The 62,093-nt window shown below is 30.2% G+C and overlaps 6 protein-coding genes and 1 pseudogene across 8 annotated transcripts in view; 2 read left to right on the top strand and 5 right to left on the bottom strand.

The window, feature by feature from the left end:
* Positions 1 to 1,695: 1,695 nt before the first annotated feature.
* LOC111285457 (fasciclin-like arabinogalactan protein 12) lies at positions 1,696 to 2,936 on the bottom strand. Its single transcript, XM_022874930.2, has one exon. The coding sequence runs from the start codon at positions 2,782 to 2,784 to the stop codon at positions 2,041 to 2,043; it is 744 nt and encodes a 247-aa protein (XP_022730665.1). The 5' UTR covers positions 2,785 to 2,936; the 3' UTR covers positions 1,696 to 2,040.
* Positions 2,937 to 5,448: 2,512 nt separating this feature from the next.
* LOC111286385 (uncharacterized) lies at positions 5,449 to 8,073 on the bottom strand. The gene is made up of 4 exons (XM_022876307.2): positions 7,572 to 8,073; positions 7,139 to 7,223; positions 6,155 to 6,196; positions 5,449 to 5,850 (listed from the first exon to the last, which is right to left on the bottom strand). Exons 1-4 carry the CDS (start codon positions 8,019 to 8,021, stop codon positions 5,777 to 5,779), a joined length of 651 nt encoding a protein of 216 aa, XP_022732042.2. The 5' UTR covers positions 8,022 to 8,073; the 3' UTR covers positions 5,449 to 5,776.
* A 1,128-nt stretch (positions 8,074 to 9,201) lies between these two features.
* On the bottom strand, positions 9,202 to 11,949 carry LOC111285820 (Pentatricopeptide repeat (PPR) superfamily protein). Of its 3 annotated transcripts, XM_022875433.2 has the most exons (3): positions 11,649 to 11,949; positions 11,111 to 11,159; positions 9,202 to 11,012 (listed from the first exon to the last, which is right to left on the bottom strand). In XM_022875433.2, exon 3 carries the CDS (start codon positions 10,862 to 10,864, stop codon positions 9,311 to 9,313), a length of 1,554 nt encoding a protein of 517 aa, XP_022731168.1. In that variant the 5' UTR covers positions 10,865 to 11,012; positions 11,111 to 11,159; positions 11,649 to 11,949; the 3' UTR covers positions 9,202 to 9,310. The 3 variants fall into 3 exon arrangements, with proteins under 3 accessions (XP_022731168.1, XP_022731169.1, XP_022731166.1); XM_022875434.2 differs by lacking the exon at positions 11,111 to 11,159 and having other exon boundaries at positions 11,676 to 11,949; XM_022875431.2 differs by lacking the exon at positions 11,111 to 11,159.
* A 4,862-nt stretch (positions 11,950 to 16,811) lies between these two features.
* On the top strand, positions 16,812 to 24,581 carry BGAL8 (beta-galactosidase 8). The gene is made up of 19 exons (XM_022876977.2): positions 16,812 to 17,329; positions 17,419 to 17,514; positions 17,648 to 17,760; positions 17,860 to 17,926; positions 18,051 to 18,143; positions 18,336 to 18,479; positions 18,650 to 18,738; positions 18,910 to 19,015; positions 19,152 to 19,239; positions 19,514 to 19,632; positions 19,880 to 20,044; positions 20,626 to 20,828; positions 20,939 to 21,048; positions 21,759 to 21,868; positions 22,051 to 22,164; positions 22,517 to 22,615; positions 23,370 to 23,581; positions 23,667 to 24,003; positions 24,200 to 24,581. Exons 1-19 carry the CDS (start codon positions 17,171 to 17,173, stop codon positions 24,305 to 24,307), a joined length of 2,532 nt encoding a protein of 843 aa, XP_022732712.2. The 5' UTR covers positions 16,812 to 17,170; the 3' UTR covers positions 24,308 to 24,581.
* Positions 24,582 to 25,528: 947 nt separating this feature from the next.
* Positions 25,529 to 26,674, bottom strand: LOC111286781 (uncharacterized). The gene is made up of 2 exons (XM_022876980.2): positions 26,365 to 26,674; positions 25,529 to 26,247 (listed from the first exon to the last, which is right to left on the bottom strand). The coding sequence occupies exons 1-2, from the start codon at positions 26,672 to 26,674 to the stop codon at positions 25,529 to 25,531; spliced, it is 1,029 nt and encodes a 342-aa protein (XP_022732715.2).
* A 1,134-nt stretch (positions 26,675 to 27,808) lies between these two features.
* Positions 27,809 to 30,043, bottom strand: LOC111284278 (uncharacterized; annotated as a pseudogene).
* Positions 30,044 to 55,726: 25,683 nt separating this feature from the next.
* Positions 55,727 to 62,093, top strand: part of LOC111285740 (serine/threonine-protein kinase GRIK1-like) — a 6,633-nt gene continuing 266 nt past the window's right edge. The window contains exons 1-12 of the mRNA XM_022875328.2: positions 55,727 to 56,356; positions 57,006 to 57,372; positions 57,559 to 57,633; positions 57,719 to 57,763; positions 58,015 to 58,089; positions 59,432 to 59,519; positions 59,632 to 59,756; positions 60,334 to 60,429; positions 61,193 to 61,259; positions 61,363 to 61,478; positions 61,603 to 61,681; positions 61,815 to 62,093. The exon at positions 61,815 to 62,093 is cut by the window's right edge and continues 266 nt beyond it. Of these exons, the coding sequence (XP_022731063.1) occupies positions 57,073 to 57,372; positions 57,559 to 57,633; positions 57,719 to 57,763; positions 58,015 to 58,089; positions 59,432 to 59,519; positions 59,632 to 59,756; positions 60,334 to 60,429; positions 61,193 to 61,259; positions 61,363 to 61,478; positions 61,603 to 61,681; positions 61,815 to 61,975 (1,227 nt within the window). The 5' untranslated portion in view covers positions 55,727 to 56,356; positions 57,006 to 57,072 and the 3' untranslated portion in view covers positions 61,976 to 62,093. The remainder of the gene's footprint in view (positions 56,357 to 57,005; positions 57,373 to 57,558; positions 57,634 to 57,718; positions 57,764 to 58,014; positions 58,090 to 59,431; positions 59,520 to 59,631; positions 59,757 to 60,333; positions 60,430 to 61,192; positions 61,260 to 61,362; positions 61,479 to 61,602; positions 61,682 to 61,814) is intronic.

A 62,093-nucleotide genomic window follows, 5' to 3' on the forward strand; every position in this document is an offset into this window, starting at 1 on the left:
ACTTAACTCTTTTTTTTTTTTTTTTTAAATTCTTAATAGCAATGTTTCCAGATCCAAAAATCTATTACCTATCAATAAGGGATATTTATTTGTTTTAATATAAGTAATCAAATTCTAAATCCGACGGTTTTTCTTTAAGGTTAATCTCGAATGCGTAATTCCAGTGGATATGACATATCTTGTCATTATTTGAATAAGTTAGCAACTTATTTAATTTATTTAATTTCGATTTATTTGTATATAAAAAATACACGGAAAAGTATTTGGGCCTTCACTAGGCTACTAGGGTACGCACGCTAGGACAATTATGAACCCAACATGCCTCACATTGGGCTATATATCACGAGTCTCGCTTAAATTTACACTATATTAGATTTTGGCATATCCAAAAAAAAAATGGGTGAAAAAGAAAAAATAAAAAATTTTATTCCGAAAGAAAGAAAAAAAAATGTGATGGGGGGGGGGGATTTTTTAAAGTAACCTCTGGGTAGTTTTTTTTTAAATACACGTAACTGAAAAACAATACTTTATAAGTAAAAGGCATAATTAACTCCATTTTTGTGATTTGTTGTTATTTCATTTTTTGGTATTTTGATAATTTTTTGATTGAATTGATCTCACTTGATTTGAAATATCAAACTTAATCAAATATTTTAATAATAATAAAGATTGAAAAAAATAGTCAAGTGACATCAATTCAATTAAGAAATTAACATAAAAACCAAAAAATAAAATCACAATAATAAAATAAAATTAAGGGTATTTATATCTTTTAATTTATTTTTATAAAAAAAATAGAAAAAATTAAGGGTAATCAAAGGGTATTTTCGTATCTTTCTGTTTGTATAATATTTTTAATTTTAGAAAGAAACATGAGAAAGTTGTAATCAAATTAAACACGCATTTAAATTGGACAAACAATTTGTTAATATCCACAAAATTCCATCTTGTTGTCGTTAAGCAGTGAGAATTCCCATATATCATACTATGAAAGAGTAACTATATAAATGATCTCATGTGGATCAAAAAAAATATGTAGATGATCTCATGAAAATTATCCCAAAACTTTAACTTATATAATTAGTATAGATGATTAAAAAAATATATAATTTTTTTAATATATGAGTTATGGTTTTTTTTTATAAATGGTTTATTATAATTAAATATGTAATTATGATAATATATATGACATTAAAATTCTTTGACTTGAACAATTGTATGCTTTGTTGGTAAAAAGTTAAACTTTTAATTCAAATGACTAGTAGAACACCCAATCGACCTTTGAAAACTTTAACCGACGGCTTGAAACTATTAAAAGTATTAAAAAATAAAAATATTTTTATATTTTTAAATATATTTTAAAATTAAAATTAAATAAAAAAAACTTTTTATTAATTAAGTAATAGTTTGAGCGAGAAAGATATTTCTAAGCTCGGAAATTTTGATTGAAGATCTGAGTAGGGCCACCAATTGATATCTTTAGTGACTAGAGTTCAATAATTACAATCTCAATTATTAAAAAAAAAAATTAGATACCTTGATTATTTTTTATAAAATATTGAAACAATACTTATAATATAATAATTGATAGGGTAGGAAAAATCTATAAAATAATTATTTAGAAATGATGCAAGGGAGAATTGTGCATTCGAAGGAAATCAATGACCATATAGTGACATACGATGATACAAAGTCTTCGAAAAAAAAAAAGTGCCACAAAATTCACAATTACAAGGGATATATAGTTGAGAAAGAAATCTTACAATGAAAATTTTTAAAATAAAAACAAATGAACTTAAAAGCACAAAAGAAAAAGAAAAACCTCAAAATTCAATCTTGATAGCAATTGACTCTCATAACAGACTGGCATGATACAAAACGATAGAACAGAAATTTAAACGATAATTATTGAAAAAAAAAGTTTTAAAAAAAAAAATGCACTCACCATCTTGACCTCCACCATTCCCATCGAAAATCATGGAGCTGGAGCCCCCACCTCAATTCCCACCTCCCGTCAAAATGACCAATTTTGTTTTATGGTCACAAAGAAAGTACAATAACTATAGCACTAACTCCAAACAAAACTACATTTTGCATGGTGAGGCTCACGGTTTTGGAGTTATTAGCTGGGGTGTTATCGGGGCTACCAGCAATGGCAGCAGCCTTCTTCTTCTTAGATTTTGCGGGTGCAGGTGCTGGAGCTGGAGGCCTAGGAGCAAATACTTGCAAAGGTTGAAGCACCTGATCGACTTGATAAACGGCAAGCTGACCATCGGTGTAAATAGTGCCAGAAACACTGGTGTTTGTCAGCCCTGTTGTTATATTGACTGTGTTTCCTGAAGTGGTGACATTGAGAGGAAACTTACCATCGCCACTATCTCCAGCTTGTGTTCTCAAAGGGTTACTAATAGTTTGGAATTGGGACGATGAGAGGTATGTTGGGATAATATGAAATTGCACCAGCTCCACCTTCTGTTCATCGGTGAGTGAATTCAAGGTACCGGATTTGAGGCTTGAGAAAGCATTATCTGATGGTGCAAAAATGGTTATCCCATTGTTTGTATTGTTGAGCTGACCAAAGAGCTGGTTGGCGACTTGGGTGGCTTTTAGAAGTCGAATGAAGATGGTGAATTGGCCGGCTTTTTCAAGGATTTTGGTGACATTAGTGGGACCAGGTGGCGCCGGAGCCTGGGCCGGAGCTTGGGCTAAGGTTCTCGAGCAATGGAGGAAAAAGAGAATGAAACATGAGAGAGTCAAGATCTGATGTTGCTTCATTATCATCATCGTTTCTACCTCCTTTTGGGATGTTGGGAAATTGTTGCTTTGGCAACAAAACAATGCAAAATGGAAGGGAAGATCAGGGTGGGGATTGGGAGGAAGTGGTCCTTCGTGTTTGGATGTGTTAATAGGAAGAGAAAGGGGGAGGGGGGTTTTATCAAGGAGAGGAGAGAATGAAGTTAGGTAAAATGCGCGAGTTTAGTCAGCAAAACATAGTTGTTAGCTCAATATTTGTCTCTCGGGAAAGTTGGAGGAAATGAATGGAGAGAGAGGAGGGAAAGAAATCGATGACACTGTTAAAGCAACTAGATTGCTTGGAAAAGCAGGAAAAACAGCGGAGATTTGGAGTGGATGTGTGAACAAATAAAGATGTCAAACAACTGCTTTGCTTTGCTTTTACTTGTATGGATTTTTCAGGCAAAGTTTTTGGGTTTTGATTGCTACTGCGTACCTTAAGAAACAAGTTTTTCTTGATGTAAAAGACTTGTGGTTTGTAAGTTTGGGCCATTGGGCCTTTCCTATAATGTTATCATTTGCCTAAGTGCTAGTGTCATGGATCGAGACTTAAGCTTCAAATTCGCGCGGTTTTGGAGTCCGGACATTCACCATTCCGGCGTTTCAGATCAACTTTTCGTCACGATTCACACCCTTGTGAGGTATTATCCGCTCTAGTCCCCCTGGCCTCACGATTTTGTCCTACAAAAGGCGTCTCACAAAGAAGAGATGGTGTGAACCCTTTTATACCACAGTGACCCTCTTATTATGTTCGATGTGAGATTTAAGACTCTTCCTTAGGTCCGTGACATTCTCTCGCACTCAACCTCGTGACGTCCTCGTCACAGAGGCTGGCCACCCTGCCTACCTCCCTCGAGGTGCTTGGCGTGGATCAAACGGTTTAGGGCTGGTTCTGATACCACTTGTCACGGGTGGAGACTTAAGCTCCGAACTCGCGCGGCTCTGAGACCTGGGCATTCACCCTTCCGACGTCTCAGATCAGCCTACCTACCACGGTTCACATCTTTGTGATGTATTATCCACTCTGATCCCTTAGCCTTACGGTTTTGTCCTACAAAAGGTACTTCACAAGACGGAGGTGGTGTGAACCCTTATATACCCTAGTGACCCTCTTATTATGTTCGATGTGGAATTCAGAACTTCCCTTTAAGTCTGTAACACTAGCGTCAACGCTGATGGCTCCTAGTGGACCTTCTTTTCCATATGCAGATCGATTGAGGATGATGATCCAGCTATAAAATTATGCTGCCTTTTCCCCTTTTTAACTCTCTCTCCCTTTTTATTTTAATCCTTGTTATTTTTTTTCATATGCGTACATGTCACAAGATTACTGGTAGGCAAGCTAAGAAAGGCACAGTTTAAAGTTTCTTCATTCTCAATTCAAGCAAAGCCAATCGTGTTACTTTGGCAGTTAGTAGTAAAGCATTGATGTCGGTTGGCAGTTGGGCAGACAAAGATAGCGGGCATGATATTTGACATTCTTTTTGGTTCACAAACATACAGATATTGTTGCTTATTCTTAGTTGAGTTGGATACACGCATATGCTAGTAAGTTTGCATGTTTGCATCTATATTGTTGCAAAAATCGACCATTTTTACACTATTTCGTTCGGTTTTTTTAAAGAGGTTTCAGTTAGAAGATAAAAAGAATGGTTAAATGTGTTGAAAATTTGAATCTTATTTTTATCGGATGTCACTTTTAATTAATAATAATTATATGTAATTAAATTTAAAATTTTTATTTTATATATATTAAAAAAATATATTAACCATTCAATTAAACCTTTTAACAAGACATCAAATTGCCCTTAAGTAAAATTAATAATTTGTATATTTATATCATGTTTATTTCATATTAAATACATATAAAATATAAAAATTATTTTATCACTATTTGTTTTAATACATCAAACAAAAAAATTTTTTTAATCAAACCCATTTATGATTTTTATAAAAAATTTACACTATTGTTTTCATATCTTTTTTTTTGTATAATTTTTATATCATATTAAAATTGTTAGATTTATCTACTAAATTTTTATCTTGTCATAGCATTATAATCCAATTAGAAACATAATTTAAGGTAAAAAGTAAGATTCTTTCTTCTAGTTTTCACTCGCATAATTCTTGGGAGCAATGGTAAATAGTGCAATGGACCAAAAAATAGAGGCTTTGCTACCTAGAGAGTTCAAGCAATGATATAATTCATGGGGTCCAAGAATCTTGCAAAGATATATACGATAATCATTACTTTTTTTTTCTTACATTGAGGGAAAATTGAACGTGTAATGTTGGCAATGGCATCAAAGGTGTTAGAGGGCATTTAAAGACGTGGGAAGTGAGCTATTGTCAAAGCATATACAGATGGTAAAAACTAAAACACATGAAGATGGCTTGAGCATTTTGCTTCTTCGGAACACCTGCCCAGCGCCTGTTGTATTTTGCTTCTTCAGCTTAATTACGGGTTGAAATTTGTTGGGCAAATATTGAACCAACAGTTTCGTACTTTGCTTAGAGAAGAAGCTATCATAAAACTCCTAACACTAACAGTTCCCTGCTCAGTCATTACCTTGGAATACATACCCAGAATCAAACCTAATGTGCTCAGACCATTAATAACAATTTTATGTCAAGTGATGATGTAAAAGCAATAAATTAAGTGCCCGAAATTTATCACCCAGGATATATTTGAACTAGGCAAAATATCTTTGTGACTAACCAACCATCATAATAGCAAGAAACTCATCACTTCACCAGCTGAATATGCAAATTATCTAATTACAGACAAGTATGGACATGCATTAATTCATGTTAGAGAGAGATTCACTGACTCAAGGATCAAATCCATGTTAATGAAAGAAGTTATGCCACAGCAATATCCTCTTCCAACCGTCAATCATAAACACGACAATGACGAGCACTGACCACACTTAAAGCAGGTCAGTGCAGGATCATCATCACTGTTAGTATGTATACCAAGGTCCTATCTTGCCCCTGTCTCAGTCAAATTTGTCTCCTTCAATGCATCTTCAGCTTTTATTTTCTCAGGGACATAATCTAGAAACACAAAAAAAAAAAAGTTCCAGCAAATGCAAATAATTGTTGGTGAATGTGGAAAAAGCTTGCAAGTGTGAAACTTTTGGGAGATAGTGGCCAAAGAGAATTAGAGAGGGCACTAGAAAGGTGCCACCATGCTAGTTAGTTTAGCCAGCAAAGTTCTTCTGCAGTCCATGAAGGACTAGGAAGTGAATCCACCCTCAACATATATAAACAGGTTGAAGGTGGACAGGTTACCCACCTTTTGGTAGCCCAGCCATTGGCCAAACATAAAAAAACAAACGAATAAGAGAGAGAGCAGTACCTGATAGAAAGTCATATCTACTCTGTCCATGGACAACTGTTGCTGCAAAGACAATAGGAGCATCTTAATAATACTTTAGTTAAATATGGGAATAGCTTTTTGCATTAATGACATCAAAGTCTTTTAAAACTTGTTTGAACAACGGGATAAAAGCAACATGGGGTTGCCTAAGATCCACTTTTCAAGAAATAAAAACTTGATATCATTCAAATATATACTCATAATCTATTAAATTCTGGATGAACAATGTATGGAAAAGACATCTAGAGCATCTTAATATGATTTCAAGCACCCATAAGATGTACATCAATCACACGAAATGAAAGGAAATTTTGCTTATCAAGATATTTGAGATTTGTAATCGTGCAGAGAAATGCCAGATTAAAGTTTCAAATCCTAAAATCCAACGAGAATATCAGAAGAACGAATGGTGGAATCCAACTACCCAAAAATTTCAATTCTAATGAGACAATAGCAGTCCTTACCAGCAGGCCCCTACGTAGATAAGCAGAATATAAAATTTGATAAATTATAGAAATAACTATAAATGTACAACTCTGATCCACATAAACAGATTTTAACTCTAGTAAATAGCAACTAGTAAATTTTTCTAAACTCATCCAAAGAAAACCTTCTTCTTGGCTATCAAACCATGGGAATGGAATAGCAGTATCACATTCCATAAGAATTTTGAATTTTTATTTTAAAATCACTATTATAACAAAAATACCAATCTTTGTGGACAACAAACAGATCTAAAGGAACAACTGGTAAGTTACCATCAGAGTTCCTATCCCTATCTTTACTAGGAAGACATTACGCCCTTTGATCCTCACAATATTTAGTGTTGTTTAGGAGCAAATACCAATAAGGTAGAGTAAGTTATGGTTCCTGCAAAATTCTACATTTTCAAGACACTACAACACTGCAGGATACAACCAGCACAGAAAATAATATATGCAAGGAGGACGGAAGGTCATTTACCCAGGTGCTTGTAACTAAGAGATTTCTTGCGATCCTCCACGGAGCATTTGTATCCATCTTCACAAAATTCTTCAAGGAATTTTTCCTGCAAGAATCAAAACATATTTAGACTTGAAATAACATGTTCAAACACAGAAAGAAATAAAATGAATCACTATTGGGGCAAACAATGCTCATACCATTTTCCACATAGAAGAAGAAACAACAGAATTACACAAAATAACAATAATCTTGAACAATAAAGAACATAAAAAAGACCAACTTTGAGAAGAATTAGAAGCAAAGAATTAATACCAACAATTAGGGGTAAAAAACCCCAACTTTTCAATACATTTTTTCAATCCACTTTCTTAGTTTCCATTTCTTGTCAAGCATTGCATTCAAACAAACCCTAATGGAATTCCAAAAAATAAACAGAGAAAAAAGGAATTACCGTGGCTTTATTTACAAGAAAGACAACATCTTGAGAAACAGCCATACGGGAATCCTCACTCTTAATTATCCTCTTTATTCTCCTCATAGGAAACCTACACATCTTTGATTCTTCTTCTTCTCCTTCTTCTTTTTTTTCCTTTTGTTTCCTCTTATTGGGTTTAACATTCTTGTTGCTCTTGTTTCCATTTTCTTGTTCTTTTGATTCAGTGGTTGCAGATGGGTCAGCAATAACCTCGGACTCGACCAGGGTTCCATTGCTGCTCTTGTTTTTGTTATTGTCTGGCTTTGACTTTGGCTTCGGCTTCGACTTTGGCTTTGATTTGTCAGGTTTTTTCGTGACACTTGCTTTCTTGTCTGGTCTTTTTATGGGATTTTTTGTCTCTTTGACAGGGGTGCTGTTGCTCTTCTTCTTGTTCTCTGCTTCTTTAGGTTTCTTGGAGGTGGCCATGGCGCTCCCTCTCTCTCTGAACTCCAAACGCGCAAGTGAGCTTTGATTTCTTGGCTTTATTGATTGGGCTTTATCTTTTCATCTTTTAGAATTTGAGATGGGCCGGCCTTGAATTTGTTGCACTATTTTTTTTTAAAACGAACTCATTTCTTAAAGGAATATCTGATTTGGAGAATATGATTTTTTTTTTTAAATTTTATGTGTAAAAATGTGATTTTTACGTTTAATTTATGTGTATTTAACTCCGGAAATTAATCTTAAATTTTTTAATAAAAAATTTACCTCTTTTTATGATTTTTTAAGATTATTAAAGAAAATTTATTATTTTAACATAATTAACTTAAATAAAAATTATATCATTTTATTTTATTCTTTTGAAAACCAACTAATATAAAGAAACATAATAATAAATTTTTATTTACAAACATTATATTAAAAAACTAATAGCTTAAATGCTACGTTTTTTAGAAGGTTAACATAGTATTTGAATATTAATTTTTTTCATTGTCAAATATGATGTTTGTAGAGAACTAAATACCCTAATTATTAATTAATTTTTTATCATGAACAAAACAATCAACCAAGATATCTTTTATGAGCAAAACATCGTAATTACATTCAACCTTTTTTTTTTTATTATCAAATACGATGTTTGCAGGGAACTAAACACCCTAATTATTAATTAGTTTTTTACCATAAACAAAACAATCATCCAAGATATTTTTTATGAGCAAAACGTGGTAATTACATTCAACTACAACTTTTTTCATGAACAAAACATCATAATTGCTTATAAAAAAATATTTATTATGGTTAATAAAACTAGCAACCACAACATTTTTCATAATTAAAATGTCGACTACGATGCATTGGTTACGAAAAAAAATTACTTTATCACCTATGGAATGTTTTATCATTTGTTTTTAATGTTTTTGACATAAAAAACATTATAGTTATTAATGAAAAATCTTTTCGGACAACAAATGCTACTTTTAAAATGTTAAATAACATTTTTTTAATAACGAAGTCACTTTCTCTTTTCAGAAAATATTGCTGAACTCTGATCATGGCTTTCTTTTTCAACCAAATCGGCTTCAATCGAAAAATACATGCGCCTTTTATAAAAAACCCAAATGGTTACGCGCAGCAACTAAGTATTTGTTGCATAACAAAATGATAGTTTTGCATGCAATTATGGCAATTTAATTTGATTCAGAAGAATAAATTCAACAAATATTATTACACACTGATGCAGCTCCGGTTTTGCCTAGTTTAACTAATAAAATGATCTAATGTCCTGATTCTTTTATTAGTAACTCGTCCAGTAGTACAAAAACAAACAGTAACTTCCTTTCTCTGCAATTCACTTCAGTCAGAAACTCCCAACAATGTGGTTCAGGTTTAAACCCAGTTTCTGCCAATCCAAACAAAGCCGTTACTGCATCATCTACCATTCCAGCTTTACAAAGGCGAATCAACATCTCATTTGAAGTTCCTTGATGTGGGAAAAACCCCCTATCCAGCATCAGCCCCAACAACTTATTTGCCTTCCCCATTTCATCTTTCTGGCACAATGAATTCAATACAATTCTGTAACTTGCTTTGTTCAAGTAAACACCCTCATATGGCAGTTTCTCGAGCATTTGTAATGCATCTTCAAACCTAGTTTCTCTGCATAATCCCCCAAGTAATACATTTATAGTCACAACATCAGCTTGGCATTCCTTTTCCTTCATTGCTTTAAGCAATTCCATTGCGTCGTCAATTCGAGCAGCCCTACAAAGGCAATTAATCAATGTAGTATACCCAATTGTATCAGGTTTCAGACCTACGCTCTTCATCTCAATAAAAACCTCCTTAGCCTCTTGCCATCTTCCTTCCTTGCAAAACCCATTCATTAGGGAAGAGTAATTGAATAAATTAGGACTGCATCCATTGTTCTTCATAAAATCCATTATCTTTCTGGCCTGATCAACTTTCCCTTCACGACAGAAGCCATTAATTAAAATATTATAGGTTATAAAATCAGGCAATATCTGATCCTTAGCAACCATTTCCTCAAACAATTCAATTGCCTCTTTAAGTCTTCCACTTTCACAGAGACTACCCATCAAGGTTGAGTAGGTAATCAGATTAGGATAAGAAACCTTGGACTTTTTCATCTCCTTTACAACTTCAAAGGCAGATTCAAGGTCTCCATTCTTACAATGATGTTTAACCAAGATGTTAAAAATGCATGTGTTGGGTCTCAACCTGAGAGACTTCTTGGCGTTCAAAAGAAAATCTCGGGCCAAATCAACCTGGTTTGATTCAATCAGGAGATTAAGACAAGTACTGATAGCTTTCAGTGAGGGTTTTTCACGAACAATTGGTTGAATTGCATGGAACATCTCAAGTACCCTATCATGTAAAGAAAACTTTGAAAAATGCTTCATGAGATTGAGGAATATGCCTTCATGAAATTTACAAGTTTCATAGGTCATTTGTCGAAGAATTGCATCAATGGCCCAAAACTTCTTTGACTGTGCAAGCTTATGAAGGATGGTCCCATAGGTGGCACTATTATGACTAAAGCCCTTCTGTGTTGATACCCTGTTAAATATTTCTAAGGACCGCTGTGGATCTCTCTCACGTTTGATCAAGTTGATGGCAGCCTCGTGAGAGATAAACTTTGATTTCCTTTGAGATTCCGTAAAGGTATGTGAGGTTTCTGGAGGAGGATCTGGTTTTGGGGCATTGGCTTTTAGGAATTGAAGAGGGGAGATCCATGGAAGCGAAGATGACGATGTTGAAGAGGAGGAGAAGCAGCGCTGCTTACAGAAAGAAACTCCCACCAAGTTCATGAAAAACTGCTTCCACCTTTACAAGATTTTATCATCTGAAAAAGACGACATTTTGTTGGTTGTTCTTATAGCATCCTTAAATTCCAGCCAGAAATCATCCCTATGATCTTCCTTTTACATGTACTCATGGGAAGTCACACATATTTAACTGCACTACGTTTGAAAATAATAGACAAAAGGTCAACATAAGAAGCTTTTATTCTAGGGATAGTTAATCATAACATAAATCAACAACCAAGCACATACAAACATCAAGTGCATCATTCCTCAAATCAAATTTATTAATCTGCCATACCTGCAAGCATTTCCCAATGAAAACAAATACTCCTATATGAGCAAACGATGATTAAAATCACAATTATTTATCTACTAAAACCACTACATTACATTCTGGCATAAAACAAACAGCAGTAAACGCAGTTGTAAAGTAGTAACTGTGATAGAATTTTTCCAATATCAGTCAAGAAAATTCTCAAATACTATGTCCTAATTTTAGTTTAGGTCTTCAATCAAAAACTCGGGGTACAATCGTATTTAATTCTTTTCCTTTTTCATTCATATATAACTTTATTTTCTTTTACAAAAAAAAAAAAAGAATTTCAAGCTTTTTCATTATGAAATTATACCGAACACTTGGAGTGAAATCATACAATAATGGTGTTTCCAACTCTATATTCAGTGTAACAATTACGTGAAGTAAATTACATGATTCAGGAAATGCCAACAATCTTAGAATTTGAAAACAAGAAAGAGAAGAAAATGAAAGAAAAATTGATGAACTAACCCTGCCAAAGGAGAAGAAAGAAGAGACCTTGCAAAGAAACTGAGACGAGAACCGAGATGATGTCGGAGGTCAGCCGCCTGCTACCGGTACGAGGGTTCGAAGAAGAGGTCGGTTTGCAGCAACCTAACAAGAGGACTTGACGGTGGATGGAAATGTAGCGAATGACGAAGCACTGGAACGTGGAGCTGTGAGATGAGAAAATAAAAAGAGGTAGGGAGTGGAAGAGCCCAGCCAGCCATTAGCCAAGGAAAGCCCAGCCTCGAAAACGAAGAAAAGAGCCCATAATAGAACCCAGAATAATAGAACATCCATTCAGCCTAATTTTAAAGAACCTGCAAAAAAGGTATTTAAAAAAAAATTGCTATAAATTAACACCATTTTATACAATTTTGATATCAATCTTTTGGCCAGAAATTCTTATATAAATTTAATGTAGCAAACATCCTATTACAATAATAAGTATTAACATTTTAAAATTTATTTTTATTAATGCACTTCTGAGTTTGATGAGAAAAAATCTAGTTAGAAATTAAGTTGCTGAACACATCAAATATATCAAAAAAATAAAAATAAAAATTGAGGGTGTTGGAGTTGAAAGTTTGGAATGTGCTTTAATGCTCAGTAAAATATTTAAGAAGCATAAAGAAAAAAAGTAGTGAAAGAAAAAAAATATAGCAAAAAATGATAAAGTGTTGAGAATAGTTGCATATTTAATTTAATTTTTTTTATATATTTTATGGATGATGATGTGATTAATTGAATAATTAATTATCTATTTTAGATTATATGCGAATGTTGATGACTTAATTATTTATTAATGACGGGATGATTAAAATATAAAAAAATTATTAATTATTTATTATTTTATTCAAAATCAGCAGTCAAAAATTTTGTTTCAACTTTGGACGGTTGTAGCTTTAACTAGGGATTCCGTGACGAGAGTGTGATATATAAATTGTGGGGGTGGTTAGATTTTATAGGCATCTTTGTCAATTCTCAGCATTTGGCCAACATGAAGCGGTTGGACATGGGCTTGGGATTTGATTGCTTGTTGGATGTACCAATTAACACATTAATAACGACACATTATAAGCAACGGAGGATGAGAGGAGAGGACCACTCTCCTTATCCCGATCGTATTATGGCACCGCCCCAAAAGACTTTTCCAAGGACCAAAACCTAACCAAAAGCCTAAAGCAGTGGCCGGTAGCCACCCAAGTCAACAAATGTATAATTATTTTTATTTTATAAAAATTTAAAAAATATATAATTTGATTTATTTTTTTATTTTTTATTTTGATTCAAAATCTAATTTAAATATAATATATATTTATCATCTAAATTTAATCTATAAAAAATAAAAAATAAATTTAAATGGAATCAAATACAATAATTTTTAATTTTTTAACTTCTAAAACACAAAAAAAAAAAAAAAAAAAACCCACCAGGTATGCGGCTATTCTCAGTCCAATGCCAAAAGTCTTTTTCAGGGCCTTGCCACCCCACCCCCTCAGATTCGCCTCTGGCTGCACATGGCTTGTGAATTGTAATAATCTCACATCATTTTCTCATGCTTGGGCTTGTAGTAATTTGCTACTCTTCTCTCTCGTCTTTTTTCAACTGTTATTTCTTTGCGCAATTATTTTTTAAAAGTAATATTTCATTGATTTTAATTTTAATTTTAATATTTATAATTTTTTTATCTTCATGATTCTTTTATATATAAAAATAAAGAAAATGTTGACAACGGCTCTCCATTAGAGTTATGGAAAAATTTTATATTTTAATTTCCAAAATTAGTAATCATTTTCATACAACAATATGTTTTTTTTTTGGGCAAGGAATGGCATTGGCAGTTCACACTCCCACAAAAAATGATGACAAACCTACTTTGGAGTTTTTGCCTAATTCACAGAAATCATATGATCCCTTTGGCGTCACGCCCCCTTGGTTATGGACTGACGAGAGATACAAAAAAAAGATTAAAGTAAAGCCAAACGTAAATAAATAAATAAACAAATAAAAGTTCTAATAATTTTTGGAATGAAAATGTAGGACAGCAAACACCGAAAAACTCCAAATACAAATGCACTTGGCCCAAGACACGTCCGACCGTCACCTTTATTGTCCAATCATGACATTATTATTTTTTATTATTATTGCATTAATTAATTTAATAAATGCCCATTGCTATATTAAATTATTAATACACTCTGATAAATACTTCAATCCTCCTATAATTAATTAATTAATAATACTAATACTAGTTATGTTAGTCACTGTACCTAATTATAAAATCATTCTACATCTTCACGGCCTTGAGTTGTCTTCAATTTCTTTTCTACTTTGATTCGTTGTGGTTCACAATCGCCAAGTAGAGCAAACACTTGAATTTTGTTGATTTGGTAAGAAAAATAAAAAAATTTAATTTAATGATTAAATTAAAAAAAAAAAAGAAAATGATTATAACAAGCTAATTATTAACTTAATTTTTTATTTTTTTCATTTTTTATATTAAGAAAAGTTTTAAAATTATATGCTGATCTAATTGGAATATAAAATAAAATAATTTTTTTATTATAATTTAATATCAAATGAATGAGAAAAAAAAAAAAAAAAAAGGCTGTTATTAAAAAATTCAAGCTACTTGAATAGAAGTAATGGAACTTAGACTGACCAACTCAGTCCATGGAGTATGATCCGTCAAAATTCAAAGCCCTGTGACTCTATGAGTTGAGGCTGTGACCACTGAGCCCGAACTCCCACGCCCATGTCTCCCGCCGACATTTGTCTTTTTCTAGCTGAAGTAGTAGTACTTTCTTCAAAGTTTCATAGTTAAAATTTAGGTGTGGAAATTTTTAATTATGATTTTCAATGACTTCGTTACGTTAAAATCATAAAGCTTTCCATATCTGTTCCTATCGTTGTATATTTTAATTTTTTTATAACCGATAATTAATAAAAAAACAACGTTAACGCATTCAATTATTTGATTAAAATATTACAAAAGTTATTATATAATTTTAAATTTTGTATACCCAATTAATCTTAAAATATTATTTTTATTTATTTTTTTAAATATTATTTTTATCTAATTAAACCTTTAAAATACTAAATTCTTTTATAAATTCTCGTTTGTCTAACAAATTTTAGTGATTTTCATGTAAAATAAAAACTTCATTAAATAAAAATTATACTTTAAAATTTCAATGGAATACAACAATAACAGAACAAGGGTTTATATTAACAATCATATAATTTATTAGTAAAATATTAAAATTTTAATTTTAGTAATAAAAAATCAATTCATGATAATTTTAAATTAAAAAAAAATTTGTTTAATAAATTTGAAAAGTATAAGATTTTTTTAATATTTTAACCATTTTTATATAGAATGGAAAGTAATAATTTCACGTCAAATTATATACATTTATTTATTTTCAGAAGTTAAATATGAAATTACAAATTCAAAGTCATATTTTCTAACTATTAAGATATGATGATAATGAACCAAAAAGTTGTAAGGAGATTTCATTTCAAATACTTTTCAAATAAATAAAAAATAAATATAAAAATACAGTAGTTTTTAGTTACCATCACGATGAATGTGAATACAAATAGCACACGCAAATAATACTATTTTGTGGTATGATTATGACCCTCGTCTGCATGGTATTATCCATTATGAGTTAAATACTCACCCACTAATTATCTTACCAATTTATTATCATATATATACTTACATTCTAGAAGTCTTAGCTTAAACATAGTAATAATTTAAAAATCATCATTATTAAATAGATTTATATGTTTTAATTACAGCTGTATATATTATCCATTATGAGTTAAATACTCACACACTCATCATCTTACCAATTTATTATCATATATACTTACATTCTAGAAGTCTTAGATTAAGCATTTAATAATTTTAAAATCATAATTATTAAATAGATTTATATGTTTTAATTACAGCTGTATATATTATCCATTATGAGTTAAAAAATCACACACTCATCATCTTACCAATTTATTATCATATATATACTTACATTCTAGAAGTCTTAGCCTAAACATTTAATAATTTTAAAATCATAATTATTAAATAGATTTATATGTTTTAATTACAGCTGTATATATTATCCATTATGAGTTAAATACTCACCCACTCATCATCTTACCATTTATTATCATATATATACTTACATTCTAGAAGTCTTAGCTTAAACATATTAATAATTTTAAAATATCATTATTAAATAGATTTATATGTTTTAATTACAGCTGTCTATGAGATAAATTTTTAAAAATTTGTTTTAATTAGATTGAATGTGTAATAACTTGTTTAAATTTGTTCGTGGAATTAAAAATTTTAAACATTCATGTAAATGATAATAATTTATATTGTTATTAACAAATGGTTAGTTCAATCGATTAAGATCATTCTCTTAAACGAAAAAATTTTAAAGTCGCGTATTATCGATAGTCATTTGTTAAGATTATTTCGAATGCATAACTTACCATCACTTATCTTAAATTATCAAGTATAATACCTTTTACCTTGATCTGTGTGATTAAACAATTTATCTGTCTTCAAATTTTTTTACAAAAAAAAAAATTTATGTTGTTAACACAAACTTTATTATTCAATGAATGTGGTAATTTTTTTTATAATCAAATTAATGATTAATAATTAATTATTTTATTTTAAAATATGTTCTAAATAAAAAATATTCATTACCTGTGAATTATCCTAATGAAATGATAAAAAAATTATGACGTTGAATTCTAAATTTAATTGATTTATTTAATTATTTTCAAAAATAACATTTAATTTAATTTTTTTATTATTATGAATTGTGATTTAAAAAAAATGTAGATGCCCTTATCGATACATTGCTCGTTACATGAACAATTGTTGAAACTTTGAAACCTTGAGCAGAAGAATCATGGCTTACGTGCGGGTGCGATCATTACGCCTCATACATGTCAGTAAAGACACGTGGCAAAAAGATCGGCAGGTGCATTATCCTTGCAATATATCTAGCAGCACCTGATATATTTCTCCACTTCACTTTCTTCACTGGCGCTAGCCGCTTCTGACTACTACTACTGCTCCCTCTGCAAATCTTATAAAACGCCATAATTATCCATCAACGAAACAAACCCAAACCATAAAAAAAAAAAGAAATTAATATTAATAAATTACAAGAAGATGATGAGAATGAAATGGTGAAGTAGCGGTGGCGTGCACTCTCCGGTGTGTAAAGAAATGAGGTAGCTTAAAGTGTTTCGATTTTGTTATACAAAGCGGTCAAGCAACACATATTATCAGAAAAAGTAGAAAGGCATCAACCCAAATCCAAAAGCAAAAAAATTGTTCCAAAGAAGAAGCTGAGTTGTGTTTTCCGACTCATTAGCTTAACCACTATTCAAGAAAGTGGGGGTTTTTTTTAATCTTTTAAAGGAAAAAAAAAAGCAGGGAATTTTACGTGTGAGATTGTACTGTTGTGATTTCCGAAATGAGGAGAACAGAGATTCTGCTATTGGTTTGTTGGTTGGTTGCAGCTACGACGTCGTTTGCAGCCACCGTCACGTACGATCACCGAGCGCTTGTCATCGACGGGAAACGCCGGGTTTTGATCTCTGGTTCCATTCATTACCCCCGCAGCACTCCTGACGTAAGCTTCAATTCTTTTTTTTTTCTCTATTCTTAGAACAAGAAGAAGCTCATCTCTGTATATTTATGGTTTATGTTTTATTTTCACAGATGTGGCCGGACCTCATACAAAAATCCAAGGACGGAGGCTTAGATGTGATCGAAACTTACGTTTTCTGGAACTTACACGAACCAGTTAGAAACCAGGTTCGGTTTTTTTCATTTTTAATAGTTCACGGGAGGAAGTGTTGTCCCGTTGCTGTAATAATTAATACCCTTTGTCCAAATGAAAGTCAAAGTAAACCCACTGTTTTCCTATTTTGCTTACTGATATTTACAGTATGATTTCGAAGGAAGAAATGATTTGGTTAAATTCGTAAAGTTAGTTGCAGAAGCTGGTCTTTATGTTCATCTCCGCATCGGTCCATATGCTTGCGCTGAATGGAATTATGGGTAACATTTTATTCCCCCCCCCCCCCTTTTTTTTTCATTTTCGTTTTCGGGTACGCTGAATGTTTTATTTCCTGATATTAAAACCTTAAAAAATTGCAGTGGTTTTCCTCTTTGGTTACATTTTATACCCGGAATCAAGCTTCGAACTGACAATGAACCATTTAAGGTATATGATAATATATTGTTAATTGATCTTTTTTTTTTAATCTCCTTTTTCGTGTTCTTAGAGTTGACTGAAATTTGTTGGAAGAGTTGCTAGCTGAAATGATAGAAAATGGTTGGTTTTTCAGGCAGAAATGCAGCGGTTCACGGCTAAGATTGTGGAAATGATGAAGCAAGAGAATCTGTATGCATCACAAGGGGGACCCATTATTTTGTCACAGGTTACCCTTGTCTGACCTTTGTTCCCCACTTTCTTTAATCAATTCCTGTTGCTTGCTTATTGGTACATCTTGATTAAGCAGTTTTTTTTTTTTTTTTAAATTTGTCGGTGCTATATTTTTAAATGGTTTTAGGCTTATTTTAGAATAACTATTTGTGCTTCCCTGTTTGTCCTTTTGGGGTGTTTATACCAGATTGAAAATGAGTATGGAAATATTGATTCAGCATATGGGGCAGCTGCAAAACCCTATATCAACTGGGCAGCTGGCATGGCTGTTTCCTTGGATACTGGAGTTCCCTGGGTTATGTGCCAGCAATCAGATGCTCCTGATCCCATTGTAAGTTTTTTCTCCCCCTTTTTTTGGGTTTCTTGATTTATGTTTTCACTCACAATTTCCGTAGTTGTTAATCAGTGCACTCAGAATGTGCATTTTTTTGTTTCTTGTTTATTTTGACGATCGGGGCATTGGCTTTCATATGATTTCTTCTTTTATCTTGATATTGACAGATCAACACCTGCAATGGATTCTACTGTGATCAATTCACCCCAAATTCTAACAAGAAACCAAAAATGTGGACTGAGAATTGGACTGGATGGTAGGGTGTCTGACTCATCTATATAATTTACTAATCTGACTTCTACATGCTAACTATTTAGGTTGTCTGGATTAAATGTCTTCATCAAAATGTTGATTGCTTATTGCTCTTATTCAACCTTTTACCAAAGTATTTCTTACGCGTTACTTTCCTAATATATTCAAACGCTAGGTTCCTTTCATTTGGTGGTGCTGTTCCCTACAGACCTGTAGAAGACATTGCATTTGCTGTTGCACGGTTTTACCAAAGAGGTGGAACTTTCCAAAACTATTATATGGTAATGATAATTGGAGTTTAAAATTTCTTCGTGCATTATTTTTGATACTAATGAAATCCAATCCTAGAATCAAGTATACAATCTCATTCCAAACCAAACTTATAAGTCAAATTTGTTTTGGTTGCTTATAAAACAGTACCATGGTGGAACGAACTTTGGCAGGACTTCTGGTGGACCCTTTATTGCTACTAGTTATGACTATGATGCTCCAATTGATGAGTATGGTATGCCTTCAATCAATCTAATCAATTGTTAGTACTCCTAAGCATCTACTTGACCCTATAAGTGCCTGCGACATACTTCAGGTCATCATCTGTATACAACTTGATTCATATTTGTAGTTGTTAGGACGATGCAAAGGTTCTGGAAGCACTTCAATGGTGCTGGTCTTGTGTTAATAAAAGAATGAGATAGGTCATTCCATGATTATTCAGTTTATAATTTACTAAAAAGGAATCTTCCAAGTTTCACTTGTCTTTCAATTCACTGTTTTCTCAGGACATCTTAGACAGCCTAAATGGGGTCACCTAAGAGATGTTCATAAGGCTATAAAGCTTTGCGAAGAAGCATTGATAGCCACTGATCCTACAATTTCCTCTTTGGGTCCTAACTTGGAGGTATTTCTTGTCTTGATTGGCTCTTTTCTTTCACATTTTTAAGAGAACCTTACTTCTTTGCTACAATGTGGGTTATGAATAGAATTGGTGTACTCTTCCTAGGACACTTTTTTGAAGCAAAAAAAATATGCTCAGATCATTATCCTAAGATGATAGTTGAAAATTAATTAATAGAGGTCCCACAGTTTCTTCTGTCAGGTCCTGTTCTGAATAACTAGTACATCAATTTATTTGTATTTTCTTTCAGGCTGCTGTATATAAAACAGGATCAGGACAATGTGCTGCTTTTCTTGCCAATGTAGACACCAAATCTGATGCGACTGTTAATTTCAATGGCAAGTCATACAATTTGCCTGCATGGTCTGTCAGCATCTTACCAGACTGCAAGAATGTAGTTCTGAATACTGCCAAGGTCTGCCTCATTAGCACATTCGTCTCTCACTTAAAGTTCAAGTTAGCTTCCATCAATTATATATTTGTTTAAACGGTTGTAGCTTTAAACTATTATCCTATAGCTTGGTTTGGCTTAGGTTCCTTCACCTAATCAGCTTCTTTGCTGTTCAAGATTTTCCTTCCTTGCATTGCACTAGAGTCTGGTTCTTGTTAACAAGTATCTTTGAAACATTTGAATATATAACTGAATTACGTAAAGCTAATTTTTTCTAGCCTCTTACAAAAGGATGATTGCAGGAAATTCAAATTGTCATTATTTTTGGGGTTATAGAACCTAGCTCTGCCAAATCAGCTGTATGAAGAACCTCCTACACAATCATACAAACAATGTATTCCAGTCCAATGTGCTGATGTTATCATTATTTTCTCTTCAGGACACTAGTGGACTGTACACTGTTTCTGTTTCATCCATCATGGATTACATACATTTACATTTACATTCTGTAACTTGTGCTATATGTTAACTACATAAATTTGTTCTTCTTGTAAGTTTGTTATTTCGAGTAAAATAACCCATTTAGTTTTATTTTCACATGACAGATTAACTCTATGACTGTGATTCCAAGCTACATGCATGAATCTTTGAATACCAATGCCGATTCAAATGAGGCAATTGGGTCAAGCTGGAGTTGGATTAATGAACCTGTTGGTATCTCAAAGGCTGATGCATTTAACAAACTTGGATTGTTAGAGCAAATAAACACTACTGCTGATAAAAGTGACTACTTGTGGTATTCATTAAGGTATCCTGGTGTTTTGTTTTAAAAGTTGTTTCCTGATGGCATAATTGCTACTGGTTCAAGTTTTTTATTTTCACAATGTTTTAACGAATTTTATTGAATGCTTTTGGCAGCACTAATATAAAAGGAGATGAGCCTTTCCTTCAAGACGGATCTCAAACTGTTCTTCATGTGGAATCACTTGGGCATGCCCTTCATGCTTTTATAAATGGGAAACTTGCAGGTACTGGAAATAATATTTGTATTCAAAGTGCAATATCTTAGATTTCCACATATATATATATATATATATATATATTAATCTTCAAGGTTTCTATAATGAAATGGGATGAATGAAAGGATTAGCTTTTTTGAGTAAAGAGGAATAAGAAGCGTTCTTTTATTTCTCCAACAAATTTTTAGCTTGGTTTAGATTATAATTGTTATAATTGATAGATTAGGAAAATGGTGCAGAGTATAACTTTGATCAGTTAGTTCTAGCTTGCTTCTTTAGGTAGGTGTCTCATGCAATGCATATTGCATAGGGCTCTAAAAGAACTTTCCAACTGTTGAATGATGAACATCAATTTGGCATTCAAATTTATGGATAAAATATGAGAATAATGCAATTCCCTTGATAAAATTAACATTCAATTCCTTATAATGTTGCTTATTAGGTCATGCAAGTGAAATGCATCAGAATCCTCAAAAATAATTTCTTGCATCAGGGAGTTGGACCAGGCTTGGGAGCTCAAACATGCTAGTTTAGGATTTTGGGAAGGGTAGCTCCATCATATTCTCTATATCAAAACATGTGACAAATGAAATTGATTAAGGATGCTGATATGACATGACTTTGCTTGTATAGTTACAGTAATAGTGATGTTTTATGGGAAGTTGTAAACCACTGTAGCAATACTGATTTTGTGTCTGCATCTTTTGGAACTTCTACAGGGAGTGGAACTGGTAATAGTGGCAATGCTAAGGTCAAAGTGGATATCCCCATCACAGTCGTACCTGGGAAGAACACAATTGATCTCCTGAGTTTGACTGTAGGACTGCAGGTTCAGCTTTCCTCACTAAGATTTACATGATCATTGACCGAAAAATGGAAATATTTATCTGCAAATTGCAGTGTTGTGGTTTCTACTTTCTATAAAAGTTGAATATGTTTTCTGTTGGATAAACCAATTGTAATAGAAATAATTCAATACATGTATCATCTAATTGGATGCATATGTGTCAGAACTACGGAGCCTTTTTTGACTTATGGGGGGCAGGGGTCACTGGTCCAGTGAAGCTAAATGGTTTAAAGAATGGTAGCAGCATTGATCTCACCTCACAGCAGTGGACATATCAGGTCCGTGTCTCTTTCTTTGTCTATTCTCTCAACTTAAACCATTATCCTAAATACAATTCTGACCAAAGGATAAAATGGTGAATGAGCACTGCATTTCTTTATAACCTACAAACTGAGAGAATGGGTTCTAAGAAATGAATTTGAATCATATCCAGTGCAATGGTGAATGCCATCTATTTCTTTTTCGGCCACATCAAGCACCCATCCATTAATTGTGGTGAGATAGCACTTGATATGGTAGACCGCACTCTGATTGAAGAGGAATGAAAACCCTATGTAAAATTGACTCCCAAATGAAATTTGTGCAACAGCACGCTAACTTTCCTTCTTGTTTCTGCAATCATGAATATAGGTTGGTCTTCAAGGGGAAGATTTAGGTCTACCAAGTGGAAGTTCATCGCAATGGGTCTCATCCACCTTGCCAAAGAATCAACCCCTAATATGGTACAAGGTAATGTTTAACTATTAATTAGTATGGTTTGTGGAATTGCAGAAAAAAAGAGTTAAATATTCGATAAGGTATTATGTCTTCCATTAGTTACTTAAATATAATTTAGTGTTTTTTTTTTGGCATGCATATTTTTTATGTTTGAATCTTCTAGCTTTGGTAATTAACTTAGGTGTTGAAAACTTTCTTAGCACCTGAATTATAAGGTGTCAAACTGTAAAGAATGCAATGATAAATGTTTAGAACCAGATGGGACATAAGAATAGAGCCATTATGAGACAGGAAATAAAAGCTTAGCAGATACTTCTTTGTTTAAGTGAAAGAAAGATGGGGTTTTACTGTTTTGCAGTGAGCAGTATTAAAAAATGTACGAGCTTGATGGTAAGTGCAAAAGATGCACTTTAGTGTGACAATTCCAGTATATAGTATATAAAAAATGTTTTTTTCGGAATTAATATTAGGTTAAATCTTCCTTAGCAAACTTTTTTTTTTCTCTACCTGTCAGAATGTATGTTGTTTCCTTTTAGGACAATTTTTAAGGAGAAGCAATTAATGCCTTAACACATTACCAGAAGAAACAATCAGATAAAGCAATCAGCAAATTTTTTTTTTCTTCCTTTCATATATTATGTTTTCATATAACATGAATTCCATTAACCTAGTTAACCTATGACCTTTCATTATTCATAAAAACATTACTGTGGATCGCACTGTTGAATCAAATCTAAACTAGCAGTGATCAATTTTCTGTATGCAGACAAATTTTGATGCCCCAGCTGGAAATGACCCAATTGCTTTAGACTTCTCTGGGATGGGAAAGGGTCAGGCGTGGGTGAATGGACAGAGCATTGGACGTTATTGGCCTGCCTATGTCTCTTCAAATGGTGGCTGTACTGACTCTTGTAATTATAGAGGGCCTTTTAGTTCAAGCAAATGCCTCAAGAATTGTGGGAAACCATCTCAGCAATTGTGAGTACCAAAGAGTCTTAGTTGGGAAAGCTTGAAAATTACTACTATAAAATTTCTTATCGTGGTGTATCTGTCTCACTTGCAGGTACCATGTACCCCGTTCATGGTTGCAACCAAGTGGCAACATTCTTGTATTGTTTGAAGAAAATGGTGGGGATCCAACACAGCTCGCATTTGCAACCCGACAGATGGGAAGTTTGTGCTCTCATGTATCTGAATCTCACCCGTTACCTGTAGATATGTGGGGTTTGGATTCAAAAGCCGGAAGGAGTTTAAGCATTACTCTATCCCTGGGTTGCCCATCCCCAAATCAGGTTATTTCTTCAATCAAATTTGCAAGCTTTGGAACTCCTCGTGGGACTTGCGGCAGTTTTAGCCATGGCAGGTGTAGCAGTGCTAGGGCACTCTTCATCGTACAGAAGGTACGATCTTGCTTACTCTTTACGTACAACTTTTATGGTTGTAACTAAGCCTTTTGTTTTCTATTCATTTTTATTTTTTGCTTTTCACTCTCTATTCTTTTTTTTTTCCCCAAAAAATGCAAAAAGCAAAAAACAAAAGCATAAACCTAAGAGAACATAAATTATTTTCTTTCCTGACAATTGTCAAATTCTACAGGCTTGTGTTGGCTTAACAAGTTGTAGTATTGGAGTATCAACCAGTACATTTGGTGACCCTTGCAAAGGAGTAATGAAAAGCCTAGCCGTAGAAGTTTCCTGTACATGATTGTTATCAAATGTTTCATTTGGGGTGCAAGCGAAGCATCATCCCCAAGTAGGTCTTTGGTCAAATAAGCTTTTTGACAGCTTATCACAGAAAAATGGATTCTTGCTAGAAAAGGAAAAGGTCTCGTACCAGAACTATATTCTTCCTAGTACAATAAAAATAAACATTTGGCTAGTGTCAAACTCTAATGTCATTTCTGGATAACAGTGTATCTTTGAGGAGAGCACATGCCTTCTTGTCCATGAAAGTATATAATTTCTATCTTATTCTTGAAGTAGTTATCCTGTTATGTATGTTTTCTTTGACAGTAAACCCACTTTGGAATGCGGACTAGGTGAAGATTGATGAACATATTCCTGCACTAACTGTGTCATGTGATGCAAACATAACAGCTGATGTAATTATGGCATTGAAATTAAGTATTTTCTGAACTAATGACCGTAAGCCACACGTGCCTGGAAAAGATTCAGTGGTTTTCTTCATTCTGATCCTAATATTTGGGCTTTATGATCTCTATCCTGAGCGAACAGATTTGATTTTGCAAAACAGACATTTTACTCATTTTTATCAAGACATATGTCTAGAAATTTTCAAAGTGTGTAACTTTGAGTGGTGAGGATTACACCACTTCCTCGAATGACAGAGGTTAAGGCTTTTTTGGTAGGAAGGATAGAAATAGGTGAGGATAGAAAATTTGCTAATATAATGGTTACAATTTATAATCACTTTTCTACTTTGTAGCTTAATTATTAAATTAATAAGTTTTGCATTCTCAATCTTTCCATTTTTTCTATCAAGCAAAGCCTAAGAGAGAATCTTATAGGGAAAATACAAACGCGAACTGGAGATTTAATTACTAGCAATTACTCAACACCTAAAGTTAATTACTAGCAAATATCCCATTAGCTCCTTTCATACTACCTTCCTCATCTTCATTTAGCGTGGTAGCTATGGCTTCAAATGAAAATTTTCTTAATATGGTTGAAGATTTGACTATCACCAAATATGTTATCAACTAGTACATATAAAACTAAATTTTACATCTTTGAAAACGATAAAATTGTTTACATCTGTTTAAAATAATGTTGTCATGGGCAAAGTCTAGCCCTTATTGGTAATTCAATCACAAAGCTGATGATCCGAAGAGACCAATACACACATTTCACTGCCTTGTTAAAACATGTATGTTATTTATTTTAAATCAGTATAATAAGGTAGGCCTTAGATGGAAGCAAAACCGGCTTGCCCTTTGAACCTGCAAGCTTTGCAGAGAGGGGAATAGAGGGATGGTGTTTGGTATTTGTCCTCCCCACCCATCATCGGCATTGGAACACCTCTTTTCACGGGGCTAACATAGTCTGGCCTGTATGTCTTGCCTAAAACTCCTTCCACGAGATGTGTTATATTGGTGAATTTGAACTGAGTCTCCAAATGGGCAAAAGCATCATCCGCTGGCAACTGGTAGTTGTGAACTTTGTTTTCTTGTTCTCCAATCGCTCTAACCTTAACATTTAATTCCACCAGGCCTGCAACTGTCACTTTAACACTATTGGTTTCATCAGTTCTTTCTACTACCACTTCTCTTTCTTCTGAATTACTCCTCCATTCAGCCTCTCCATCAATGGGGATGTTGACTGCTTCACCGTCCCATCTTACTGTAAGAGCATCAAAGCTGTCATCCCATTGAGTCACTCTCTTTGCTGCGAGTACCAGCGTGTGAGTGTCGAACATGACAGCCAGGGCTTGCACCCATGTGTAGTCTCGAGTCCTTCCTTCAGGTCGTGTTCCGATGAAGTGTGCATTGATTTGGAGGTAATCATCTGATACAATGGCAAAATTTCCTCCCTTGGCTCCATGGAAGTAGAACATAACTCCATCACCGCCAACAAACCTTGGATCATAACAGAGAGAGCCATATCCATTACAGTTTGGTTTTCTCCCTGACAAAGTACTTAGATTCATCAGCATATATATGCAATTTCCTAAAATACATTGCTGCAAAACAATTCCTTGAACAGCATACAAGCAGAAAATAGAAGAGTACTTAAGAGACTTACATTTGCAAGTGACTTCACACTTGCTACTGCAATCAATGAAGCATCCTTTGTTCTTCCTGTTCTTCCGGGGCTTCCTCTGAGGGCATTGAGCTGGACATGTGAGTATCTTCCCATTACAAGCCCCTCTTGCTTGGCAAAAAACTCTTTCCTGTCCTGTCGTGCTCGGTTCCAAAACATCATAATGTGTTGAAGCCGCATCATAGGGTGCCTTCTTGCTGTTGCCTTCGCTCTGACCTTGAGCATAGCTAGCTTCCATGGAAATGAATACTAGGGCAAGGGCCACCAAAAGGAAAGAGTATCTTCTATCCATGCCTATATGTCTAAAATGCAAGCGTTACTGTTTATCAGTATGTTTTTCTTCTCTTTCTACTGATCTTCAATTGTTGCAGTTTGGAAAAGATCAGATGCCGAGACATGGTGTCAGTAAAACCTATATAAAGGCCAGTCGGGCAGGCAGCTTGCCTATAAATTAGGCTGAGGCCATGTGAAATTTCTTCTCACTACAAACAAGCAGTTGAGAAACAGCTCTTCTATAATTGTTATATCAGTAATGAGTCTTCTTGATCTGTCCATTTGACAATATGAAATTGGGAGGACTACATTAATTAGCAATATTGTTATGGTTAAGAAACTTAGGCATAGGCCTTGCTTGAGATTGGAAATTTTGAAACAGCCTTGTGAAATGTGAATAACAATTTTGATGCTTCAAGTTCAAGCACTAATATGCTGCTTAGCCAGCTGAGCAAGATTTAAGACCAAATCGAAGGACTCAACTAAGTCACTCTAAATATTTTTGTTCCTAACAAACATATATATAATGCACACATTTTGGGGTGTAACAATCCTCTATTGCTAATAAACAGTCTATTATACATTTTGATGTTTGAAATGGTTCTTGTGAAAACAAAGAGAAACCTGTTATCTATTAACGAAAAAGTTGTTTTCTCCTTTTTCAAGTGAGTCATGGTATTATTAGGTCATTGTAATTTATATATTTGTAATGTGGTTCTAATGGCATTGCCAGCTGATAACTTTATATAGACATATATGAAGTAGTATAAGAATTAATTGTTATATTATGTATTTAGGATAGTGCTTGAATAAGTGAGCTGCTTTTGAAGAAACCTGTTCAGCATGGTTATACAAAAATGCAAGTGGATCATATGTTTGTATGAATCCTTTCATAAATGCAAGCCACAGACTGAAGGGAAACACAGTTCGGACAATTGTCATTGAAGTATAAACTCCGCTACTCGCTTAAATTCTTATCACGTTTTGTCATGTGATTAAAGCTTCAAATTATGGTGCCTTAATTTATTGGATCCCATGGTTTCCAAAGTTAAAAAAAATGACTGTTCGAGGTCAAACAACTCTAGATTTCTGGTTTCTGCACAGCCCTACACGGCCGGGCACACCCTGATAATATTGTTATATGAATACTTGAATAGTCTTTTCTTTGGGAGTTGAGAAAAAGGCTTATTAATTATTACAAGTTGCATTAATCAAGTTGAGAAAAGTTCAAGTCAAATCCTTTAGATAACAACAAGTTCACCTTTCACCTGCTGAAAATGTGGCTTGTTGTGAGAGAATGTCATAGCAAGTGGGCCATTTCGTTTCAATCTTCAACATCATCATGCAAAATGCTTAGAATGGATTAAGCAGCAGCATCCTCACTCCGCTATTTTCTCCTGCATGTATACCAGTTTAAACTTTTGATGTTAGCATTTCTTGGTGTTGTGGTTTCTGAAATCTATAGTGGTTTATTAGATTGCGGAGGGTAAACTCTGTCGGTACGGTCAATGGCTGGAATTGTCGTTTAAGGAACAATTTTCTTTTCTGATAATCAAGATTGGTTAGTACGCTGCCTTCCTAAATTAGCTGTCAAGTTGCTTCTGAAACCTTAAGGGCTTAGAGGCCATATAAAGCCAGAAACTTTCATTCATTGTTCTTACTTTTTTTTTCCTTGAATAAACATATTAAGTAGTAGAAAAGTATATAATGGGCAACTCTCATATGCCCCTTATTTGTTTAAAATAACAAAAATATGGAAGGTAAGAACAAGCAAAACAAGATGATTGACATATACATTTAGTTATGGTGCCTTGGTTCATTTGCACAGAACAATTTATTTCATCTCTTGATTATTATCAGCATGGAGAGAAACTCTTCAGATGCTGGCAACTCCAGATGGTCCCTGAAACCTGCAAGCCTTGCAGAGAGGTGAAAAAGAGGGATGGGGTTTGGTATTTGTCTTCCCCACCCATCATTGGCATAGGCACCCCTCTCTTGACAGGGCTAACATAATCCGGCCGGTAAGTCTTTCCCAACACTCCTTCAACAAGATCACTCGGGTTGGTGAATTTGAACTGTGTTTCCAAGTGAGCAAAGGCATCATCATCTGGTAACTGATAGTTGTGAACCTGGTTTTCTTCTTTACCACTTGGTCTCACCCTTATGTCTATCTTCTCCAGTCCAGATACCTTGACTTGAACACTGTTTTTGTCATCAGTTCTTTCTATAAGTACTTCCCTTTCTTCACCTCTAGTCCTCCATTCAGCCTCTTCATCATAAGGGATGTTAACCGCCTCGCTGTCCCATCTTACACTGAAAGCATCAACGTTGTCATCCCAATGAGAAACTCTGTTAGCAGCAATGACAAGAGTGGGAGTATCAAACATGACAGCCAAGGCTTGCGCCCATGTGAAGTCACTAGTCCTTCCTTGTGGTCTAGTGCCAATAAAATGAGCATTGATCTGTAGCTTATCATCCGAGACAATGGCAAAGTTTCCATCCTTTGCTCCATGGAAGTAGAACATAACTCCATCACCACCAACGAAACGAGGGTCATAGCAGAGAGAGCCATAGCCGTCACACTTTGGTTTCCTCCCTTACAACATTAAAGAACATTTTAAAATCAGCCAAAGAACACTTTCATTTTCCTTTGCAAAGTAAGCTAGAAAGTAAATACTAAATATAATTGAATTTAAGTTTAACTTAATTAGTTTATGCAATCCTTTTAAAAGGTGACATACGGTAAATTTGAATTCAAATTCCAACAATCCTTTTCTCTATTCCAAGTTACGGTTTGTTTTATCAAAAAATACAAAAAATACTAAATATAGCTCCAACAACCTCTAAAACCATATTGACAATTAAGCAATTACTTCCTATATAAATAAAATATATAAAATTAAGAAGAGAAGAAATAGATGCATGGTTAATGGTTAAGTATATGCTTACACTCGCAAGTGGCTTCACCCTTGCTGCCGCAATTAATATGGCATCCCTTCTGCTTCTTATTCTTGGTAGGTTTCTTCTGTGGGCATTGAGATGGACAAACAAGGGTCTTCTGGTAAGAAGCGCCTTTTCCTTTGCAGTTCTTGCCCGCTCTCTGATGGTGACAAGTTGTCATAATCCACTTCATCGTTGCTACCATTGCCCTTATTTTTTCTATTATCCTCGCCATTATTTTTTCCATTGCCATTGCCATTGTTTCCATCCCCCTTGTTACCCTTATCATCACCATGCACCATGGCAGCTTCTGTGCATAGTAATATAACAAAGAGAACCACCAAAATGTATGACTTCATCTTACCTATTTGCAGGTCTTGAGTCCTAAAAAACAGTAAATTAATGTTTCTTAATTTCTCCTCGTTTGGATTTTTAAGAGGTACCGACCAGTAGAAGAAAGATGAGGAAATTGATGTACAAAATGAACCTTTATAAAGGGTTTGTCCGCAGGAACTAGGCCTAAACATTTTGTGATTCCTTGCTTCTTCCCTAGGAGAAATTGCAAACGACAAGCATTTCAATAGGACTATAAGTTATTTGGGGTTTGACCAAATAGCTGTAAAAGTTTTTCTTCAAACCAAGCCTATGGTGTCTCACTTTTCTTCAGTTCATTGAAAAGTAGATTTAGTTAAAAAATTTAGTAAATGTTCAATTAATCAGTTATAAATGATAAAGTTTTGCTTTAGGTGTTAGAAAAGTGCTCCTCTTTTGTTTACATTTGCTTTAACAAATCATGACCCAAAATTTCAAATTCAACAATTTATTGATAAAACATTAAACTTTTAATTTTAAATATCAAAATCAAATTTGACAATCTTAAATATTAATAAAATCATTTTCAAAAGCCGTTAACATCTAATTTGCAGAGGGAACATACATAAAATATTATATGTGAGGAATTTCATTATTGGTTTTAATTTCTACACAAATTTCATCATTTATTTCTTGAAATTAATCTAGCATAAAACTTAATTAGAGCCATAGTTTAACAGATTATTTCAAAATTTCAAATGTTTAGTGTCAGACACTGAATTAAAAGAACAATAAAAAAGAAAACTCCTCTTTGTAATTAATTGTTAATTATATTATTTCTATAACATATGAAATTTCCACATTTTAAGCAAAGCATCTTATAAGAAAGGAATCACCAACATTTAAAGACAACAGCCTTTTGAAACACAAGGCTCATAATATTTCTTGCCACTCCTACACTTTTGGACGCTTTCCTTTTACCACTTTATTATTTCTTTTTTTTTTTTAATTAAAAGAATTAGTTTTAGGATTATTTTATAAAAAATTTACAACAGTTAAATCATAATTTTTTTAAAAGTATGTTTGATTTGAGAAAATATTTTTTGTTTTTATTTTTTAGAAAAAAGTTTTTGATTTTGATTTTTTGTTTTTTAGAAAATATATTTTGGAGAACGAAAATACAAATTATTTTTTAAAAATATAAAATAAAAAAATAAAAAACAAAAAGTTATAAAAATAATAATTATTAATAACATTTAATTATAAATATGTAATATATTTATTAATTAATAACTTCAAAAGTATTTACGTATAGGGTAAACTTTTTAACTTGCAAAATATAAGTAAAAAGGTAATAAGCATTTCTTACTTTTATAACTGGATTTTTTTTTGTTTTTATGTTTTTAGTCTATTTTTATTTTTATTCTTTAAAAATTCATTTTCATTTTTAATTATCAAATGCATATTCACTTTTATTTTTTATTCCCCAAAATAATAAAAATGAAAAATATTCTATTTTTTAAAACCAAACACCGTTCTATTTCTTTTCCTTTTCCCCCTACTCTTTCAAGTTTGGGTTGACTAGTTTTTATGGTGTTTGGGGACAAAGAAAATAACAAGTCTCCATTTTTTTATCCTACCAAGAGCGGCTATCTTCTTTTAATAATTACTCATCATTTTTTTTATGTCCTTTCACATTTCTATCTTAGCAAGGAAAGTGTGATCAGGCAATTATAATTGCATTATTATAATGGAGTTATAAAATATTTTATTTGGTGTTATAATAACTAGCCTTCAAATAAACAAGTAGTGGTGCATTCCACTTAGGGTCAACCACACGATTTTGTGCAGCAATCTGATTGCCACAGGCGCCCTCCACGCCTTCACCTGCTGAAAATGTTGCTCACATGGTGTTGCTTCTGCCACTCCATCCAATTATTAAAACCCAGTCACATATCATTTAGTAATTAACTAAAATGCCTTAAATTGAAGGTATCTAAAGGTTTCGAATTTTAAGATTTACAACATAAAAAAACATGATACTATGTAAATCAAAATCTTAATATACCAAAAAGAAAATTGAGATTTTTTTAATACTTTTTTTTTCGTTGCTGTGAAAAAAAAAAAAAGGAAGAAGGCGAAAGAAAATGAGTGTTGAGATTTTTTTAGTACTCTTTTTTTTTTCAGTGATGGGACAGTGACTAAATGGAGCAACAAAACATGGTTTGGGTTAGCAATGTAATTAAAATGCTGATTAAAATACAAGAATTCTGATTTTATCATGTTGTGCAAACTTGCTGTCCCTGTTTTCTTAAAGTCTATATTTAGTTCTTGTTGTAATTGATAAACTTACATACACATCTTATTTCGTCCGAAAATATTTTTTGAAATCAAAGTAGATCTTCAGTTGTAAATTTCATTTTGATTGAGTTTAGGGCTTAAAGGAATAATACCCATAATTTTAATTTTAACTTGAATTTTAATTTTAATTTTAATTTTAATTCTGATCTCTAACTTTATTGTGGATTGTAATTTTAATGATGATTTTTAGTAAACAACCAAAGAGTAAAATTAAAAAAAAAAAAAAAGAATCAGATGAACAAAAAGAAAAAAAAGTTTGGAAATCAAGCGATTTTACAAGGGGAAATCAAAGACAAATTATTGGATTGAATGATTTTTGAAAATTTTTTTCCTAACTTTATGAAAAAAAAGTCATAAAAAATCAAATCAAAGTACAGAAGATTAAATCATCATTGATTCGGTTGAATTAATTGAAGGGAATTAAATCCTTATATAAATCCCATTCCAACACATAACAAAGGGGGAGGAGTAATGGAAAAAAAAAAAAAAAAAGAGGAGTGAAAATTGTAGTGGTTTGATCTTAGGGAATTTGGGGATGAAACACAAGAGTGAGTGAAAAAAAATTATTAGGATTATTTTTCTTGATTTCAGAATCATTGGTTTTTTGGGATTGTCTCTGGAGATCTGTTTTTGGTTTTTAGAAAATGGAAGACCTTGGCTACTAACTACTAAAGGAGAAGGAGAATGAAGGATTAAAATAGTTGAGTAGATTTGAATTAACTTGGCCTTGGTTTCTCACCAACTCGTGGAATAAGTTTGAAATTTGCTTTGCATTATTTTTGGCTTTAGCCAATTTTATTTGCCCATATCTAAATATTATATACCTATTTATTTGATAATTGTCTTGGATTATATTGGGTTTTTGCCTAATTTATTTGTTAATTTTTATTTTTAGTTTATTTATATACTTATATATTTTACTTAGTTGTTTCTTTTCTTTTTTTTTTCTTTTATGCATATTTAAAACAAATTTTTGTAGCAAATTCATAAAATCCTACTAAACTATTAAAGGATTTAAATTTCAAAACAAAGCTTTACTAATATATTGAAAGACAATTTCATTTTTAAAATAAGGTTTACTAACATATTAGAGAACCTTATAAATTTTTAATAAAAATTAAATTTTAAGAAAAAAAATACTTTTCAAAAAGCTTTACCAACATATTGGAGGGTTTGTGATTTTTTTTTTCAAAATAAGGTTTTATCAATATATTGGAGAACCTTATGAACTTTAACAAAAATTAAGTTTTGAAAAAAAAATAGTTTCTATAAAATCCTATCAACATATTCGAGAATAATTTTGATAGAAAATATTACCAACATATTAAAGGATAATCTTAACAAAAAATCTTACCAATATATTAGAGAATATTTCTTACTATAAACCCGATTTATACAAATTTACTTCTATAAGCAAAATTAGAGGAATTTGATGATAGAGCCTTTTCAAAGTGTGATAAGTAATCTCCTTGAATACTCTTGAGGTGAAAAAATATTCTTAAATTATTACCAATATATTAAAGTAATCTAAGAAAATTTTCTAATATTAAAATTATTTGGTAAATATTAAATATATTTTAAGACTTGGATAACTTGAAATTAATTGGTACTATCTTTTAGATGGATGCTATGAGAGTACTATAACATTTCTCACGCATAACCGTACTCCCAAACTTAAATTTTAGTTTTATGGATTAGAATATACTATTTATAGATACCTAAGTTAATCATAGAATTTCTTTATAAATGGAATAGATTTAGTTATGTGGCTAATTGCACTTAAACAAAAAAGATTAGTGGTGACTCATTTAGTCTATATCTAGCGGTATGTTCACAGATCTATATATTATAATAGTTTGACGACTCCATTTAGGACATCGAGAGTCAGGCTAGAAAATGATTTCTTGTTAGCCAAGCTTAAGCTTATAAATTTAAGATTTTTTCCCATGTTTGTATTTATTTATTTATTTTATAATCTGGCATTCATTTGCACATGTATAACATAAGCTCTTCATTCAAGTTTTGTCCCTTAAGAAGGAGTAAAGTACTTACTCCTTTGTAAGATTTCATGTCTCTGCATGAGCTAGCGAAGTACTCCTACTCAGATTGAACTCTTTCCGCTTGTAGCCTATAATGGGTGAAGATTGAAATACCTTACTAGTCTATAATGGACAATGATGTAAGAAACAATTTGAAAGCTCTTAAACTATCAAACCTTTAAACCTAGCATGTAAATAAACCCTAAAGGTCCGAACCTAAGTTAGGACCATACCTTCTCTTATGTTAAAAAATCTTAAATCGGACTTATGATGAGATATTTATTGTGCTTATAAATTTATATATTATTTTTTGTAAATATTATTTACATATTAATCATTTATGTTGTTCTTTGTATATATTATGTGCATACTAATTTTTTTTACTATGTATGCATTCGTATAATTAGATTTATCATAAGGAGTAATTGTCATAAAATAATTTTAACAAGAAGAATTTTAGTTACATCCATGGAAAGTCTAGCAAAGTCTTCTACTGGCTTGGAAAAAGGAATCTGAAAAGTTGAAGCTTGCAAACAAAAGGTTAAAAAGGGAAGTTCAAGCACTCGAACAAGAAAAAGATGAATATCAGAGTTTGTTTACTGACCTGAACACAACATAGTCATTTACCAATTAAAAGCTGGCCTAACTTGTGAAAAGAAATGGACAGTTGCAAGCAAAACTGCAAGAAATGAATAGGAATTATCTAGGTGCAAAGGCATATCCATATGCTGAATCGAGTTACGATTGAAATTTGAACACAAATAGGGGCTATGAATGAAGAATATGAGTAAATAAAGGAAGCATATGTGAGAAAGCATGACCAGTTGGAGTCTCTATTTAACCAAATCATTGTGGCTGTTTATAAAGCAAAAGACATGGTAGAAAAGGTTGAGGAATGGAAGACAAAAGTGCCATTAGTGGGAGTACATGGCCAAGAACTGCTAAATTTCCTTAATGAAGTGCAAAGCTAGTATCGATAAATTAATGGTTTCTTTCCTCAATAAATTCTAAACTTTTTATGAATGTAATATTGGATTTAGTTAGAGATAACTTTTAATTCAATAAAGATTTTCTTTGTTAACAATTGTTAAGTGGTAAATTCTCCTTATTGCATTCATGCATTTAAGCATTTATTCTCATGCATAATTGGATGGTTTCATGAACATCATTCTAAACTTGTACCCTAATTATGGTAAATCAAGGTTTAAGGATAGCTTGACCAAATCACCACAAATATAACACTTGAGCCTAAGCTAGAAAAATGGAGCATGACAGTGCAAGTCACGTTGAAAAGTTAGAGATGGCTCAAGAGAAAATTAAGGAGGAGTTGGACAAAATCCTTAAAGCATTGGCAAGTTGAATAAAGGAAAGACTATAGAAGAAGTGCTAGACCTAAAGACCATCTATTGTAAAATGTTGTTGACCCTCTGTATCCTCTTAGCTATGGTCCACATCAAGTTCAATCCACTCAAGGTACTTCATCATAACAATTCACATTTCCTACAGGGTATACTTACTCAGGAATACCATCTGCACCAATTTAAAGGCAATATCAAAGTTTTGTTAATTCTATCTTCATTGAAAAGGTAGTAGTGCCAATCTTAGTCCTAAATTTGGATGACCCAAAAGAGAAACTAAAATTGAAGGTGGCTGAGTCTTTGAAGGATTTTAAAGTTGATTACAAAATGAACATGCTCGAGAAAAGATTACGAGCTATAGATGGTATTGATTTTTATGATTTTATGTATACCGTTAGGTTTTGCCTAGTTTCAAATGTGGTTATACCTTCAAACTTTAAGGTACTAAAGTTCAAAAAATATGATGGTATAAGATATCCCGTCACGCATGTTACAATGTACTATCGTAAGATAACAACTTATACCAATAATGAGAAATTACTCATACATGTATTTCAAGATAGTTTGACTAGTTCTACTACAAGGTAATATGTCTAGTTAGAGAGAACTCGCACCCAATCATAGATGGACTTGACTTACTTTGTCATCAACCAATATCGCCACATTATTAGCTTGGTCCCTGATTATCTCTCTTTGCAAAGCATGAAAAAAAAAGCAACAAAATCCTTCAAAAAAATATGCCCAGGAATGGTGAGACATTGCTACTTAGGTCCAACCACTCTTAACCGAAAAAGAGATAACAATTTTATTTGTAAGTACTTTAAAGGTGCCCTATTAAGAGAAAATGATAAGAAATATAATAAAAATTTTACTGATATGGTGATCTCAAAAGAGATAATTGAAAATATCATTAAGATTAGTAAGCTTGAGAAAGAAGAAGCTAGTAGTACCAAGAAAGATAGGATGTCTAAGAATAAAGAAATCGAAACCCAAACTGTGAGTTTTAGAGGGCAACAATTTAAAGGTTATACTCCATATCCATAATTTGTTCATCCTACTTACTACCCTGCAATTAATAATATTGCATAACTCCTTTACCAGCCTCATTACCCAACCATGAATAACATCTACCTAAGCCCCTATCAATAAACTTTTCAAACACCTGCATATGGGCCTAGTCTTGTTGTTATACTAGTTTCAAGGTCGAACAATTAAACGAGTGATTTGAAAAGATCCAGGGGCAACCAAGAGAGAGCTCGTATTGATCATATCCCCATAATCTATACTAAGCTATTCTCAAAATTGGTCAAGAATGACTTGAAATCCCTAATTCTTTTAGAACCATTGAAGCTACCTTATCCCAAATGGTATAATGTTAATTCCCAAAATTGGTCAAGAATGACTTGGAATCTCCAATTCTTTTAGAACCATTGAAGCTACCCTATCCCAAATGGTATAATGTTAATGTCACATGTGACTACCATAATGAAAATGTAGGTCACTCTATAGAAACTTATCTAGCTTTTAAGCATAGGTACAAAGTTTGATCTTAGCAGGCTCGATGAGCTTCAACGAATCAAGGGAGCTAAATGTACATAAAAGTCCTTTGCTTAATCATTTAAGAGCATAATTTTGGGAAGGATACAAAAAAACTTATTGAAACTACTCATCATTTTAGGATTTCTTTATACTAATGGACTTCTTTTATTATACTAGGATTTCATTTTATTTTTCATCCTTTTAATAAAAGTGACAAATATAATGCATTTTTAGGATTTTTCATTTTTGTATGAATCACTATCATAAGCTTTTATATTTTCATATCTTTTTCTATATCTATTCCCAGATTCCAAATAATGAATGCTTAGACAATCATAACAATAATTTAGGATTTAATGTTAAAAGCATCATTCATGTTGCTATGATTGATAAGTGGAGATTGTTAATTGAGATTCCTAAATAAAAAAAGACATATCTAGCAAAAAATTTTACTCATTAAAAGATAAAACTGATATAGTACGTAATCCTTATAATGGTTCATTCATAAGTCTATTTTTGGTCAATCGATGTTCTTAATTGAGAGTATTCATGTTTGAAAAGAAAAATGACCATATTTCTTCTACCATTCACACAATGAGTAAAATTATCCTTTGTTATCCTATTTGAGCTTGTTAAAATTTTTTTTTAAAGAACTTTAACCAAGGATCACTCCCACACTAGGGGGTAAAGTTTGAAAAGCTTAGGATCTTTAGTGATTTTATGGGCAAAGTTCTTTTGTGCTTAAATCTTTCTTGAAAAATGATGAAAAATGTAAAAAAAAAATTTTAAAAAGAAAAAAAATTGATTAGGCAAAATGTCAAGGTACCTTACATGAAAAGAAATGATATTTGGTTTGATTACTCTTCAAATATAAATTAGGCTTATTTTATCCATTTTTTTCATAATCTTTTACCCCAGCCTACATTACATTCATTAAAAGTTTATTTTGATCAAATGTGAATACTTGAATTGGAGAATCATGAATTGAACTAAGGTAAATTTTTTATTAGATTGTTTGAGATTTTAATCAAAGTGTCACTGATGGATAAGGGAAATGAGAAATGAGAAAAAAAGGTGCAAAAAAATAAAAAAGCCAAAAAAAAAAAATTAAAAACTAAAAACTCGAAAGAAAGGTTTAAGTAAAAGTAAAGACTAAAAAAATAGTTTCATTTAAGAATCCCTGAAAATATGGATGATTGGTTCAAAGATTAAGAATATCAATGGAATGTATTTTTGATAAAAAATTTTGAATTAGAGTTCAAATCACCTAAACAGTTACTATTGTGGATGTTGATATCCCATTTAAACAGTCATAACATTTTACTTTCATTTATCTTTGATTTGTTCTCAATCAAACTTTCTTTCGATAATGAAGACTCATTTTTCTTTTTCTTTACCAAATGTGTACCCCCTAAATGAATTGAAAAAATGTATCATTTTTTTCATGAATTAGAATGGTGATAAATAAGTAAATGACAATGTCCGTAAAAGAGTTTTTCATTCTTTTTAAAGAAATCCAAGATGAAATAAGTGAAAGAAGCATGAGACAATTATTTGAAAAGGGCAAATAAGGTGACCCAGTGATGAATACAGTGATAGATTGGTTGATATAACCTGTGAGTTGGGATTAGCTCAGGAAAATAACATGGATCAGTTGATAGAATTTATTTTGAGATCACTAATGTTGAGGAGCTAAGAAGGAATATATAAGATGGTGGAGTCTTGAGAACCTTATTACCAAAATTGAAATTTCAAACATTGATTTAGTGACATTTGTATTACATACATTGTGTTCACATTGTTGTTTGAACAAGTACATTATATCCGTGTTTTGATAATTGCACTTGCATCATGATTGGAGCTTGCGTTTGCATCATGTGATGAATATTTGAATTATGGTATGTCATTTACATTGTTGATTTGGACATGCTTTAGCATTATTAAGTGAGAATTTGGATTGTTACATTTGCAACATGAATAAGACAATTGCATTGATATTTATTGCATACAAAATTTGACTTTGATTAAGAAAATTTTTTACTTTTAAATCCTCGAACGAGGAAGATCTTTTATAATGAGACTTTATTTTACAAGGAAAATGTTAGAAAGTTTTAAAGTTATAGAGCCTTTGTTTAAATGAGTTTTTTCAAAATAATCATGATTTATAAACCTTTTAAGCATGATTACTAAAATTTTTCAAATGAAAATCTTTAAAATTTAAAATTTTAGATATGAAGCCATAAAGTTTTTGAAAGAGAATCTTTAGGTGTGAATCTCTAAAATTTTCAAATGAAAGCCTTAAAATCTTTGATGTGAATCATTGAATTTTTTAAATATTTAAATTTTGGATGTGACTCATTAACAAAAATCTTTTGAATGTAAATTTTTGAATCTTGTATGTGAATTATAGTTTGCGAATCTTTACAATGATGAAGTTAAAATTCTTACGAACTTAAAAATTTTTACAAAACTGAAATTCTTATGAATCTAAATTTTTGTGAATATGAAATTTGAATCTCTCATTCTTGCAAACTTGAAATTCTTGTAAATCTTCCATTCTTGTGAACATAAAAATTCATGCAAAACTGAAATTCTTGCGAATTTGAGTTCTTGCGAATCTAAAAGTCTTGCAAACCTAAAATTTGAATCTTTGAGTTCTTGTGAACTTGAAATTCTTATCTGAAAATCTTTGTGAAACTTAGAATCTTGCAAATCTAGAATCTTTGTGAAATTTAGAATCTTTGTGAATCTGAAACTTTTGAGAATCTTGAATCATTTATGAACTTTTGAAACTTTTACAAAACATGGAATTCTTACAAATTTGAAAATCTTGTGAATCTAAAAATTTTTGTGAATCTGAATTCTTGCAAATATGAAAATCTTGCGAACCTGAAAATTCTTGCAAATTTGAAAATCTTATGAACATGAAATTCAAATCTTTGAGTTTTTGTAAACTTGAAATTCTTGCGAACTTGAAATTTTTGTGAATCTTCTACTCTTACAAATCTGAAAACCTTTGCAAAAGTTAAAATCTTGCAAATCAGGAATCTTTGTGAAACTTAAAATCTTTGTTAGTCTAGAACCTCTGAAAATCTTGAATCATATGAACTTTTGGAATTTTTGCAAAACTTAGTATTCTTGCGAATTTGAAAATCTTTGCAAATCTTGAATCTTTTGCTAATTTTGAAATCATTAAGATTTTTTTTTCATGAATCTTAGAGTCTTGGAATCTTACAATGGAACCTTGCAAGACTTTGAAGTTTTGTGAACTTAATGATGAACCGTTGAATTTCCAAATTGTGAATATTTGGATTTCAAGCTAAAAATTTTGAATTTTTCTGGACCCAAGCAAAATAGATGTCTTTTAACATTTCTTATTTAAAGTTTTTAAAATTGTTTAGACTCTGTATAGAAGAGCTCATTTCTTAATTTAAAATGGTTGAACCTCTGTTTAAATGAGTTATTTGAAATTTTCTTTTTTTTGAAAGTCACATGCCTCTATTTAGAAGATTCTTTTAAAAAAAATTTATTAATTCAGGCCTGGACATAAATGTTTTTACGCGATTCCTGTTTTACAAAAACTATGCAAAAAAGAGCAACTGTAGACCCCTCATGTCATTTGAAAAATTTTTTTGAAATCAAAATGAGCCTTCGATCATAAATTGGGCCTTAACTGGGAAGCTTTGGGCTCAAAGGAATAAAACCCATAATTTTAATTTTAATGTGATGTTAATTTTAATTTTAACTTGGATTTAAATTTAAATTTAAATTTCAGTCTCTAGCTTTATTTTGGATTGTAATTTTAATGATGATTTTTTATCAATAGTCAAAGAATAAAATTTTTAAAAAAAAATCGGATGAACAGAAAGAATGGAAAGATTGGAAATTATCAAAACATCTAGGTTTGGAGAACCTACTCATTAGACACAAAAATATGGAGTTGCCACCAATCTTTTTTTACCTAAGTATGATTGATCACCTATGTGAATCTATCATCTGTAAAGTTATCATAAGTGTAAACTAAGGGTCCTTAAAAAGAATAGGTTCTGGTTTACATCATTAGAACTAAGGTTCAGAAGTTAGTTACATGCAAGAAATGTATTAGCACCCCTTTATGCCCAAAATTGGTACCACAATAATTATGTGTTATTTTGCGTAAGCCTTAATCAAAAATGTTTTTATTATGCAAATTAAAATCATAACATGGTGATACACAAAATTTTATCAAAATATCAAATATATAATTATGCAATCATGCAATAAATATTAAAGAAAGATCATACAATGTAATAATCATCATGCAAAAATCATCATGTAAATATATAATAAATCATACCAAATATCATGTAATAATATCATGCCTAGATCATGCTAAAATATTCATGCAAGATTGTCATGCAAATATATTAATTATCATACAATAATAATAATCATATAAATATGTAATATCATGCAAATCAAATATAATCACACAAATATATTAGTAATTAAATATACTCATGCAATTATGCACACAATAAATATAGAAACAAGCAATCAAATATCATTCAAATATAATATTAATCATATAATATTGTTGATTTTTTACCCAACTTTGCTTTCTGAATAAAAAATAGATCGATCTTTTTAAGGGTGGATCGATCGAGTATGTTCAAAACCCCAATCAATCAATCCCTACAAGGAAGGGATCGATTGATTCTTAATAAATTTGCAGAAGTTTGGCTACTGAAAGAAAAATGGATTGATCCATTTAGCCAGGAGATCGATTGACTAAGAAAAGAGATCGATCGACTAAGAAAGAGGATCGATCCTTTCTATCCAAAACATGCCAAAAACCCATTTTGTTCCCAGAATTTGTTTTTTTTTAGTTTTTAAATGAATTTTGGCAAGATAGAAGGCTAGGGGAAAAATGTTTAATTTGAGATTAAATAAATTTGATTTAAGTTAGACAAATCTTTTTGTTTTGTCAATTCAAAAATTTTTTTCAATTCAAGGCTAACAAAAAAAAAAAAAAACAAGTAATGGGAGTGTTTCCCCCCATAAAAAAAGAGATCAAAAGAAATATGTAATGATAGTATTTCTCTAAAAAAAAAGTTATTAAAAGGAATAGGTAATAAAAATGTTTCTAGAAAAAATACGAAAATTATTAAGAGGAATAGAAAAGGAATGTTTCCCTAAAAAATAGAAAAATTATTAAAAGGAATAGATAATGGATTGTTTCCTTAAAATATAGAAGAAATGTTAAAAGGAACACAACTAATAAAAGTGTTTCTCTAAACAATAAAAGAATTATCAAAAGGAACAACTATTGAAAGTGTTTCTCTAAAAAATAGAATAATTATAAAAAGGAACAACTTTTAGAGCGTTTCTCTAAAAAATATGAGAATAAGTAATGTGAATGTTTACTTAGGAGAATAAGTAAAATGAATACTTTCCTAAAAATTATAAAACAAATAATGGAAATATTTTCCTAAAAAAAACAGAAGAATAACTCATGATAATACTTCTCTAAAAGAATAGAAAACAAATATTGTAAAATAAATCAAGTGTTGTTTAGAGGAACAAGCAATGAACATCAATTTTTTCTATAAAAAAAAAAAAGATAACTCAAAGGCACTAACAAATCGAATTAATTTTTTTTAAGAATAATTTGCTTATGAACCATATTTTAAGATGATATGCTAGCAGTTTGGGATTTTTTTTTTATAATGAAAAGAGCTTTATAGAATAATATATAAGAATCACCTTTTAAGGAATGATGAATGAAAAATTATTCATGCAAAACACTTTTTAAAAGTGTGTTCAAGGAATGTTTTTTAAGGAAAAATATTTTTTTGAATGTCGGGAACACTTCTTGAAACAATATAGAAGGAGCTTTTCTAAAAAAAATATACGAGTACATCATATTTTTTTTTAAATGCATTATGGAGAGTGCATAAGAAGTGACTTTTGGAGTAGCATGCAATTTTTTTTTTTTTTAAGAATGCTAGGTAACAAATGCTTATTAGATAGATTTTCTTTAATTATACATAAATAAATAAGATGTGTTTCTTGACAATCAACTCTTGAAATATAGGAAACATTCCTTGTAATAGTGTGAAAGATGTACTTCTCAAAAATTATGTCCAAAAATACTTTTTGGAACAACATATGACAAATTTGATTTTAAAAATCATCATTTAAATGTAAAAAAACATTTCAATATAGAAGTATGTGTGAGAGATTTTTTTTTTTTTTAAGAAATGATAGGTAATGAGAAGTGTTTCATGTGAAGCATCTATTAAAAATACCCATGAATATTTTGATAATTGTTTTGAATAATAAGAAGCAATTTTTAAAAAAATATATGTGAAATACTTATTAAATATCACTAGAGTACACTGAAAGAAAAGGTGATAAATGCTAATTAAAGTGGCACTTAAAAAATATTTCATTAGGATGACTTATAAAAAATTTCTTCTGATAAAAACTTTTAGAATAATACATGGGATGCTTTTCTTAAGAAATATTTTGTATTATGAAATAAAATAATTAGTAAAGCATTCCTAACAATGATTTTTTGTGATGTTGTGTGAGAATATAAAAGAAGCAATTCTTGAAAATTACTCATATAAGACATTTTAAGATATTGAATAAAAAGCATTTCTTTTAGAATTATTTGTCAAAGTAACACAAGAAATAAGCTTTCTTAAAAAAAATTCTTGTTAAGTGTGAATGAAATATCTTTTAGAGTAGTAATGCGACGTTTCTTAAGATGTTGCACAAAAAGTTTTACACAATAAAAAAAAAGTGTAAAATATATTTCAATTATCAATTTTTTTTTTAAGAATTTGTATATAAGAGTAAAATAGTGACTATAAGAAAGTAATGTAAAATACTTCAATTGTCAACTTTTTTTTTTAAGTTTCTGTATATAGGGGTAATGTAGTAGCATAAAATACTTTAATAATAAACTAGATTTCAAGAAGAATTTGTATGAGAATAGCACAAAATTTTCTCTTGACATAAGAAAGTTATAGAAGAGACTTAAATGACCATAACATCTAACTTTTTTAAGAAAAGCTTATAAATGAGAGTGATACAAAACTACAAAGATTAATTTTCTTTTTGAAATATTTTATATCTTATAGTTAATTTGCTTTTCAAAATATTTTATATATGATAGTGACAAAAATAGTGCAAGGCCACAAAGTGTTTATTGGAAGAACTATGTTATAAATTGAATGAAATAGTAAAATTTAATATGTTTAGCTCCTTTTAAGAAGATTTTTTTTAAGGAAAATGTTCAAGTTTGGAATTAACTATTCTTTTAAATTTATATCATTATATGTATGCACTATAAATTTTTGCTTCACTATATTCCAAAAAGTTATAAGCGTTTCATATACTGATTGTTTTCGTAACAAGGTGAACTTCTTAGCATATAAAAAATATGTGATATAATAATATGTATATGATGTAGTACTCATTAGCTTTTTTAACTTTGGTGTTCAAAAAGTCTTAATAATATTAGCATTACATTGTAATTGTAATACTTCCACTTATAAAGTGGGTAAGGTGTATAATAGTAACACTAATATAATTATGTTTACGGCCAAAGAGAACTCTCTACTCCATATTAGAGAGATAACTTCTCAACCTAATATAAATGAGATATTCAATCCAAATAAAAGTGATAAAGCTGCAATAAAAAATTATCAAAATGATTTACATCATAGTACTTAAGAGATTGAGGCCAAGAAAAATAGGATGAAGTTACAGCTAATTATTATATTTTTAATTTATAAAAGAGAGATAATTCTCAAGAAAGCAAGTATAAACAATAAAACTATAGTCAAAGAATGAGCAATATAGTTACAACCAAAAAACAATTTCAATTTGGAGATAATTCTCAACTTGGTACTAAAGAGGTTTATTTGATAGTAAGTATCAACAATAGAGTAGCGGTAAAAGAATGAGCAATAAAACTACAACCAAAAAGTGATTTTCAATTTCATACTAGGAAGGTGAATTCTTAACTCAAAAAGAAATATATCAAACTCCATTATGTATTAAACAATAATATTTTCCCAACTTAGTACCAAGGAAATTAATTTAATGCAAAGCACGAAGTGTTAAATTACGACCAATAAAAGTGGATTCAATATAACAACCATATCAACTTTGTATCTTGATTTGATTTTGAAAATTAATCTCAAGTATAATTAAAGAAAACTCTTTACACAGTCTAAGGTAATGACTTTTTTCTTAAAGTTATAGAAATATAAACATTTTCATCACTTTTGCAACATATGATAAAAGAGCATGCATTAGAATAGACTTTTGTTAGCTTTTCATTTTTTTCACATTAAGCTTATTATCAATTAATTGAAATTCTTAAATGTATATGAACTAAATAATAATAGTAAAAAAATGCTTAGTTAGTTGAAAAATAGTAGAAAGTGAAGATTAAAATATTTGTAACTAATTAAACTTTTAATATGAAAGAATAAACATTGCAACTAGGGATGTCAATAAGACAGGTTTGAGGATGGTAGAGCGTTCCATATCCCTATCTCCAATTATATAATTTATCCCCATCTCTATTCTCCAAATTCTTAATTTGTCCCCATTCTAGGAGGATCTAATGGGTATGGATAATCCCCATACTTATTTCTTAAAAATATATATATATTTTAGTATTCCTTAAAATAAGTAAAAACTTAACAATAAATATATCAAATAAAATACGATACACATGCTAATGCAAATACTAATTTAGATCATAAAAATTCACCAAATAAAATTTATAAAAAAATTTAGTATAATGATAATTCAAATAATGTTTTCTTGAGAATTGCACTTAATGGATGCATAAATGCTTCATAAAAGCTTGTTGAAAATCAAATAAAAAGGAACATTTATCATAATAATAATAATAATAGTGTTAAACAATTTAACTTAAACTTAATACATAAAATTTCTTTTATTAATGTATGTAATATATACCTATTGCAACTCTTCTTCAATTTCAGAATCATTAAGAATAATGTCATGATATTCATCATTTTCTTTTGAAGATCGACCTAAAAAAATATATCATTTAAAGCTATACATAATGTAATAAAATAATAAAATCACAAGTTCTTTTCAATTAAATTCGTTACTTTCTACATCTTTCAACAACCAATTTTGTGCACACATTAAAGCTTCAAAAGTAGTTGCATGAAGCCTACTACAAAGATGACTTATCAATCTATCACTAGTGGTGAAAGTAGATTTTGAAGCTACTATAGAAATCAGAATAGCCAAGATATCCCTAGCAATCTTTTGTAAAGTTGAGTAACGAAGTCCACCACTTTTCCACCAAGACAATATATCAAAATTTGAAGTTCTGGACAAAATTTCTCTTCTAAATAATGATCTAATTTAGATTTAACTAATGAATCATTTGATTTACTAAAAAAGAGTCATATCCATCAAGGAAGTTATGATTGACAAGATTATTCACCTGTGAGATATTAGATGAAACTCCATCTCCATAATGCATATTCTTAGTTCTTGAAAACCTTTGATATTCATTCAACAAGTCATAACAAAGGTTTTTAATCCTTTGAATCTCAAAATCAGCTAATATTTCATAAAATTCGAGAAAGAAACATTGCAAGAACTTTAGCTTATATCTTAGATCAAAGACAATAATTCAATGAATTGTTTCCCAATATTTATCAAACTTATATAACATACTCATGGCCATAATTCTAATAGTTTTAATAGGAGATGAAGTCCATGTGTTTAAAAAAAGTTTGATCTCACACATCAATAGAAAAAAAAAATTGGATGTTAGATATTTTCTCCCAAAAAATGCATTAGTGGCATTATAAAACACTTTCAACCTTTCACAAATCTTCTTAACTAACATCTAATTTTCTCTGGTTACTACAATAGTATATAAAGGCTCTCATCATAACAAACGATCAAAAACATCTTATATATCAAAGAAAAACTAAACACCAAATATGTGAAATTTCATCGGGTCTTACAATTAAGGACTAACTTTTTCAAAAAATCAATTTGCAAATGTCTTACATTTTCTCTAAAAGTTTGTTTTCTTTTTGGTGTGGCTATCCAAAATGCAACACTATTTATAATCCTTTCTATTCCATCACCCATAACCTTTAACCAATCTTGGATAACCAAATTCAAAATATGTGCACAATAACGCATATGAAACAACTTTTCATCTAATAAAAGATGATTAAGATTGAGCTTGGTCATGATGATGTCAGTTATAGCATCACTAGTAAAATAATTATCAATAATCAATGTGGATACTTTTCTATCAATATTTCAATCAAGCAAGCAATTCAATAACTAATTAAAAAAAACAACTGCTATATGTGAAGAAGGCACATAGACAAATTTAAAATTTAAATATAACAAGTATAAGACTAATACGACAAAACAAACTTATAAAATAAACCATTATATTTAGCAAAGTATAGTAATATACCTTATGACTGAACTTTGCAAATCCTAGATGTTATCAATGAAGTGTGCCATGACAGCCATGAGTCATTTTTTTTGTTTGTTTAAAGCTATCCATATATTTGTAATTGTTGCAATCATACTTGAAATTTTCTCCAACAACTCCATAGCCTTAGACATTTCAAATGCATAAATCTTCATAATGTCACTTCTAATTATATTTCAAGAAGAAGTCTTAAATAATGGTTGAAAACTAGCTGAATACTTTTCGAACCCAAAATATTCAATTATTGAAATTGAATATTCATGTATTATTATCATACTAACAAGGTCTTTTCTTGAAAATTCTTGATCAAATGTGTAATTATTTATAGCCATTTGTCCATCTGCCTTCCACTATTGTTGCACCCATGTTTATTGCCTTACACTCTTATAAAGCCTAAACTTACAAATGTTGTTATGAAAATGCAAGTAATTTGTTCCATCTTTACTTTTTCCTCCAAGTCTAATGTGACAATAATTGCATTCTGCTTTATCAATTTCATCTACTTTGATCTTTTTAAAATGCTACCAATCCTTAGATTTCAATCTTTTTTTTACCAATTATCGGATCTCCTTCTTCATTGTTTGACATAAGAGTTTTGGGTTCGTCATCCTCAACTTCAATAGGTGACTTAGTAGGTAAGTTGATAGGAGTTAATGAATTGTTACTTTCCATTATCTGAAAAAATTAATATGAAAAAATTAAGTCACTACATTCTACAAAATTGATAGATCTTAATAAGATCAAATTGAACTCACAATAAATTCATATTACTTTCTTCATCACAATATATTGATTAAAAATACAAAATCAAAGTATGTACATATAAAAAGTATTGTTAAAACTAAAAAAAAAATTGCTTGATTTTTTTTACTTTATAGTACAATTCGAAAAGGTAATTCAAGTAGAAATTTTTATTTAAAAATTCATTCCATCTCAATTCTCAATCATTGAGAACAAAACAATACTTTTTATATTTTTAATAAATTTTTTGCCTAATGCTTACAAAATTTAGTAATTTTCAAATCTTAAAACAAGACCATGCCCTCTTTGGTTGTCATTGGAACAATCAAGTCTTTCATGTTTTTTGTGTTTATGATCCCAACCTCTCTCATTTTTCTTTCATTAAGGTCTCAAGGTTTTGCTTAATGAATCATGATGGTTAGAACATGCAAAATTATATAAGTAAAAAAAAGTAGGGAATTTTCCATTATATTATGAAGCAAATGTGGAAACAAGCACAAATAGAATTCCTTGCAATTGTATGGATGGAGTTGTATTAAACATCAACATAAATTGACAAACATTCAGCAAATTATAAGACATTAATATTTTTTTATTAACACATACTTGGACAAGAAACCTATGCAAACATCCCGTAAAAAGAGCTAAAAATTTTTTATACTGTTTTATAAATTTTAATAAATTTTTGAAAGAAAGCTATAATTGATTACTGTCATTTATTCCTTTGGTGAGTATTTAAGTGAAATTAATGATTGCCTGCTTTAACTTTATTACATCCTTATGTCATTTTCTTTGTATTTTAACAACTTTTTTTAGTTGGCTAGACATAGGAATTAAACATCTGATTAAAGCTATACAAAGGCTAAACATTTGATAAAGGCATTAAATCCATCAATTTTGTCCCTAACTTCCTCGTATCTTTTAGTCTCCCATTGTTATCATACTAGTTGTCACTTTTTAATGACGTTTTAGGTAAAAAAAATTCTAAGTGTAATAATTCATGTGATTAGATAAATACTATATTCAAGGGCGAAATCAAGTTTTTTTTTTAAATTTTGGAGGGGCCAATATAAAAGTAAGGTAAATTGATAAAATAAAGAAATAATGTAAAGTGAATTAATGTTAAATAAAATAACAATGTAATTAAATAAAATAAGTATGAATTTCTTTTTATGATTAAAAAAAATTTCTTAAATATTTAAGAACAATTAAAATCTAATAATTTTGTGAAAAATAAAGAATAAAAGTAATGCATTAAAATACAAATGAAACATTTGATAAAAATAAAAAAATTTATAATGTACAATTAAATTTGTAATTTTATGTGTACAATATATGTAGGTAGTTGAATTTTTTTAATCATATATTTTTGCCTATATAAAAAATATTTTGACATAATAATTAATGTCAACATATTTGTTTAATTAATTGAAAAGAAAATTTAATTTTAAGAAACTAAAAAAATCAATGAAATAATAATGATTACATTAAAAAAATGTAAATTTTTTATTGGAAAAGAAAGAAAATCAAATTATTTATTGCATATATGAGTAAAGTTTTTAACAATTTATGAAATTTGCCATATCATTACAATTGTTCCTAAAGAAAGGCCAAATTATCAACTTTTAAGGGGGTAAAATATAATTTTTTCATTTTTTAGATGAAAATATACTTAACTGATTTTGAGAAAATAAAGCGGCCAGGGCACCGACCAACTCCCTTCTAGATTCACCTCCAAGTATATTTTATTTGCAAGAATAAAGAATATAAAACAAACACAATAGAAGTGATAGTAAAGCTTACTCTCAACTACGACAAGAGTTTCGAATTCTTTAGGTTTCTCCTTAGGTAGAGGTGGAGCCACACAATTTTTCCTTGAGTTCAGTTTTTAAAGCTTGATTTGACAACTAAAATTAAGGATTAAAAAAGAATTTTTAAAAAAAATAAAAAGAGCAAAGTAAGAAATGGCTTTAGTTTTATCAAGTACAAAATAATGAAAAAGATTTAACCTTAAAAGCTAATTAATTTAAAATAAAAATTTATAATATTGAATAAAAAATTTATTTATTAATTATAAATAATTATATATAAAGCTAATTAATTTAAAATAAAAAGTTATAATATTAAATAAAAATTTTATTTACTAATTATATATAATTATATATAAATATATTAGGCACAGATGCGGGCTGAGTACTATATTACTCATCCTTATCCTTGTATTTGATAGATATTTCAAAATTATACCCATCCTTGTCTCCATCCCTAAAATTTAATATCCACACCCATCCTTATTTAGATAAAATATCGAGTTCCCTATCAAGTTTAAGTAAATTGACATCCCTAGTTCTAACCACATTATTGCTCCACCATTGAGTATTCTTGTGGCATTAGGATTTTTATATCTAGCAGAGTTGCTCATATTATATTGCTAGTGAAGTTCTACCCAATGCAATCGCTCTTTCTTTATGGAGTTGCCAAAATGTAAAATGGTTCTTTGTTGAGGTGAATAAGTGTTATAAACAAGTAAAACAAGATATGTTGGGAGATAATGGAGAGGAAGATTGGAGCAAACCTTACAGTATTAAGTGAAGTGGTAGATGGTGGTAGGTGGGGAAGCAAGACTGAGTAAATAAGAGAATAAAATTGAGAAAAAGATTTAATAAAAGAGAATTACAGAGAAAAGTGAGTAAGTTTGCCAAAAAATCTCTAAAAGCCCTCCAATGAATTGTGAAAACTCCTATTTATAAGTTTAAAAAATATGAGTTATATATCTTAAGTATTAAATAATAATAATGGAAGATTAACTGTTATAAAATGTGTTAATGTATTAAATATGAATAATGATAAATAATGAATGAATTGGCTATTACAAAAAGTGTTAATTTATTAGTTAAAGAGAGTTTAATTAGCTTTTGGTGATAGATATAGTGAACATAGAAGTTCACTATTTGTTTTGAAAGAATTGGAAAAGCATTTATATTTCAAGGAAAGGTTAAGAGGAAATCTTTTAACTATTTTCATATCTGATCCATTAAGTCAAAGTCTCTAGAACATCATAATATTCGAATTAACATAAGAATCCTGTCATATTCTTGGGTTATTTTCACTTCTTCTTTTGGTAAAATATCATTCAGAGAAGCATATTTTATAGAACAACTTTTAGTAAAAGAGTTTTCTGTGAAAGTGTTGCTATTGTTCTTTGAGAAAGTTTTTTGATAACAACTATTCAATGAAGATGTTGTTTCGTGAAAAAGTTGTTTTTTAAATAGTTCTTTCGTAAATAACTATTCTATGAAAGAGTTGTTTTATGAATAGTTATTCCCTAAAATAACCTTATCTGGAACAACCTTATCACATGTTCTTATTTATCTTTAATTTTAATAATTTTAGAAAAATTTAAAGAAATAAAATATTAGTAGAGATCAATTTGATAATTTTAAATATGATATAATGATATGATACGAAAAAAATATAAAAAAAATACATTATAAAATTTTAGCAAAAACTGTATGAGTTTGATAAAAAATAAAAAAAATTTTCTTATTATTGACATGAATTATACCACAATAATTTTTATATTTTACGTGTGTTTAATACGAAATAAACATGTTATAAATACACGAAAAAGTTAAGTTCAACTAACCAGCGTAATACAACACTTTATACACTTTACAAGCATTTTTGGACATGTAGAAAATACAAGGCATAACTAATAACCTGACGGCCTAAGTAATTTCTATGGACAGTGCAATCCAGGCCCTCAACTTCAGAACCTTTTGAATGATCTTATTTGGGAAAATTACTTATCTTAAAAAAAAAAAAAAAAGAAGGGGATGAAGAAATAAAAGAACAGAAACCTACCAATAGTTTTGTTTGCAAAAAATGTAAGAGTTCTATATGAAATTTATTGATAGTTTGTATCAAGATAAAGAAAATTACATCACAACCATAATTTACATATAAAAGCTAAATTTTAAAAAATAATATAACACTTTTAAGGCATGGTTTTAATGGTGAAATAGAATTGACAATTAGTATGATTATAAAGTATTTGAAAATATATATATATATATGTATATATATAGAAATTGTAAGTAACATAGTGAAGATAACTAGTTTACATATATATATATATATAAATTAAACAGTTACGACAAAATATAAATATGACACTACGACTTTGTTTAGTTGGAAGAATGAAAAGGGGTGGTGATGAAAATTTTGTTAATTTAATAGTTAAATTTTAAAGTAAGAAAATGGTTATGAATTTTAACATTAGATTAATAATTTTTTCATTTTCATTCCTTTCTATCATTTTTATCAAGTAATCTAATATAGGTAACTCTGTTTGTTTATATTATGGTAATGAAAATTTAACTTTTAACAAGAAAGAAGCAAAAAATATGACAAAAAAAAAGCTTTTAAACCTTTTATTCTACTATTTATCTAATAAAAAGAATGTTATATATATGAAGTTTTTTCAAATTTGTAATTTTTAAATATCAATTCTAATAATTCGTTAACTGAATCAAAAATCGATTAACAAAAGAATAATTTAGTTATTATAAAAGAATGATGGAATATTGAAAAACCCAATCTACTCTACATAAATAAAATAAAATTTAACTAAAATATTTAAAGATTGGAAAAAAAACTAAAATATTTAAAAATATAATTATCAATATATGATAAATAATGAAACAACTTATGAAAGTAGTAATGGCGATAATGAAGACACAAAAGCGGGTGAAACATATTTAGCTCCCGATAGTGAAGAAAGAAAGCATAGCAATCATACATTTTTTTCTTTAGAAGAAAAAAAAATGTATAAGGAAAATGACCAACTGAATATTCAAAATTATTTTTTATTATAAAATAGTTTTGAAATTTTTTATTAATATTTTTTAGTTATTTTAATATTTAATGTATGATGATAATTTGTTCCAAAATTAAAAATATAATGATTAAATTATTAATGAAGTCAGTTGAAAGATTAGTTGTAAATTTGAATAATTTACATAGTATAATAAAAAATTTACATTTTATTCCCAAATTTTCAAACTTAATCAAAATTCAATTCAAATTGAACAAGAGATTTGTTTAATTGATTTTGTTTCAAAAAATGTAAATCATTTTAAAAATTAAACTTAATTGAAACCAATTTTATTAATAAGTGAATTCTATTGAAAGTGTAAGCTTGATTCGAAAAAATCAATCTACTTATTTAAGTTTTACTTGATTAGAATTATTAATTATTTACTCAAAAAAATAAAAAATTGGTTTCGTAAGAATTAAAAACTCAAATTTTTAAAAATAAATATATAAGTATATTATTTATATAACACATAAAATATTTAAAAAACTAGCTTGTTATCTATACGATGTACGAATTATTTTTATTTTATTTATATTTAAATAAAAATATAAATTAATGTTATTGAATTATTTACATATTCAAAATATATGTAACATATAAATAATATAATTAAAATATAAAATCATAATAAAAATAAAGTTTTCTTTTTAAATTTTACTGAAGGCTATAAGGAATTCTCTGTTCTATAATTGCAGAATTATCATAAGATTCATATTTTCTTTTTTAAGAATCTTGGTGAAATCTATTATGGTTCTAAAGTTTTTTTAAGCTAAGATATAAATAAACTTGAAATTAATACTACTGATGAGATTATCCTTGAATTATTTCTTTTCAATTTTATTTTTTTACGAAAAATAATATCCTGATTTGAAATTATGTTACATGTTTCACAATGGGGATGTGAGTTGTAAAATTATTCACTCTTTAAATATACAACCGACACATAAGTTTCTGTTTAGATCACATAATTTTATTATATTAATTAATTAGAGCATTATTTTTATTTTATATGAATAGAAAATATTGAATAAATAATTAGTTAAAAGATAAAATATATTACCTAATTGAGTGAAGAATATACAAAAAAATAAAAGGTTTGCAACCAACATCGATAAAAATATAAAAATATATATGTTTTCATATTTTTTTTATATGATGGAGTGAATAGTATATTTAATGAAATAGTAACGCATACTTATGTTTAGTGAAATAATACTTATCATAAAAAAGTATGTTAGTTCCTATAGCAAGAATAAACTAATAAAAAGAGAGAGACTAAATTAATAGTAGGAAAAATTACGTTTAGTTCAATGGGATATTATGAAAACTATATAACTAAAAACTATCAATAATAAGGACTTTTCTAAAGTTGTTATGATATTTATATATATTTTTTCCACATTTCCTTTGTGAAATACATTTAAAAGTTGAAGATAATACAATGATTATTTATAAAAAATATTAAAGATATTAAATAATATTTTTAAAAGTTACAATAAATTTAAATGTTCATGTTAACTACAGATAAATTAAAAAAATTATTTTAAAATTAATTTTAAATTGAGATGAAATGATGTGCAAGAGAAACTTGATGTATAGAAAAAATTTTCTTAAAGTTTTTTTTTGGCATTTATATATTTTTTTCACATTTTCTTTGTGAAATATATTTAAAAGTTGAAGATAATGGAATGATTATTTATAAAAATTATTAAAAGCATTAAAGAATAATTTTAAAAGTTGTGATAAATTTAAATACTGTAGATAAATTAAAAATTAAAAATTATTTTAAAATTATTTTAAATTGAGATGATGTAATGTATAATATAAATTTTTCTGAAGTTGTTCTAGTTTTTATATATTTTTTTCACATTTTTTTTATGAAATATATTTAAAAACTGAAGATAATGTGAGGATTATTTATAAAAAATATTAAAGATATTAAATAATATTTTTAAAAGTTATGATAAATTTAAATACTCATATTAATTTTGGATAAATTCAAAAAGATAAATTACTTTAAAATTAGTTTTAAATTAAAATTATGTGATGCATATGAGAAATAAATTTTATTAAAATTTAAATTAATTTTTGATTAAATTTTAAAATTTTTAGATAATTTAATAATTTTTAAAATATATTTTTTATTAATAATTTAAAATTAATAAATATCTTGTGAGTTATCATAGTGAAAAATTTTAAAAATTATTTTACGTATAAAAAAAATATCCATGTAAATATTTATCTTAATAATTATTATTTGATAATTATATATGTTATAATATATATATGAGATAACTTACAAGTGAAACATAAATTCTTTTATCATAAAATTTGTTGGAAAATTTGCACTAGTCGGATTTAGAATTGTCATTGGACGGTGTTATCAAACAAGCCGAAAGTTTTCAAAATTACCTTTTAAAACCTTAAAAAAAAAAAAAACAAAAAACAAAAGGCAAAACTCAAAACTGGCCAAAAGTAAAAACTAAAAGAACATTTTATATTCTAATTTTGTCCAACCCCACTCCATCCTTTTTCTCAATTCACTCCAAAATCTAAAAAGAAAAATAACCTAGAATTTGAATTTCTGATTTCTCTGAATTCAAAGAAAACGAAATGGAGGTTTCACAATTAAAATTCCTGTGAACGATGGTTTTCATATTGCTAAAATCTTTCATCAAATTTTACATATGCTTTTGAAAATTTGATTCTCTTTTCTTTTTTTTAATAACCGCTAAGGAGGTTTCTTTTTCTTTGTCGTTTTCGTCCTCTTGTGGTTCATCTTTTACAGAAGAAATCTAATTCAAAATAGTCATTTTTTAATTCATTGTTTTTATGTATTTGGGAAGAAAAAGATCAACGTAAAAAAGTGGAGGTTTTGCAATGTTGGGTGAGAATCGGAGTGGGTTTAATGTTGAAGGTTGTTCCTTTCATTTGGCTGAATGGCATCCTTTGGAATAGCATAGCTGATTAGGGCTTCAAGCCCTCTTTTGTTGATCTCGCTTCCTTTTTTTTAAATCAGGTATTTTTAATTTAATTATATTTTATGTTCCATTTGATTGTTTCTTTTATTGCTATGCTATTTTACTATTTTGAATTATACGAATCATTTTATATTTTATGAGAATTATTTTTTTTATCAAATGTGATTTTCCCTTTGTTTATTTTTTTGTTTGACTTTTTATTTGCTTTTGATTTCTAGCAACTTTTTAAGAAGTAGCATAGCGAATACTAGCAAAAGCAAGAATCAAATAGAGCCTAAGTTGATATGTAATATCATATCTGTTTATGTCAGTTCTAAATTCTAATGCATATTTCATGAAAATTAATACAAAAGCAGATAGCAATACATTTCGATTTTTGAGGATTAAAATTTAAAAATTAAACTTTTTTAATTGAAAATTTGCATGATTTTAGCTTTTAAATGGATCAATTATGTTTGAATGCCTATTGCAATTTAGTCATTTGCACGTTTTTATCAACTATAATATCACTTTTAACAATATTTAATGACGTAAAAAAATTCAAGTAGTAAAAGTAACAACCAATGGAGCCCAAGTTTATATGTAGTAGTTATAAGTATTCAAGTTACTCTTAATATTAATCTGAAATTTCTATGAGCAATTTCATGATTGGTGATCTATTGAACTAAGCTTATGCTTGCTTTGCAGGTTCAAGATTTGTCATTCATTGTGCTGAGAGCTGTTATTTTCTACATACAAGGTTTCAAGTGTTCTAATGTTTAATAAGAGCTTTTCATTTGCTAGAGCTGTGGGCTGTTGTGGTTGCTTCGGCTTCACAGCAAAGCCCAAACGATTTTCAAGGTCCAATTGCAGGGAGTTTTTATTAGATGAAGAAATAGATGAAGACGGTGATTGTTCATATAATGGTGAGGTTACCAGCACTGCTCATGGAGATGAGGTTGAGTCTCTAAGCCGTGCCAAGTGTTCTGAAGAGATTTTGAGGTTCAAACTCAACAATGGATTGATTTGCAGGCAATTTCCTGTTAAGGAAACCAACAAGATTATTCGCTCAGAGGTTAGCGTAGAAATGAATTATTATGCCTCCATTGTCACTGAATAACATCATCTATGTTAATATTGTTGTCTTGTGGATGTGTTATGGCATGTGAGATATTCTGTGTGCTCCTTTTTAGGTAGTTATACCATTAATCTTCATTTCATTGTGTGTTTGTCTCTTATGAAATCTTGACTTCATTTTCAGGATGAAAATGGGAATAAGATGATTAATGAGTATGTGCGGGAATACAAGATTGGTTCTGGTAGTTATGGAAAAGTGGTAAGGATATTGTTGAAAGACACTGCATTACATAATTTTTATAAAGGAATCAAAAGATTACCTATTTTCTTTGCTTGTGGGGCAGGTTCTATATCGAAACAGTGTAGATGGGAGACACTATGCTATTAAGGTTAGTAGCTTAATATAGAAGCATTTCCTTTGAATGTAAAAATGGCAGTAACAACTGAGAATGAATGTTTCGCCTTTTCACGCAATTCCCATGCAGTATTTACGTGGCTAGTTTGTGGCTCCACTTGGAGCTGCATTTATTTGTTTAGTTGCAAAGTTGAAGCATTTTGTGTTTCCTGGACCTGTTTCAATTTTATCCTAAATTAAGGTTTCACCTTGCAATCACAAGTTATTTTTATATTTGAATCACAGGCCTTTCATAAGTCTCATTTATTAAAGATGCGAGTTGCTCCATCAGAGACTGCAATGACTGATGTTCTTCGCGAGGTATTGGCTTTATATTTTTGTTTTCCTGATATAACCATTCATATATACGTTGGATCAGACTCTGCACTTTCTGGGGATTCAAAGCTTTCTAACTTCCCATAGAGACATATGAAGTCTATTATTATATTTATATCTGCTGTTTAGTATAAGAGTAGTCTATTTGGTTCCTTATGGTTCATGTTAAGTTCATAGGTGCCAGCACAGTTTGTTGGGTAAGTTGCAATTTTCATTCTTGAAGTTTGATTAAAATTGTAATTCAGTACTTGGGTTTATATTTCATCAGGTTATGAATTACTATTTTAGATTCTCCTTAATCAACCTCTTTTATCCACTCTTCTTTCATTCTCTACATGTTGAAAAATGTAATTTGGCCCCACTTTGAAATTCCATTTTTCTCCTTTTCTTTTTTCATTTTCTTCTAGGATTTTCTCATCTTCTCTTATCAGCTCTTTGTCTCCTCTACCCCTGCCAACCCCCAAAATTTTTTTTTTTTTGCTTGTCTGCTTGCTAGCAATGCCTACACATAGAATTCTTATGACATTTTCTTTTTAGATATTCTTTGATGATGGTTAGCCCGAACCACAATTTTGAGAAGATTCTCTAACTTTGTTGTAGGATAGCTCACAGCTGTAAGGACTAAATTAAAGCAATACAATCTTTAAGGATGAAATTTGTGATTTTCCTAATTTCTTTTATATAGCCAGAAAATTGAATGCTTGGGGTAGATTTGGGAATAGATGTGCTGCTTTATTATTGAAATAGTGCTATTTTTACTTCTGCGCCATGGGAGTATTAAGAAGGGAAAAAATGGAGGAAAAGAACTGTGCAGAGTAGGGAGAAATATAGGAGTTATTGTCATATTTATGCATGGTCTCTGCTTGGGTCAGAGCTCATCAATTGTGTTCTTGGTTTACTCGTTTGTCCTTATCTAATATGGTTTTTTTTCTGTCATATTTAAAGGCTTTTATCATTGTACAACCTTCTTTCTTTTTTGTTTTCTTTCTTTTTTTCTAAAAAAATAAATTCAAAGCAACTCAGTCTCCAATTTTTTTTATTTTAATCTTTTTTATAGAAACTCAGCCTCTTTTGAGCCGAAGACTTAGTTGATAGTTGGTTTAATATGTTGGCATTGGTATTTTGCAATCCACTAAGAGGTGGGGAAAAAAGAGTGAATTGTAACACTGTTTGGTTAATTTCCTTGGAGAAAAGAGGGATGGTGGAAAATTTTCAAGGAGTCTAGGTTTGTGTGGAGAGGGCTGCCTTAATTGTCTGCTGTTGAAATGTGAAGTATTTTTTATTTTTGGATGAGTGGCCATATTTATCTTATCCATTTCCCTTGCAGGTTCTAATTATGAAAATATTGCAACATCCCAACATAGTTAATCTCATTGAGGTGATTGATGACCCAAGCACGGATCAATTCTACATGGGTATTTATATATCTTTTTTTTTTTTTTCCTCTTTTCACTACCAAATGATGTGCTTTAAAGAGTCATTGAGTTAACCTTATTATTGACTGCTAGTCCTTTTCTTTTTGTTCAGTTCTTGAATATGTGGAAGGCAAATGGGTTTGCGAGGGTTCTGGTCCTCCAGGAGGCATTGGAGAAAGTACTGCTAGGAAGTATGTGCGAGATATAGTATCTGGGCTTATATACCTCCATGCTCATGTATGGTTTCAGAACCAACTTTTGTTCAAGATTTCATTTCTTCTTTCGTTATTATTATTATTTTTTTAAACCTTTAGTCCTCTATCAAGGGTGTGTTTTGTGTCTGATATGTCCAACTAAACGCTTGGTTAGTAAATATGATAAAGTTTTTCTCTGAACATGTCTAGATAAGATTAATTTGTTTTTTCTTGTTTGCTCTTTTTCCTTGTTTGCTCATGTTCATGTAAACACAAATGCACTAGTTACGGTTGTCAGTTTAAAGCAACATGCCTGAAGAAGAGAGTTGGCTAGTTGTGATACCAATAATACAGATGTGTAGCATGTCCATGCCTGTTTGATACTCTGTGTTTTGATGATGAAAGTTATTGATCCAAAAATCTTTTAATTTTTTGTTTTTGTGGAATTTTATTTCCTTTTTACTTCTTTATTTTCCTTACTACTGGTTGGAAAGTTTGCACATGCTCCCATGAAGTTTACCTTTTATGTGGAGTGTTTCCTGTGTAGACAATAAAATCATCTGTTAATAGTTAACCAGCATCTTTACTGTGCTTACTTGGGTCTTTTCTCGTAAAAACAGAATATTGTGCATGGAGATATAAAACCTGATAATTTGTTGATTACTCGCACTGGTACGGTGAAGATAGGAGATTATAGTGTCAGCCAGGTGTTTGAGGTAATGATACCGCGTTACCTTTAAATTTTGTCATATTATGACTTGAATAAGTATTAAAGTGTAATCATCTTTGATTGTGTAATAGATGTGTATAAATACACATCTCTCTCTCTCTCTCTCTCTCTCTCTTTGGTAGAGCCTGTTTATTTTGTTCTGTTTTACTGTTTATTATTTCGATATAATATTATATGAACTACTCCCTCTATCCTAATAAACTTGTCACATGTCGACTTTTTATTTGTCAACAAATTTAAACTTTGACCCATTTTTATTTTATATTTATAATTGATAAAAATATGAAAACAAATATTTTTCAAAACTTTGAATGAAGTAGCTTTTAGATATATATTTTGTAAAATTTAGTTATTTAAAATATTTAAAATAATAGAGGTGCAAATTTAAAAATTTTGATCAAAACAAAGTCAACATGTGACAATTATTACGAGACTGGAGTACAAATTTTGTTAATAGGCAGTTTTTCATAGACATGAGCTAGTGCCGAAGGGTAATGTACATGTATTTGATAGGTTACATGTAATTGTTTTGGTAAGTTTGATGCACTAAAAGTTCGTGTAGCTGATGCACATTTGAAAAGATTTTGTTAGTTTTTTAACAGAACTTTTTCATTGTTTGTTGTTATTCTCTTTTTCCCATTTTATGGCCTTTCTATCACTTCTGGAATTACCTTTAAAATCATGTTTAGTTCTCTGTGGAAATAAGTTTTATATTTACTGTTTTCAACAAAGTCATTTTATTTCTATAGGACAACGATGATGAGCTTCGCCGTTCTCCTGGGACTCCTGTTTTCACTGCACCTGAGTGCTGTCTAGGTCAGTGTTCTCTTCGTTAGCTGAAACTATGCTTTATTGTCGGAGAGATAGTTAGAGAACATAGCATATATTAGTTTTGACCATGCATGAAATCCCTCAACAGGTTTAACATATCATGGAAAAGCTGCAGACACATGGGCTGTAGGAGTTACTTTGTACTGTATGGTACTGGGAAAATATCCATTTCTTGGTGAAACCCTACAGGATACATACGACAAGGTATGCAAATTGCTCTCTTTCTCTTTCTCTTTTGCACTTACTCAGGCATGCATGTGTTCTCTCTTTTTTCTTTTTATTATCTCTCCCACAGACTACAACAACATCACTCATTTTGTTTCTGCAGATTGTTAATAACCCTTTAATTCTGCCAAATGACATGAACCCAGAGTTGAGGAACTTACTTGAAGGACTTCTTTGCAAAGGTTAGTGAAATCTTTCTTTCTGAGTTCCAGGTCCTTTATACCCAGAGCTAATGGTTATTGATTGCCCTACCATCTATTCCTCACATGTCTGTGCTATTCTTGGTGATTGTAAAAATTTGAACATTTTTTTCAGATCCAAAACAGAGGATGACTTTGAATGTTGTAGCAGAGCATTCCTGGGTTATTGGAGAAGATGGAACAATCCCCCGGTACTTGTGTTGGTGTACACGTAATTGCTACCAGAGGGAAGAATCTAATGGGAGAAGTGATACTCGCTTGACAGAAACTGACTAGATTAATCTTCTGGTTTCGATAATTTGCTGTACACTAAATAAAATTTGTTTTTTCCGTTACTCCCTTTAATTTATGCACGAGAGACACATACAATAGCTAAGACTGGAAGCAAAATTTT

Source organism: Durio zibethinus, chromosome 6, assembly GCF_047325235.1.
Source record: "Durio zibethinus cultivar Kanyao isolate XHJ-2024 chromosome 6, ASM4732523v1, whole genome shotgun sequence".
NCBI lineage: Eukaryota > Viridiplantae > Streptophyta > Magnoliopsida > Malvales > Malvaceae > Durio > Durio zibethinus.

Coding starts and splice junctions, on each gene's coding strand:
- LOC111286385 (XM_022876307.2), bottom strand. CDS start 8,021: ATGGCCACCTCCAAGAAACCTAAAGAAGCAGAGAACAAGAAGAAGAGC. Junction 7,224..7,571: donor TTCTTGTAAATAAAGCCACG/GTAATTCCTTTT, acceptor TGATTCTTGCAG/GAAAAATTCCTTGAAGAATT. Junction 6,197..7,138: donor TCTTAGTTACAAGCACCTGG/GTAAATGACCTT, acceptor TTGTCTTTGCAG/CAACAGTTGTCCATGGACAG.
- BGAL8 (XM_022876977.2), top strand. CDS start 17,171: ATGAGGAGAACAGAGATTCTGCTATTGGTTTGTTGGTTGGTTGCAGCT. Junction 20,829..20,938: donor TACTTGTGGTATTCATTAAG/GTATCCTGGTGT, acceptor TGCTTTTGGCAG/CACTAATATAAAAGGAGATG. Junction 21,049..21,758: donor TATAAATGGGAAACTTGCAG/GTACTGGAAATA, acceptor GAACTTCTACAG/GGAGTGGAACTGGTAATAGT.
- LOC111285820 (XM_022875434.2), bottom strand. CDS start 10,864: ATGAACTTGGTGGGAGTTTCTTTCTGTAAGCAGCGCTGCTTCTCCTCC.
- LOC111286781 (XM_022876980.2), bottom strand. CDS start 26,674: ATGGATAGAAGATACTCTTTCCTTTTGGTGGCCCTTGCCCTAGTATTC. Junction 26,248..26,364: donor GTGTGAAGTCACTTGCAAAT/GTAAGTCTCTTA, acceptor GTACTTTGTCAG/GGAGAAAACCAAACTGTAAT.
- LOC111285457 (XM_022874930.2), bottom strand. CDS start 2,784: ATGATGATAATGAAGCAACATCAGATCTTGACTCTCTCATGTTTCATT.